The 72089-nt window shown below is 43.2% G+C and overlaps 1 protein-coding gene and 1 pseudogene across 1 annotated transcript in view; both read left to right on the top strand.

Moving 5' to 3' along the window:
• The window catches only part of LOC128312987 (basic proline-rich protein-like), a 110785-nt gene extending 108545 nt beyond the window's left edge, over positions 1-2240 (top strand). Inside the window, exon 10 of the mRNA XM_053209156.1 lies at positions 1-2240. This exon is cut by the window's left edge and continues 3332 nt beyond it. The gene's annotated coding sequence lies outside the window, so the exon portion shown is untranslated.
• Positions 2241-42087: 39847 nt separating this feature from the next.
• On the top strand, positions 42088-63420 carry LOC128312985 (tigger transposable element-derived protein 1-like; annotated as a pseudogene).
• Positions 63421-72089: the final 8669 nt, after the last annotated feature.

Raw genomic sequence — 72089 nt, 5'->3', positions numbered from 1 at the left:
TAGATCATCACTGGGAGGGAAGGATGATGCCAATGAATCTGCACAGTGGAGGAAAATAAATAGAAGAATGTGTGTGTGTGTGTGTGTGTGTGTGTGTGTGCGCGCGCGCGTGTGTGTGTGTGCAGGGTGCTAGGAGAAGGATGTGAAATGTGTGCCCTGCCACCCCGTATGATTTTTACTGCCCAATTTAAGCTTTTGTGCTTTAAACCAGAACCATGTTCAGGGAGAAAATTGAGAAAACCATACAACCACCTTGAAGATGTCAGATTTCTCCCAATGGCGAGTTTAGCTACTGTTTTGATCTGAAATGGTTTTGAGCAGGGGAGGGAGAACAAGTCGTTTGGGGCGATTTTTGGTGCATTTGTTGTATCGCTCTGGAAGGAGGGTAATGCCTCTGCTTTCTTCCTCTACGCATTCCCCTGTGCTGTGGGCAAGCCTGATGTCCAAACCCAGGAGTCTTCTCTGGCACCGTGTGGGATTATTTAGGCCCCCCGTGCCCAAGACCAGTGACCACATGGTGCTGAATGTTTACTATATTGAAAGCGTACTTAGGATTTCTGCTCCTCAGAGTGGCATCCTGTTCCACACTGATGGGAAGATAGACACAATTATTTAGCAAAGGCCCTGAAGCCCTGGTTTCCCACCAGCCTTGCTCTGTGGCGTATTGACTGTGTCCCCAGTCGAGTAGAGCCCGTGGCGAGTGAAAAATCTCTTCTTTGATTTGAATAAACCTCTTCTTTGATTTGTGTTCACGCAGAATGTTATTCTTTTTTTTTTAAGTTTTTAAATGTTTATTTATATTTGAGAGAGAGAGAGAAAGAAAGAGAGAGAGAGAGAGAAAGAGAGCCTGAGTGGGGGAGGGACAGAGAGAGAGGGAAACAGAGAATCTGAAGCAGGCTCCAGGCTCTGAGCTGTCAGCACACAGGGCTTGAGCCCACACGAGCTGTGAGATCATGACCTGAGCTGAAGTTGGACACTTAACCGACCGGGCCACCCCTATTCTAACAGATATTTATTGTGACTCTGTGGACTGAGGGAAGGGGAAGAGTCTTATGGTCTAGTTAGTTTGGAAAAGTTTGTGTTTAACAAATGTACGGAAGTCTGCAGGACTTCTCAGAAGCTTTACTTTACAAATATATCCTGTGAATATCTGAGAGAGAGGTAAAGATTTTCCTAAACCTATTTGACTCCAGAGCACTATGAAAATTATGTGGCAAAGTGTTCCATGCAACAGAATTTGTTCAGAAAGTGTTGTCCTACTGAAGTAGCAGATGTCCAAGATGTTCCTGTATGCCCAGCACACTCAGCAGGAGGCCACGATGATGACATTGAGCCATTAGCCATCTTCACAAAGCCTCCGATGGGCATGACTTGCTAAAGATAGACTGAGATGTTAATCGGATGAATTTTGTTGCTGTCGTTCTGACACTTTTAGTTTGGGTTTGGACTCACTTTGCTGATGAGCCAGGATGCAGGTCTAATTCAGAGGCACTTCTATCACTGTTCCATACCTTACCACACGCATCATCTCCTTCCCCCTCCCCTCAACTGTCTTCTTATAATAAAACAATCCATGCTGGTTTCCTTCTTAAAAATTGTTTTAAAAATACTGCGAAAACACTAGGTCATTTTCTTTGGGTGTCGGAGCATAATACAATAGTATCTTATTACTTATGTTCTGTGTTTCTTAATCCTCTGTGACTCCAGATACATAGCATTTTGTGGTTTGGGGGGATTTTTATCATCTGGAATTTCATTTGATCCTTAAAACAACTTCCTAAGGAGGAGATGGTGAAATCATGTTGTCTTAGTCTGTTTGAGCTGCTATAACAAAGCACCGCAGACTGGACGGCCTAGAAGCAGCAGAAACTTTTTGCTCCCAATTCTGGAGGCCAGAAGTCCAAGAGCAGGGTGCCAGCATGGTGAGAGTACGGGTGAGAGCCCCCTCCTGGATTGGAGACAGCTGCCTTCCTGCTTCGTCCATACAGAGTGGACTAGGCTAGGGGTCTCTTTCATAAGAGCACTAATCCCATTCATGAGAACTCCACCTTTGTGACCAGATCACCCCCCGAGGCTCCCAGCTCCTAACACCTGTCACCCTGGGCATTAGGTTTCAACATAATGAAATCTGGAAGGACACAAACATTCAGCCTATAGCGCCCAGTGTATACACAAGTGAAGCAAATGACATATTTGGGTGCTTAGTTTATGGAACTAAGCATTTTACATACCTGAGCTGGCTTAGAACTCCTCTCCGCTCTACATATATTGTTATCCTCATGTTAGAAATGTTATCCTCATGTTAGAAATGAAGACCCTTGAGGCTAAGAGAGTGAAGAACTTCTCCAAGGTCACGTAACTTGTAAAAGGAGGTCTGGTAGTTTAAGCACATGATCGTTTAGCCCCCAAATCCACTCTCTTTCCACTGTGGCATCCTTAAAGAGGAAGCTGAGACCAAGGGCAGGGAAAGATTGCCCAAGTTCACACAGGGAGTTTGGGAAAGTGCTAATTCACTTGACTTTTAGTCCAAGGGCCTCTCTTCTACATATTTTTGCCAGGTCACTGGAGGGCATTTTCGAGAATAAGTAATGACCTGTGAAATGTCACTGACAGCAGCAACAATAACAACCAAAGGAGAGCAGCAGGGGAGAGGGAAAATGCAGGGCCTCGAAATCTCCCCGCCCGTCCCTCAACATCCTCCATGCTGCAAAGTAGAAGTGAGCCTGCATTTCTGAGAAAAATGCCACCCAAACCGTGTTCTCTTTTGTCACATAGGTGAGGGGCTGGGGACGGCTGTGATATGGATGAGGAGTTTTGGCTCTCCTCACCTCGTCTTGTCATGGCCAAAAAGAAAATAGAGCAAATCCCCTCCCTCCCACCAGCCCCCTCTAGGGATACCTACTGTTTCCACTAATCAGATGCATGCGATTCAGAAGCATTTAGCAGGTTTCTCCTATGGGCGAATCCCTGTGCTGGTGTCATGGGGACAGCAATGGAGGTGAGTAGGGCACGTTTTCTCAGTCTGAATGGAGAGGCTGGGTGTGAAAAGCACTACTGAAGAGGTACAAACTGTCGGGAAAGCAAGACTCGAGGCACTTAAGGGGATTAAGAGGGAGTCTTGGGCATTTAGTGCACATAATGTTCACCGTAATCACTCAGAACAATTACTGAGGGTGTCCTGCTTGCATTTACCGTGTACTTAGCTCGTGGGGCAGTGTGGAGGGGGGGGTGGTATTTGCTGTGTAGCCCCTAGCACACAACAACGGTGGGGCAAATTTTTGTTGCCACTTTCCCAAACCCACAGCCCTTCGAAAGCTTTCCTTGAGACCAGGTTGGAACAGAAAGGTAGTTATGTTTCTATATCCTAATTCCACCCTGAGGGCTCCATGACCCGCACGCCACAGGAGAGTGAATCCTGAAGCAAAAGAGAAGTGGTCCGGTCCGTACTGTGTTGTTGAGTTCCAGCCCTCTTCTCGGGAGCTGAGGGTGATTGCGTTCCTCTTCCTCCCTCTGTTTCCCCAGTGTCCCTTCCCCTCTTTAATGCAGTGGGGGGCAGAGTCTGCACCTGGGCCTCACACAGGGTTGCTGCTGGTGGGAATCATGGCAGAAATCCTTCTGCTTCCTTTCTTGTTCACTGAGGCTCTGAGGGCTGGGCAGAAATAGAGTGGCCCAAAGGGGAAATCTAATGGATGGAGCAAAGGCCAGGAGGAGTCAAGGTAGCAGAATCTCTTTCCATCTGTTGGGATTATTTTATTATTCATGTATTCGTGTCTTCGGCTGTTGAATGAGGATCTGTAGGCCAGGACTGACTTCGGTGATTCACAAAAACTTTGAAGATAACTAGGGGAATATGGAAAAGGCTCCTCAAAGAAGAAAAGGCACTTTATAAATCCAAGGCAGTTACACTGTCTTGGGTGACAAATTCCAATGGGCTCATTCACATTGGCCGCACTTAGGCGTGCCAGTGCCCAGTGATTTCCCCTCTTGCGCATTTAGGCTTCCAGATCGTTAGGCCGGGAGAAGTGAGTGCTTCCCCTGAGGAGATACAGAGTCACTACTCCGCTATTCTCCCAACCTTGCCGTTGACTCAGGGAATCTCTGAGAATCTCTGGAAGGGACTTCAACAATCATTTAGTCCAGCTGCCAGCGTACATTCCCTTGGTGAGTAGACGAGTGGGAATGCAAAGTAAAAGGGCAGTTAATTCTCACTTATTTGGAGACAGATTGTCCACAGGCATGGAGTGCGCGATTTGTATGTTCGGAGACAGTGATCGGGGATCTTCTTACCTGTCCCTTCTCCGAGCTAAACAATCACAGATCACATTAGTGTTCCTTGGAGGGCTCATTTCAAACTCTGGAAATCGCATGAATCGAAGCCATCTTCATCTAACTAGGTTGATGCTGCCTTCATTTTCATTCCGGAAACTTTTGGCTCTTCCTCATTCAGAAGGGATTGCCTGCATTCGAAATAGGATGACGGAGGAATTACTCTCGCTGAGATTACCCTTCAGCGCCATCCCAGAACTGAGACACTCTGCTAAATGCTATTGCCGTAATGACTAGCAATCACGGCACAATCACGGAAATGAATTAAATTATTAATTTCAATAGCACCCCATGGTGCATTTATAAATTCCACCATCTGGGGAACATAAATATGGAGGTCCGCATTCTAAACTTGGAGGCATGGTGCTCACTGCCAAGGGCTGTATCTTTGAAGGCAGTAAAGATTTTTCAAGATACTATATGTGGAGCGGCAAGCTGTGCATTTGAGAGAAGGCTCTGTCCCCAGGTCTCTATTAGCTTTACCATTTATTTAAGGCTCTCTTTCCTCTTAATTTTTAACCAGTTCTTATCTTAGAGAGCCAATGCATAAAAATCCACAGGATGGGAAATAAAATAGACCTCAGACTTGAACTGTTGAGTTCTTCACCCCCTTTTCTCTTCATTGAATTTCCTTTTGTCCTCCCCCAAAGTCTCTTACCGACTAGCTTCAAATATGTAAATCTCTGTGTTAATAAGTTCTTCTTACCGAGACAGCTATTCTTAGGTTTTGAATGTTTTCAAAATCCATCTAAAGCTTTAAGATAATTGTTTCTGAAGCAGAGGGGATGGAGGTCCTGGAGCGGTGTGTAACCTACTCTAATAAAAGAGGTTTAACTTTCCTTCCTTATGTGGAACCATTTGACCAGATGTTGGGGTTCAGCAAGCCCTCCCTGTTTGCCATCTGTGACATCCCCAAGGGCCAGTGAGAGAGGGCACTTCTAAAGAGCATATGTAAATGACTTCCACGGAGCCCTGCAGGGACACGGTAGGCCATCTTCTTCCTACTACAGATTACCAACTCAAAGCCAAGAAACAGCCCAGACCTCTCTGTCTCTATGCCACAATTTCCAAATATCCACAACGGGAATTCTAATCGATGAGTTCACTTAAGAAGCAGAAGACAAATGCATAGCTTTTCTATAGGATAAATAATTCTATGGCATCGGTGCTGTTGCGTGCTTGTGATCTCTTAGCTCTCCGCGTGTATAGGGCTTGGAAGCAACTTGAGTCTCCGCTAGCCGATGAGGAAGACGACTACTGAACATCAGAGCTGCTCATTTCCAACATAGCTCAGGCAGGTCTGTAAGTTAATGTAGGCCTGTGGGCCACTGGTCTCTCGTTGAAACTGAAGGTTCGCCCTAAAGGTCTCCCCCTGACCCTGTGCAGCCACCACCAGTTGCCGACGTTCACTGGCTTTGGTAGGTGAGGTCAAGTGAAAACGTTTTGGGATGGGATGTTTTCTAGCAACTGTCTTGCTGGTTGATTCCCGTGCAGTTCCCTGTGGAGTCAAACATCAGGGTAGCTCAGGATATGGTGATCTGAAGCTTTGGGAATAAGTGGTTTGTGCCTAATTGGCATTTCATTTCTTCATTGTTTTAGATGCCATTCTCATAACGTAGCCAAATTAGCTTATTATTAGCCATTTACAACAAGAGAATAAACAGAACCAGTGATCACAATGGATCTGCACAAAGCTGCCGATCTTCACGGCAAGGCCCTTGCCAATAGCTTCCCTTTCTGTCCCTGGATTGTAAACATTAACGTTCATCACATTGGAGGAGCTGGACCTCTAGGGACTCCCGTGTCCTGGGTTTATTAATGATAATGAAGGACCCCAAATCAGTGATTTCTGCAGTTTAGCCACAGGGTCCCCAACCTCTGTAGGAGTTAGTAGACTGGAATAATTAGAGACTAAATAGTGATAAGGAGGAAATGTAGTGTAGTTGGAGTTAGTGGGCTGAGAAAACCAACGTTTCCAGGATCAGGAGCATCTGTTTGCTGTTATAAAGGGGAAGGGTCGAAGCAAAGAGACCTTCCCCTGATCTGCGTGAGCTCAGTAGCTGGGAAAGACTATGCAAAGCTATCATAAAGACAAGACGTAATAAATAGCAAGACTCTCCAGCACCTTGCTCCCGGCAGTGGGAAGACGAATAGTTGGCATGGGTTTTGAGGTGAAAATCTTGAACAGTCGCTGCTTTGCTATCACAACCAACGCTGGTGAGCCTGGAGGAGCCGTTGTGACTTTGCTTGGGAGCCTGGATTGACCTCTGACTCAAACATCAGAGAAAATGTCTCTCGCACAGAATTGAGAAGCTCACTGTCTTAAGGTGAGCCCGTCACAGCAGCAGCTCTTGGCAACTACAACTCTTCTTTTCTCTCTAGGTGTCAGATAGCTCACCCTAAACCACCAGCAGCTTTCCATTAATGAGCTGAATTCCTCCGAGGCCCAGGTCAAGCGGCCTGCCCAAGGCCATGACGGAGGGCCCGTGTAGACTGCGGGCCCGGCAAGTATGGCTTCCTGCCAGACCATACCTCTCCCCTACAGTCTCCTTGAATCCCACTACGTGGATAGATACACCATCTGACACTGCCCCGCAGTGAATAAAGGGAAAGAGGAAACCAGCATTTCTTTCTGAGTTGAAAGCATATGGTGCTATCAAGGTGGGGAGGCGGGGAGAAGGAGGCCGGGGAAGATTCAAAAGTATGTTGGTTATACCTATAAGGGCAAGTAGCATAAGAGAGAAGAAATGTTTTCTCACTCCTTGGACAGTATCTAAACAGCCCTCAGTCCAGGAAAAGAGAATGTCTGTCTGAGTGAGGACCAGCTCTAAATTGACTGGGCACTTCTTAGTTCAAGGGTAGTTGCTTACCCAGGTGACAATTTTCAAGTGAATGTTTCTTTATCATAAGATTTGATGGCGAATTTAATTGGCCCCTGGGGCCAGAGGATAGAGAAACAGTACAGCCCGGTGAAGAATCATTGCAGGAGATCTAAATAAAATTCAGAAAAACTCACACCTCAATCCCTTCTGAGATGGCCACCAGAAGGTAAGAGTAAATTGGCAATCCTTAAAATAAGACCCTGATAGACTCACCTGGCTTCTTACACCATTCTTTTACTCAGATGCTTCCTGCATTTTTCATGAGGGAAGCATCATCAGTTTTTGCCTCTTTAGGGAACCTTTCTGAGGCAGTCTGGAAGAGGTAGGTTCTGCAGGAGGGCGGGGTGGGGGAGGACTCTCTGGCTGCCCCAGGCCCCACCCAGCCACCCTACAGGCTAAGAGTGGTACCTCCCAGCACACTGGTAACCCATTCATGGAGGCTGGATGTGTCATGCCACACCCATGAGGGAGTGCTGCGCTCCTCTACACAGGTGCACATGGTGGGAGGCTCTGTGAAAGGAGAGTGACCCTGCTTATACCTCTGGATGTCTGACGGCAAGCTCGTCCCCACATCTCCAGTTTCGGGGCTGCCTCCAAAGCTCCCAAGAAACTCATCACTGGAGCCTTCTAACTTCAGGGAAATTCAGTTACATACGGATTTCTTTGGGACTTGCCTGAGTAATTCCATGTGGTCATTATTGGGCATTACTGGGAATCAGGGGACATTACCGGGTATCATTGGATAATCTTTGTGATTGTCATGTGAATAGGTCAGGCCCACCCACACTTTAAGGCCATCTCTGGCCCTGAACAGAGGAAGGGCTGATCTGCTTCTGAAGATGGATGGCACAAAATAGAGCTGCCCAGAACCAGGCTTCGGTTCTGTCCTCTTGAGATCCACCTGTTTTATGTTTGCTCGGATCTCTGATGTTTGCTCCCCGACTCTTTCAGATGGAAGTCTCTAGGGCATAGACTCTCAGCGAGAGATTTTTGTGTATGTGGTTTACTGGGAAGTAGTCTCAGAAACGACACCCTGTAAAGGACCAAAGGAAGCAACATTGGGCAGGGGGGGCAGGGAGTGGAAATGTGATACAGTTAAAGCAGAGGCTTGGCCAACTTCACAGTGAGCTCTAGGACGGGTATGGCCTTGCAGAGTTGTTCTGAATTGAAGCAAGTGCACCAGGCATTTTGTACTTCTGAGCTAGAGGGGTTCAGCAGAAGCCAGTTGCCATGGCAGCTCTTGGCAATAGACGGGGGCTGCTGGGGAAGGGATGTGTTTTCAGGGAGGTGGCTCCCTTCAGGTGAGGGAAATTCTCAGGAAGTCAGCTGTGAATTCTCAGGAGTCAACTCACGATTGCTGGGGGAATAAGTGTATTGGTTCTTTGAGACAGACGGGGAGAGAGAGTGCGCGCACACGTGTGCATGTGCGTGCATGTGTGTGTGTGTGTGTGTGTGTGTGTGTGCGCGCGCATGTGGCTGAGTGGCACGCCCTGGCAAACACAGTAACCACCCCTGAGTGACTCAGATACATTTCATTTGTCTAGTAAATTTGCCCCATCTGGGAATAGCTCCTCCAGGATTATGGATGGCCTCTTTGAGAAAATTTACAAGATTAAGATTAATGGGACCAACTAGTTTCCACTATTATAGCTGCTCTTCAGGCCACAACTGACACTCATCATCTTCGTCCTCTGCTCCCGATTTCATACTCTCTCTTAACATGGACACCTCTACCCTCAGTTGGCACTAAGTCTGGGTTGCTTGCCTGATGGAATGACCAGATTCTCATGCCTGAGGGGTGTGAGGTCCCTGTCACCATGTCCTCCTCAAACCATGACTTGCTGGCCTTGTCCATTTGCCATCACAGTCAGGCAAGAGAGTACAAAAACGTGCTCCAGTGGATCAACTGTATGCCAGGCATATTTCTTTCTCCCCCCATTCTAAGAGTCCTACCTCCTCCTCATGATCAAGTCAATTATCCCTACCAGTATAGTGACTCCCTTTCTTGCCTGCTTGTCTCTAGGTACAAGGATCCTGAAGTGACCAGGTGGTACCTATAGCCTTAAGCCTTAAGGATATTTTTACTGTGTCCTTAATAAAACATCACCCCTCTGGGAACCAGGACCTCTAGACCCATAGAGCCTAAAGTTATCGGGATGGAAAACTTGGATTTCTCAAGTGGGCCACCAGGAGTGATGGTAAGCAGGGCCATTCCTACTTCCATTTCCTGGTCCCCAGTCCAATGAACTCCCCCTATCAGGGCACAGCACCATATAACAGTTGTTGATTTAAGATGTAGATCTCATCCTGGAGGATGGTGTTCCATTCTTGCAGGTATCATCTTCAAGCAAACAACTTCTACTATGCCCTCAAAAAACCATTTCATTGCTTTATCAGGTCCACAGATTCTGTGTGTTGTGATATTTCATAGGACCACTGGATCCTTTGGTTTTATGCCCACTGCCACACCTCCTTTTCCATAAAATGGGTCCCTTAGAAGTGACATGAAGTGAAACATTAAGCAGGTAGTAAGTGACATAATAAGTGACATATGAAGGGGATGTTAGTAGACTAAACATCCGTAGTTAAGTTGGCCAAAGCCTTGCTTGCAAGCAATCTGTATGTTGGTTTCAGTCCAGAATTGCTACCCCATCCAGGGTGAAAGGAATCTATTTTGATCAATTTGCCACCAGGTGGCTGCTTGGTCTTCTTGAAGGATGATGCCATGTAAGGGGCTCAAAACTGGTCTTTATCAATGTTGAGTTGGACATTTGGCATTGACAAATAAGTTGCCTCTGGTGAGCGGGAGCCCATAGTTTAGGATCTCTTCATGCCTCCAATTCCTGTCACAATGGCTGTCCCATTCATCACATCAGAATTAGAGTGACTAGTGATAGAGGTTGGCTGACATCAATTGGCCTAGTTGTTACATTTAGTTGATTATTTAGTTGGCTGTTTATTCCATCATGGTTACTCTCTGATGGACATTAACATACTATAAAAAGATTTTCATATTTCATGCCCACCTCTATAGATTCATAACATGTGTCTTTCTCAGATTTTGTCCCCAATCTTCTAAGCCTCTTCATTCTAGATCCCTGTCTCACCAAGCCATTCACCACTACTCATGAGTCTTGGTATAGTCTAACTTCAGCTGACTTTTTTTTTCCATATACAGTTTATGATCACATATACCACCTAAAGCTTTGCACATTGGAAGGATTTCCTCCTTCTTGCTGAAGGCCACCGGTTAATGGAGGTGTAGTTCATCAGGAGTGCATTTTCAGCTTGCACTTACATTTTGAGCCATCCGTATATCAAGTTTGGCCTTTTCTCACTCCCTCAGGTGCCTGCCACATGGTCATAGACGCAAACCAAGGGCAAAAGCATCAGCGGTGGCTGACACAGGTTTCTGGGCCCCTGATTTTGCCATTTGTACCTTCTGACTGTGCTTATATCTGATCCTGGATGTCCTATTCCATCTTACGATTGAAAGCTTTTGTGCCTGACCAGCCTTTCATGACTTGGTGGGTCTGATAAAGATCATCATGACGGGTAGTTCTGGCTAGTAGACCATGGCCACTCTGTGTCCTATGGTCAATGTTCCATCTCTACGAGGGTCCGGCAGCATTGCGAGGAACTCTTTTTTAAATGCTTCGTTCTTTGCTATAGATGGCATACCCTCACTTCAGAAACTTAGGGTTCTACATTCTGATTCTTCTACTAGCGTTTGCCGTATACTCTGCATGCCATCTTTTTGGATCATCAGGTCCAATGGGCTGTATCGAATACGTGGCAGGCTGCCTGTACCACAGTCTGAACCTGCTGCACAGTCCTTTCTTTCTGCGCCCCACTCAAAGCTGTGTGAATTATGCTATGGATTTCTAATTTCTACATCAGCAAGTTTCAGCCACTCTGCTTGCCAAGTTTTGCTACATTTTAGATAACCCACCTCCCCTAAATTATTACTGATAAGCACCCCTATTCTCTCATCGGCTGGCCTCCTGCCATCTAACATGACTCTCTCCCCTTACTTCAAGGCCTTTGCTCGTTGTGTTTCACTTGTCAGATTTACCTTTTCTTTAGCTGCGTCTAATCTCTCACCTTTCTACATAAAACCCTATCTTCCCTCTGAAGACTTCTTTGACTTTTTCCAGCAAGTCGTTCCTCTCCTCTCTGCAATCCTATGGTACCTAGAGGCATGCCAATGCCAGTTGCCACTAACATACCTATTGTTGAATAACGCTGGCCCTGTGCTTCATGTCCATTACCTGTTTTTACCCTAAAACTAAAATCTCCTTAAGGAATGCATCCAAATCTTCCTACAGTTTTCATAGGCACGCAGCTAGTTCTTGGTAAATACTGCCTGATGGAGCTATTCCCTCCTTATCCCTCAGCCTAAACCAGGGGGGCTCGTAGTACGACCCAATGTATGCCCTGAGGGCTGAGGATATCCTAGAGTCCACACTTGTCTTCTCTATACCCAATCCAGAAAGATTCTATGCATTGATAAACTTGTCAACAATCATGCAAGCTCATGAATTGTTAGTTGTCCCCTCAAATTGCTTCAGTTTGGAAATTTTGCCTTCTTGCTTGGCACAATGGTCTGATCCTGCTGCCAGTGTGCTTCACTAAGGAAGATTGTCAGATCCTGCCTGGTTCTTAGCCTCTTTTGCCTCATGTCAAGTGTCATAGACACCACTTACTAGGCACATCCCTCTCCCAAACTCCAGAACAAACCTGAAGTTTGAAAGATTTAAGAAGCTACAGCTGTCCATTGTGTTTCAAATCCCCTAGACCTTGGGCTAGAAAGCTGAATAGTTGACCTTGTCCTTATTTCTGAGACAGGCTCCACATTTGCCCTGGAGCCAAGAGCCGGATCGTCTTGTGTCCCCTGTCTCAGAAATGCAACCAATACTCCAGAATCTGTTTTATCGAGGGTTTACATCACCTTGCACACTTCCCTGATTCTGTCTGCTCCTCTGGGCCTCCTGGTGTTGACCGCAACAGAATTTACCAGTAAAGCTTCCCTTTTTAAGTCATATGAAGTCTCTTGACATTAATCTTTTGCCTAAGTTTCAGCTAAGTCCTCAGTCTACCTGTTGGATTCAACTTCTTTCACGCCTATTGTAGAATATTTCTGGCCTTTGCCTACTGAAGAGAGAGGACAAGCAGGGAGAGGAGAAACCTGTGGCTGAACCCTGGGAGAGCAGCATAATTAACAGGCAGTGTGACAGGCGGTGTGACAAACCAGGAGCGGTTCAGACAGGGTCTAAACTCAAGCCAGGTGGCAAGACATGGTGTCATAGTACAGGTGGAGGCAGAAGATAACCTAAAACGACATTGATGATGTTATGGAGGTGTGGAGAGTGCTAGTATAGGGTCAACTCCCAGCTCAGAGGAAAAACAGAAGCATGAACTCAGTTACACAGTCAAGGCTAGTATTGTAGAGAGTGCCTTAGTGAGCACTTAGATTCCCGGGACTCTTGTCAAGACTTCAGATACCTGATTCCCACTGTCTGAGAGGCTGAGATGCTGGAATAGTTTCTTCTGCGGTAAGGCAGTTCGGACAGACTTTGGAAAGAAACAACCCTAAACTCTCCATGGTTAAAATAACAAAGGTTGATTTCCTGCTTACCCTACCATTAAGAGGTGGTGGTGTAGGGTCAGGAGCAACTCTGTTTCACATAGACATCACTCAAGATCCCAGGCTGATGAGATGCCATCATTCCTGGTACTGACGTCTCATCTGGAGGCTCAGATTTGCCTCTGGGTTTGTTGCTGCCAAGTCTAGAGAGTTGTATATAAACTATTAAATGTTTTGGACTCTTCTGATCACATTTCATTGGCCTGAATGACTCACAAAGGCAACTTCAAAGGGTAAGGCTCTGTAATCTTCCTATACCTGGAAGGAGAGGAGAATGGGATGTTGGAACACTAGCGATGCCTACCAAATGGAGTCAGAATCAACTCATAAGCTGGACTTTGCTTGTGTCTATGTGCTTGGTGGGAGCTTAGGGGACACTTCATTGTTGTCTCATACTGGGAAGAGTAGAATAGAGGAAAAGGACAGGTTAGCTGTTAAGAATTCTCCATAGAGAAAAATGTATTCTGAACTATAGCCATAGTTTGTAGTCTGGAACCAAGTCACCTTTGGTTGGGCCTCTACTTCTGGGCATATGTCTTCTCATTCACCGCTCTTAATATAAAGCCAAATCCAGCCACCAAAATTGGCTATTATTTTCCATTGGAGACGTTTCTACGATGAACTTCCATGCTCTGTCTCCACTTGTTGTCATTATGTAAATCACGTCACATTGAGCTAGTTGGCCCTGCCTAGGATTGTGACCCATGGCTATAGAAAAGTCCCATAACTGGTCTGGGAACTGAGCTATCTTCTTTGATTTTATTACCACCATTCCTTGACTGACTCACTCACTCATTATATCCTGGGAACTTATTGAAATAACTTCAGCTTTCGAAAAAAAAAAAAAAAAAAGGAGTACAACTAATGAGATGTAATTCAACTTATTTTTTTTTTTAAAGAGATCTTTAAAAGCGTATCTATACACAGACTTGTGCAGACAGAGACACATATCCAAACTTGCTACCTTTCAGAACAAGGGAGTTGTACTTCACAGTTTAAGAACCACTCTGAAGAACCTCTATGCTGTCATAGAGTAGCAAGAGTCATTTCAATTGTAAAACCCATTGTGGAAATATCTCTGCCGTAGATCCCTCAGCGGACACTCAAAAGAAGTGTTCTGTTCATAGGCAGAGCTTCGAGTGTCAGGACTGACAGTGTGGGAGGGTTTCAAAGAAGAGGCTGGGGGGGGGGGGTCACAACTGTAGAAGATTCGAGTTGGCTCAGACCTGAGAGTCTCTCTGAGAAGCACTCTCCAGCACACTCCAGCAGGATCCATCCCAGGGCGATGCTCCCAAAGCCGTCATCACCTTCCAGACTGGAAGCCACACCGATAGCAATCCTTGCTGGACACTGCCATGCAAGGAGGGAAGATTCTTAGAGATTGCTTGTGGATGTTCATGCTGTGTTTATTTGATTTGAGAAGCATTCTCTTCTTAACCAGCAGTTGTGGGCTTTTCTTAGCTCCAGGTGAAGGGGTGACTTCCGTCTTTGATTCAGTGCTCCTAATTGGGCTGTCCGTTAGCGGAGGTGGTGAGAAAACAATGCTAATGAGGTCAGGGGTTCAGTGCCCACGTGGGTCAGTTAGCTTTCCTTTGTTCTTTGGCCAAAAGTCTGTACAGGCAATACCTTGTTTTCTTGAGCTTCACTTCATCACACCTCACAGGTAGCATGGGTGTTTGCTTTTGTTTTTGCGTTCACAAGTTGAAGGTTCAAGACTTCAGGGGAGGAAGTCACTGCAGATGTGGTGGAGAGAACAAGGGAAGTGGGATTGGGAGTGAGCGGCAGTATCCTGCTGCCGTCTCAGGATAAAACCGGAACCGGCGAGGAGCTGTGTTCTCACGGATGAGCAAAGAAAGCGGTTTCCCGAGTTGGAATCCTCTCCTGGTGAAGACGCGGTGAAGATTGTTGAAACGACAGCAAAGGATTTAGACTATCATATGAACTCAGTCGATAAAGCAGCGGCAGGGCTTGAGAGGACTGACTCTAGTTTTGAAAGGAATTCTGTGGGTAAAACGCTATCGAACAGCATCACATGCTGCGGAGAGATTGGTCGTGAAAGAAAAGAGTCAATGGATGCAGCCAATGTCGTTGTCTTATTTTAAGACATACCCATAGCCGTGCTGACCTTCAGCAACCACCGCTCTGATCAGTCGGCAGCCATCAACATCGAGGCAAGACCCTTCCGCCAGCAAAAAGATTAGGATTTGCAGAAGGCTCAGATTATGGTTACCTTTTATTAGCAATGAGTATTCTTTAAATTTTTAGTTTATTTTTGAGAGAGAGAGAGAGAGAGAGAGAGAGAGAGCATGCCATCAACGGAGGGGCAGAGAGAGAGAGAGACAGAGGATCTGAAGCTGACAGCAGAGAGCCCAGTGTGGGGCTTGAACTCACAAACCATGAGATTTTGACCTGAGCCAAAGTCAGATGCTCAACCGACTGAGCCACCCAGGCACCTCAGCAATAAAGTATTTTTTAATTAAGGTGTATACATTTTTAAAGACACAATGCTATTGCGTACCTTCTTGACTACAGTATAGTGTAAACATAACTTTTATATGCACTGGGAAACCAGAAAAGTCATTTGACTCTCTTTACTGTGATACTCCCTTTACTGAGGTGGTCTGGGACCAAACCCACAATATCTCCCAGGTTTGCCTGTGGTCTCTGTGTCCAGCTACTATGATGAAATAGAGATTGGGAGAGAGGAGGGGAATGTGGATCACTCTCTAATCTTAGACTCCCTGCAGTGAAGAACAACTCCAAGTTCATGTCCTTTTGCAGCAAAGTCACCTTCAGAGTTGGAAGGTGCCCGTTAAGAAGCAGTGAGGAAAATAAAAGGTAGAGTTCCACGGGGGTGTTAAGGAGCCCACAGCTACAGGATCCATGCTTCCAGCTAGAGCATCAGCTCGCTCATTTATGTCAATGAGATAACAGCAGAAGGAGAGATCATTATTATTTACAGCCAATTTTTAATTTCTTATTAGCCAAAGTATCAAAACCTTCTCAACATTTGTGTACGGAATTAAAGTGGATTGCTTTGAGTATCGTGTCTTTTTGTTTTCTGTCACTGGCTATTGGAGACTCAAATGAACGAGGACACGCTCGTAGATAGCTGGAAAGAGAAGCCCTGACCTCAGCCTTAGATCTGGCTTTGCAATCTCAATGCATGGTTCCCAATGCTGTGCACAGCTTTCTCAGAATTCCTCTATCTTCTGTAATGCTTTGTAGCAACATAAATCAGAGTAGGCAGTAACCAAGCATGGCGGAAAAACTATGGGCTTCTATGTTATCTTATGACTCCTTAGCTGTGCGTGTGTGTGTGTGTGTGTGCGTGCGCGCGCGTGTGCACATGCATCTTTGGGAAAGCTAACTGATTGCTTTGAGCCTCAGTTTGCTTGCTTGTAAAATGGGCATATTAATGCTTACCTCATAGGGCTGTTGGAAGAATCGTATAATAGTCTGATGTGGTACTTGGCATATTGTAAGTATTTTCCTTGATGACTTGAGGTCTTACTATCGACATGCATGTATTTATTTTAGTTGTTTGGCAAATTTCCCCCAGTTTATTGCAAACCCAAATGTGTAGAGCATCCATTGCTAATCCTCATTAGCAAATACTGCTGATTGCCTTCCTGTATCCCTCAGCCCACCTGGATTCACCAGCAGCTAAGATAAGACAGTCGACCTCTTCCCTCCTCAGGGACCTGGGTCTTTCTTCTTCTTTGCCTGAGGGCCTTCAAAGCCTCTTGCAAAATCTAGAAGTCTAACAGTTTGTGCTCCCAGAGGCAACCTTAATCTCAACCGAATGAAAGATGCCTGTAGTTGGAGTGTTTCTGAGACACATTCCATATGGTTTCCCAGAAGATTCTCAGCAGGACTGACCTGAAGTTGTCCACAGTGGAAACCCACTCATTAGTGCAGTCGTCGTCATCATCTTCTTCTTCTTCTTCTTCTTCTTCTTCTTCTTCTTCTTCTTCTTCTTCTTCTTCTTCTTACCTCTTTCTTCTTCTTCTTCTTCTTCTTCTTCTTCTTCTTCTTCTTCTTTCTTCTTCTTCTTCTTCTTCTTCTTCTTCTTCTTCTTCTTCTTCTTCTTCTTCTTCCTTCTTTCTTCTTCTTCTTCTTCTTCTTTCTTCTTCGTCTTCTTCTTCTTCCTTCTTTCTTCTTCTTCTTCTTCTTCTTCTTCTTCTTCTTCTTCTTCTTCCTTCTTTCTTCTTCTTCTTCTTCTTCTTCTTCTTCTTCTTCTTCTTCTTCTTCCTTCTTCTTCCTCTTCTTCTTCTTCTTCTTCTTCTTCTTCTTCTTCTTTCTTCTTCTTCTTCTTCTTCTTCTTCTTCTTCCTTCTTTCTTCTTCTTCTTCTTCTTCTTCTTCTTCTTCTTCTTCTTCTTCCTTCTTCTTCCTTCTTCTTCTTCCTCTTCTTCTTCTTCTTCTTCTTCTTCTTCTTCTTCCTCTTCTTTTCTCCTTTCTCTGCCTCACCTTCCCCATTTCTTCACTTGTGATTCCTGGATTCACTTTGCAAATAAATTCCTAGCCCCCAGTTTCTTATCTCAGGGTTTTCTCTTTTTGGAGAACCCACACTAGAACACGTACCTCATAGGGTTTTTACTGTTAGTGTTTTAATTTATATGCGGTGTGCTTTGTTTGGGGGGTGGGTGCAGTTCTAGGAGTTTTAACAATGTGTATGTCCATGTAAATACCACCACAATTAGGATCCAGAACACTTTCCTTACCCTAAAAATTCCCTCCCACTGCCTTTGTGAAGTGAAACCATCCCTCACCCCAACCCATGGCAACAATCCCTTAGAGTTTTCTTTTCTCAGAATGTCATGCCGTGTGTCCCCTTTTACAACTGGCTTCTTTCCTCGGCATAAGGCCTTTGGGATTCATCTGTGGTGCATGAGTCTCATTAGGTCATTCTTTTTCGTAGCCGAGTAGTATTCCCTTTTATGGATGTAAGACAGCTTATCAGCTCATTGTTGAAGGACATTGGGATGGTTCCCAGTTTTCTAAGATTATGAATAATGCTGCTATAAATATTCACGTGGGCTTTTATGTCTCTAGGGTGAATACCCAGGAGTGGATTTGCTAAGTCTCATGGTAAATGTATGTTTCATTTTGTAAGAAACTGCAGAATTTTTCCAGAGTGGGTGTACAATCTTGCATTCCCACCAGCAAACTGTCGCTCTATAATTCTGCAAGCACTTGGTATAGTCCTTATTTTTATTATTTTAGCCATTCCAATGGAGATACAGTGGCATTTCTTTGTGTTTTTAATTTGCATTTCCCTAATGGCTATTGATGTTGAGCATTATTTTTTGTGTGTGCTTATTTTGCCATAATATTTGTTCTTTGGTGAAGCAACTGTTTAAATCTTCTGCTTACTTTTTGGGTGATTTACTTTCTTACTGTCGCGTTTTGAGAGTTCTTTATGTATTCTGGATACAAGTTCTTTATCACATATGTGATATTTTCTCCCAGTCTGCACCTTGTCTTTTCATTATCTCAGTCATAGGATTGTTATAAGGACTAATGAGTTTATACATGAAGTTCTTTGAAGATGAAATAAACATACTACCTACATGTCAATTTGGGCATGTAATATGGAGAAGTTTTGACTTGGCATTCAGACACTCCTGGGTTTGAATCCGGGCTGAGTCACCCAGTAACTGCTTCGCCGTGAACTGTCTTGTTAGTCTCCTCATCTGTCAAGGGTAGATAACAATAGTACTTTACCATGTAGTAGGGTTGCTCTGAGGACTGAATGAAATAATATATGTCAAGGGTTTAGCCCCGGCCCAGGATACTATGAATGTCCAATAGTTGTGAAGTTTCTATTCGTACCACAGTATTCTTTTTCATCTCTTAGCCTTCGCATAAGCTCTTTTCCTAGCTAAGATGACCCCTATTAAGGGGGCTTGGCTTGACGTGCCCAGTTTGGGCCAGGCACCCCTTCCTGGTGCTCCCACCACCCTTGAACCACCTTCCCTCACTGTGTTTTAAGCACAGTGAGATGTGATCCACTCGAGGGGCCAGGCTAATGCCTTTATCGTTGAAAAGAATTCTAGGTCATGTTCGATGAATGACTGAATAAATAAGTGAACAAATTTATCTCATGCTTTGTCTGGGAGTTCCCGTTAGCCACCCCTCTGAGCATTGCCAAGTTCAGTCCCTTTAAGACGGCCCTGAACCCCCCCATGCGGATGTCTATGACTTCCACCAGGATGCTGCTTGCACTCAGCCAGATACCGAGTCTTTGACTAGTTGGATGCCGAATGGAGAAACTTGAATGCTCTACATCTATTTACTTTTACCACATGCCATAAAAATTAAAAATACATTGTACCACAAGCGCAGTATTTAGTGTTTCACTTTAATTACATTCAAGTGTGTTGCTAAATAGTCTTGAGAAAACCTTAATGACCAGCTGTTCTACCCTTTTCCCATATGTCAGAAATGGTTTCTGAAATCACATTCTGGGACAGTAAGGTTGTATAATTAGACAGTGTATAGTTAACACTTCTAGATTTTCCCCTTAAACTGTGGACCCTTTATGCTAACATATTGCACGATTCTGCTGGTTTGGCGCAATACAATTAAGTGACGTGCCAGACAGCAGCCGAGCTATGCAAACTCCATCAGACTTGTTATCACTGCACCATTATTTCCTCATATCTCTTTCATCGTCAGGATGGCATGCTTTTGTGTGTGTGTGTGTGCTATGCAATATTCAGCATGTTTGGCTGACAAATAAACTTAGTGAAGAGGGCTGTAAATTTTTAATATTCCTTTCATAATGCCATTTATCTTACTAGAATTAGGTGTAAGAGTGGCTTTTGCATCCTTTCGAACAAAGAGCTATCACTCAAATGCATAGCAACCATTTAAGGAAACAAGACGAAACTAAAATTCCCCAAGGTCGTAATAGAAGCCAATATTTTACTCTGCTTCCGGTGGGGGAACTGGGGATTCTTTCTACCCCCAGACTGGATTTGGGAGCTAGAAGAAGTTGAATTTAGACGATTGGCTATTGTGAACATAAGTCATTACTCACTTGCAGTTGCTTGACTCTGAGCTTAATGAGTTGTTTTGAAACCATAGTAATATTTTATTTGATTAAATTCAGCTAATTCTTTGATTTTTTTTTTTTTTTGAGTTTAGACAGGAGACTGAAATAGAAATACGAAATAAGGTAATGGAAACATTCTATCAACTAATAATATTTTTTGGCTCTCCTTCTTCTTCTCCCCTCAAGAAAATGTACTTGGCATTGTCCTAAATCACAAATCAAAAGGTAACTCTGATTTCTGATTGGGAATTGCCCAGATAAATACATTAAGGCCAAGTCACAGCTGAAGCTTTCTTCGGTCCTAAAGCATCACATTCATTTTTTTAAAAAGGCTAAGAGACATCTTTGGTGTTTGAAGACCGATTTCCAACATTTTTTTCTTCTAAGCTTGAATTCCCAATGACTTATTTAGATGTAGGCACTGACAGCTGTAATCATGTTTTAAATCTTGCTTTGTATCCTTAGTTATAATGTTGTTCAATTAATATTCAGAATAATGGAAGTGATGTGCCGTTTTGAAAAAGACTTGAATACAGTCCAATGCTTTGGGAAACTGACTCTCGAGAGGATTAATCAGCATTTAAAACTTGCATTAATAAAAATCTGATCTTCCCCCATGCGGCACGCATAATACTTTCCTTTTTTAAACATTTAGTTTAATAATATGGCAGCCTTTGTCATGATTTTTAAAGGGATTTTAAAATCGAGCTCCTTCAGATCAATTCTGCCTTGACCCTTGTACATAATTGGACACTTGCAATTTAAAAATATAAGGATGCTCTTTTGCATGGTACCCTAAGCTATATTTCCATTATTGAACATAAGGGCAATAGTGCACTACAACTTTGTACTTAACATTTCCTTTTTTCCCCCCTCTCTTTATATCCAGAGAGTTTTCAATCTTTCTTCAAAGCTCAATTATCTAAACCCAGTCCTCGAGAGGAAAAGAGCAAAAAACTACCTTTAAATAATGAAAAATGAGCATTAGCAGTAAGACCGGTTGCTGGAAATGGCATGATGTCAAACAATATTGATAATTTGTGGTCTCGTTTTATTTGTTTTTAAATAAGCGTAAGTAACACTGAGTTACTGACATGGAAACAAGAATTTGGATTCTAAATTCAAAATAAAATGTCACGATGGAGAATGGACTGAGACACAGTGGACTGGAGGCTCTATTTGGCTTCTAGCTAAATGGGGACGAAATCAATTTTAGAAACAGGGAAGAAAGATGACTGTGAAAGCAGAATAGAAAAAAAAATGCTGTTTTATCCTAGTCGGGTAATTGGTTGCTTTATGACCAGAAATAAAGTCAAGAGAGCACACGCTTCTGCTGGTTCTTGCTCTTAGACCAGCGGCTTGCTCTCTGGCCTGGGGCCAGCTGCCTTTCCTCCGCCGAGACCCTGTCTGACGCTGCTGACCATCGGGACAGAGAAAGGTCTCCTTCACGGTGCCAAAGGTGGCCTGGAAGGATTTTATTCTTCCCCTTGCATGGTTTTAGAAAAAATCTCTTAGCTTCCATGATGAAGCAGTAGATACCGCGGAGCAAATTCTTATCACTGCTGGGCCTTATTAGGATTTTATAGCAGGCACAGCAAATGGTCAATAAATGCTTATTGAAAGAGTCTCTTTAAAAGCCCTCATTAAGTGCCTGCCCACCTGCGGTGGCCGAACTAGCTTCCTGCTCAGGAGACTTAGGTTCACCTGGCCACCTTTCCAACAGAGGGGGCGCTGTTTTTCCTTGTAGCGCCAGGACTGCTCTGAGATGGGGGGGGTCATGCAAAGAAGGCAACTGAGGCCTTCAGAAAGGCCAGGGTCACTGCCCCCTGAAGGAGCAGGGGGAACGGTGGGGAAGTGCACGGGATGTTGGGACAGATAGTAAGAGAATGAAAGCATTTATTTAAGATACGACTGGACAGTGAAGTGTTTTCACCATGTATATGCCTAAGGGCACGTTACATTAATGAAGATGTTAAAGACACGGGGGTCAAAAACCAGTGACGCTTGATGGAAGCATTGGTGGCCCATGCACTTTTATCCACAGGACCAAGGACATTTGTGGAGGTGACTGAGAGCTGGTTTGAATCGAGAGAGAGGACCGCTGCTTCTGTCTTTCTTTTTCTTTCTTTTTTTTATTTCAAAAAACTTTTTTAATCTTTATTTTTGAGAGAGAGACAGTGTGAGCAGGGGAGGAGCAAAGAGAGAGGGAGACTCAGAATCTGAAGCAGGCTTCAGGCCCCAGCCGTCAGCACAGAGCCTGACACGGGGCTCGAGCCCACAAACCATGAGGTCGTGACCTGAGTTGAAGTCGGACACTCAACCGACTGAGCCACCCAGGCGCCCCCTGTCTTTCTAATAGGAAAGTCTCTTTCTCAGACTATTGAAAGGATTTTTGTTTGCTGCTCTGTTTCTTTTTATTGCTCTGCAACATTTTTTCTGCCACGTGTGGCTGTCAGGGAGGTGGGTGACAAATCTGGGCCCTGGGCCCAAGTGGGTACCCTGCCCTCTTCTAGAGGGAATGGGGCAATGAACGCCTGCTTCCTGAATACGCTTCCCCCCCCTCCCCCCGGATCCTGGCATTTGGGGAATTTGTTTAGCTTCTGGGGGGGGGGAGGTGCGGGGGGGGGGTGGGGGGAGATCTTACCACCCTGTTTTGTGGTCAGATGAGGAACATTTTGACAGGCTCAAGGCTCCCTCTGCTCTTGGCCCAGGATAATCTTTCTAAAATTCAGATGAGATTAGGTCAGTTCCTTGATTTCAAATGTTAACGGCTTCCCTTAGCTTATTAAAGGAAATCTCAAAGCTTTAGCATTACCAACAAAGCCTTCCCTATTTGACCCCAGGACTCCCGTCAGGCTGTGTCTTTTCTTTTTCCTCCACTATCCCCAGACACCTGGCACTCGGGTCTGAGTAGCCTAGACATCTCTCCTTAAACAGAAATGCTTTTCCTGACTCAGCGCCCTTGCTCAAATAACACCCTCTTTTTTGCGTTTGGTCTGCCTGGAGAGCTCCTACTCATCCTTAGGTGCCCAGATGGAATGCTGCCTCCTCTCTGTGGCTCTTCCTGGATTCCCCTGGTGCTCTCTCCTGCTTCTGCCTCCTTCACCCTATCCCCACTCAAGGAGAATTAGTCCTCCTAGATCTGTGTTCCCTCGACTACAGCATTTATCATTTGTGCTATAGGGACTTTTTGTTGTTTTTCCCACAAAACTGTATTATGCAAGAGTTGGAATGCTAGCTCCAAAGTTGTTATTTCATAAATATTTGTTGAAGTGAATTTGCCCTTCAATAAGCACTAAGTGTATTTCAAAATGTTAGAACTAAAAGAACACAGTTTATAGTTAAAAGTTTGTTTCCCTTAAGTCCATCAAGTATAATAGTATATAAATTAAGAGCTTAGACCTACCTCAGAATTTAAAAGCTGTCTTCCGAGAGATATATATTTCTTTTCTACACCAGACCCTAAGATGCAGTGATACATCTAATAATCACAGAAATATCTTTTTTTTTCTGATTTCAGAAAAACTTAGAATGCAGGTCGATTAATTTCTTGGTTTAGACTCTATATCTAGTAGAACTCCCTACCTCCAATAAGATTGGCACTTGAATATGGATCTCTGAAAAGCATTTGATCAGATTCAATGTAAGCATTTGTCGCTTGCAACGCAGTGGGAGATGGGACTCAAGGAAGTTTTCTGCCTGGTGATGCAGCTGGGAAAAGCGGTGTTCCTTCAGGTCACATCTGCGGTGGAGTCAGTCGGTCACACAACCTCCAAAGTCACAGTATTTTCTAGGCAAGCCAACCTCAAGCCTAGTTGCCTATGGGGAATCATCTAGAAGAGGACGTGGAAAACTACAGCCCACAAGCTAAATCCAGCACGCTGCCTGTTTTTGTAACAATAAAGTTCTTTTGGAACACAGCCACACCCTCTTATTCTCCTGTTGCCTATGGCTGTTTTCATGCTACAATGGTGGGGTGAATAGTTGCAACAAAAATTGTACAACCCACAAAACTGAAAATATTTACCATGTGGCTTAAAAAAAAATTTTTTTTTAACGTTTTATTTTATTACTGAGAGACAGAGAGAGACCGTGAGCATGGGAGGGGCAGAGAGAGAGGGAGACACAGAATCTGAAGCAGGCTCCAGGCTCCCAGCTGTCAGTACAGAGCCCGACGTGGGGCTTGAACCCACAAACCGTGAGTTTTGTGGGTTCAAAACTCACATGACCAAATCATGACCTGAGCCAAAGTCGGAAGCTTAACTGACTGAGCCACCCAAGCGCCCCTATTATGTGGCTCTTTACAAAAAACAAAAAAACAAACAAAAAAAAACAAAAAAACATTTGCTGACCCTTGGTCCATAAGTTTCATGTTGGTTTTGTTTTTTAAATAATATAGATGTCTGAGCCCTGACTTAGATGGATTGGTAAGTGAAGGGATACATCCTGGTCATTAGTATCTTTAAGAAGCTCCATCCACATGTGAGTCTGATTACAGACCCTTCATTTTTATTTTTCAAGAAGTTATCCATAAATCGTGCTAAGCAAATTCTCACAGCACGAGGAATCTCTCTCTAAGGCAAGCACCAGATTTTACTTATCTTTGCATCTGTAATACCCAACACAACTCCCACCATAATTTGATGCGATTAATGCTCTCGCTAAGTGAATGGGTGAAGGGTAAGGTGAGCAGTCTTAGATCACAGATGCAACTGGAACTCCCTGAAAAATCACAATCAATTGCAGGTACCTTCTCAGGCCCTGGACATGTGCCCAGTTCCTTTCTAGTGAGATCTCTTTCTTTCTTCCAACTCCAAACTAGCCTAGAAAGACACAAATGCTACTGATTCTCTGAGGATCTGATACCTAAAAAAAATCTCCAAGAGGGTCAAATGATGCGTGCTTTGGTCTGCATAAACATGGTCATCTTCTCATTGCTTGGGACATTCAGGTGGGAAAAAAATCAACTCATCATGAGAAATGGTACAGATGGTATATTTGGCATCAGCAGCCTGCATAGATCAGAGATGCATTTATTTACATGACTTTGTTTGCATTGCGACCATTTATCTGGGCCCTTGCTCACATTTAACCTTTTGGAGGGTCAGGAAGGAGTGAGCCACTTTGCCCTTGGGATTGGAACGAGCAAACCCCTTATACAGATGATGTTTGCATTTCCTCCTACCTGCGAAACACTCATTTCTTACAGCATCAGAAAACATTTGGTTATGTTATCTCGTGGGTCCAGGAGGAGTATGGAGGGTGCCAAATTTAAGAGCCATTGCCAAAGGCCATGGTTCACATTATGTACACAGCACGCCAGTAGAACTGGCTCTAACTAGTTGTAGATTCAAGCTCTGGCCTCAGAGGCAAAGGATCCCTGTTAGTCATTTCCAACTGGGATCATGCCCTTTGCCTTTGGTTATGAGATAGCTTTGTGTCTGTGCACAAACCATGGTCTGCAGGCATAGCTGATTGACCACTGTGACTGACCTCTTCCGGGCTGGGACGGTGAGCCCCCAAAGTAGTGCCAAAATGGCCTCAGACCCCCGGGGTGACTTGGAGAATGCTCCCAAATGGCATGGGGCCTTAGAAAGGGCCTGGAAAACTTGGTTTGGTTCTAGACCTGGGAATGCCACGTGTTGGGCCTAGTCACTGGAGCTCTCATCTGCAAAATGGGGACAAGTTACTGTCTCTGAGCTTTGTTTTCCTCATCCTGCAACAGGGGTGGTCAAAGCTGTTCGTGACAGCCCAGCTAATCTGCAGAAAACAGTGGGCACGGAAACTGGAGCCAAGTAAACGCTCGATGAAAGTTTTGGTTTTTTGTATTACTATTATCGTGGCCATTATTACTGACATAGGCGGCTTGCTCAATGCGCATTGTGGTCGTGAGAATGGAGTAGCTGCTGTTGATGTGCTCTGTGAACATGCAGGACTTGGCAGATGTGAGAAACAGAGGTGTCAGAGGGAAGGAAGGCTGAGTGCTTCTAAAGCCTACCTGTCAAAGCACATTTCGCCGTGGCTTCTGGGCCAAGAGTCCTGAATATTTTTTTAAGTTTTTATTTCACTTCCAGTTAGTTAACGTACAGGGTTCTGTTAGTTTCAGGAGTACAATTTAGTGATTCGACACTTCCGTACATCACCCAGTGCTCATCACGACAAGTGTCCTCCTTAATCCCCTTCCCCTATTTCACCCATCTCCCCACCTACCTCCCTTCTGGTCACCATCAATTTGATTTCTATGGTTAAGAGTCTGTTTCTTGGTTTGGCTGTCTGTCAGTCTCTCTTTTTCGCTTTGCTCCTTCGTTTTGTTCCTTAAATTCCACATATGAGTGAAATCACATGCTATGTGTCTTTCTCTGGCTGACTTATTTCGCTTAGCACAATATTCTCTTGAGTTCCATCCATGTCTTTGCAAGTGGCCCAATATTTTTGAAATAAAAAACTACTGTTTATTTTTCTAAACTCTTGAGAGACCAGTGGGCCATCCATGGGTAAGCGGTTGTTCTGGGGTCCTGTGTATCAGCGAGGAGGCAGCTGATGTGCTGGTGGGAATGTTCCCGAGCAGAACCAGAGTGGGGCCCATGGCTGCAAGGGCTGCACTTGCTGCTGTGTGTGAGGCAGTCACAGAGGGACACGAGAGGTGCTGTGGCAGAGAAGGCAAGCACGTGGGGCCATCCACCTGCAAGAGCATTGGGACAGAGAAGCAATTCCCTGGTGTTTTCAAAATGTGTTACTTCACTTTGCCCATGAACCCAGGGGTCCCACTCAGCAGGCCTCTTGTTGCTTCCCTCCTGTGCCTAGACCCATACAAAAGGGGCCGTGCTTTGAGGAAGCTGAGTAGAGTGATCTCTCTCTTGGTTGAAACACGAAAAGACAGAAGAAATCAAGGCTGCCCTTGAAGATGATGGGAAGATGTGGATTAGAGTCTGTTATTTTGTATAAGCGCATCGCAATGGTGCTTCGTGAGGAAAAGATCGTTGCCCAGTGTGGTCTACCGGTTTTTCATGAGAAGTCTTCAGTGCAACTGGAAGAAATCCCAGATGCTCAGAATGACAGCCGCTGGTCGTGACCGTGGTGTCTCAGAAGCTCTGGCACCACACGCCTCATGGTTGGGATGCCCCCAGGTGCCCCAAAAGGCCTTGTTCGCACCACTTGGAAACACTCACCTGGGTCAAGCAATTCAGGAAGTCAGGTCAGTCAACAACAACTAGCTTGTTCCCACACATCTTACCTGCCGAGTGAAGTTCCAGGCAGATAATAGGTATTCAGTAACAATTTAAGATTAACAACTTATTGGGGCACGTGGGTGGCTCAGTCGGTTAAGCGTCCGACTTTGGCTCAGGTCGTGATCTCGCGGTCCGTGAGTTCAAGCCCGGCGTCGGGCTCTGTGCTGACCGCTCAGAACTTGGAGCCTGCTTCTGATTCTGTGTCTCCCTCTCTCTCTGACCCTATCCCCGTTCATGCTCTGTCTCTCTCTGTCTCAAAAATAAACATTAAAAAAAAGATTAACAACTTATGATTAGTAGTAACATTATTTGTTATTCTTATTAGTTATCAGTTATGTTTTATTAGTTGTTATTAGTAGTAACAACTTATTATTAGGAATAATATATACTCTTGGTCAAAGCTTACTAGATTCCAGCCACTTTCATAACTACTTTAACATGCGTTGCTTAATATGATCCTCACAAGGGCCTGATGCGATAGTTAGCATCATCACCATCTTTAGAGGTGAACACATGTCGCCTCTGAGAACTTAACCTGGTCAAGGGCATACAGTTAAGTCGTAGAGCTGGGATTCCACCCAGGCCAACAGACTCTGAGCCCAGTAAACCATACGCCGGCCCCATAGACTTGATTTAGAAGTGATGTGCAGCTTTCAAAAGAAACAAAACGTTGAAATTAGGGGGGTGTCTGCTTAAGGCGTTTCTTTAACTGACTGCATTTTAATTTTTGACTCAACAGATTTTTTAGGGATACAAGTTTGGTAATAACTTAGTAAAAATTATGCAAAACAAGTATTACAGCACGTAGAGCAAGTTCTCAATGATTGGTGTGACGGCATGGAAGGAAGGAAGGACGGAGGGGAGGAAGGAGGGAAGGAGAGAGGGAAGGAGGGAAGGGAGGGAAGGAGGGAGAGGAAGGAGGGAGTGAAGGAAGGAAGGAATGAGGGAAAGGAGGAAGGAGGGAAGGGAGGGAAGGAGGGAGGGGAAGGAGGGAGTGAAGGAAGGAGGGAAGGAAGGAAGGAAGGAGGGGGAGAGAGAAAGGAAGGAAGAAGGAAAGATAGACTAATTTGATGGTAAAAATAGAAATTGTGTATGTCATTATAAGTTCTCATATTTTCTTTCTTTCCACTTTCTGCTTCTTTATAATGCACTCTCCTCAGAGAAGTGGCTAAGAGTGACCCAGCACCGAGCATAGTTTTATGTCCTCCAATGTCGGGGTGGGGTGGCCCAGAATTACAGCAAAGAGGGAATGACGCTCCCGTTCACCCTGTGTGCAACTCTACCCGCGGGACTGAAGGGAAAGCTCAAATCGGCAGTTCCCTTAAGCCTGGGAGAAGGAGCGAATGACAGCCAGGCTGTCATCATCCAGTTACATCTTGGGTGTGTGTGTGGGGGGGGGGGGGGTGTTCAGATTTTCTCAGCTCTCCGCTGCCCTCTGCCCTGGCAGTCAGGGCGCCTGGAGAAGATGGGGAGTTTGCAGTCCTCCAGGGGCACCGCCTGTATCCACACCAGCCACCACCACTCTGCAGTAGCAATGGATGTGGAAGACCACACCGACGTAGAGAACTCCTAAACCCGAGCCGCTTCCAGCAGCACCTGCAGGGCAGACCACAGAGGGAGGCGAGGCGGCCACTGTGCCAGAGGAAGCTGGTGGTGGATGCATCACACAGAGCCGAGAGGCCAAGGAGAGGTGATTTGGGGGGCAGCGGGGTGGGGGTGGGGGTTAGCCTGCTCTTGGACAGCACTTTGCAGAGGGACTGGACGGTCTCTGAGACAAGGGTTGCAAGAGAGCTGAAAGGAGAGATTTCAGCCTGAGAGAAGGAATCATGGCGCACAGGTCCCTGGAAAGAGAGAAAAGGGAAGGCACCCAAGGACAGAGGATTGTCTCATGAAGCGGTGTTTAGCTGTTCTAGCGGAGAGGGAGGCGGGCATTGTGGGCAGAAGGAGCACATCTTGTCTATTTCAAAGTGCCCAGGCAGTGTCCAATTCCAGGGTTGCAGAGTTAGACTCAATGTAGCAAAAGAACTCTCCTAAAGTGCTCTGAAACACAGGGGAAAGGAGCATCAACCTCCCAAGCAGGCAGAAGGGGTAGTGGTGGGTGAGGCAACTTGCTAAATCTTTTTCACAGTTAATTGCTGCCCCTGGGTAATTGACTTGAAGAGATGGAGAGCTGCTCTGCCTTTTGTCCATGTTGACTTTGTAGTACAGTTTTTTTTCCCCCAGGTGCTGTGGACCGAATTTTGTCCTGAAAGTCATGTTAAGTCCTCATCCCCAATGTGACTGTGTTTAGAGTAAGGAAGTAATTAAGGTTAAAAAGGGTCGCAAGGGTGGCATCCCGCTCTCATAGGGTTAGTGTCCTCATGAGAAGAGGTATCAGAAAGCTCTTTCTCCTTCCCCGTCATGTGAAAACACAGCAGAAAGGCTGCTGTCTGTAAGCCAGAGAGAGCTCTTAGCAGAAACAGCTTTTGCTGGCACCTTGATCTTGGGCTGCCCAGAACTATAAGAAAGTAGATGCCTGTGTGTTAGCACGGTCTGTGGTATTTTGAGCCTGAGCAGACTAAGAAAGGAGAGAAATGAAATGCTTTAAATTATCTGCAAGCCCAATCCCTTGTAAGGTGTGCTCAGAGAAGATTGTAAAGTGAAAGGCTGTTCGTGAAACTTTGGCTTTCTTTACAGGGCTGAGGAGTTATCCCCAAACGGTCCAATTGAGCCCCAAGGTTTGCATATCTGGGAGGCCAACATTTATTTGGAAAAGTCTGGATGCATTTTGGAAATGAAAAGGGCTGTATGGAAGGCAGCACTATTAAAGCAGAGAGTAAATAAAAGAGGAGGGAAGCAATCCTCCCCCCCCCCCCCCCCGCCGCCGCGCCACCAACAAAAATGCTACAGAGAGAAATGCTTAGGCCCACTTTACTACTGAGTATTTCCTTTAAAAAAAATTCATGTCTCCTAAAACCAACTCCAAATGGGACCATATAAACCCAGACACTAGAGCCAGGGGAATTTTCCAGGGAGGGAGAACATTTCGATAACATTAGCAATTTAGTTTTCTCATAAGGAAATAAAACGGAAATTAATTCAATGATTTGTTACGAATAGTTACAAAAATGTACGGTTTCAGAGATCAGTGGGGAACATGGTCAGTGCTGGAGGCAGCAATTCTCTGTTCTGCTAAAGGAGATGAATTCTAGTATTTTACTTGTGTGTCAGGTGCATGAGAGGAACAAGTGGCCCCGGGGTCCCGTCCCCTTGTCCTAGAAAAGGTGCAGACGTATAGGGACTATATCTCCAGCTTTCTCGTCCTATTGAATTTCTCTTTTCTTTTTCCCCTTAATATTTGCTTGAAATTTTTCCGTCTTTATTGAGATATAATTAACACATAGTATTGTGTTCGTTTAACGTGTACAATGCAATGATTTGATGCATTTATATATTGCAGTATGATTACAACAATAAGGTTAGTTAACGCATCCATGACCTCACATGGTTACTTCTGTGTGTGTGTGTGTGTGTGTGTGTGCGTGCACAAGTGCGTGTGTTGAGAACTTTTAGGATCTACTCTCTTAGCAACTTTCAGTTATATAGTACAATATTGTTAACTGTTGTCACCATGCTGTACATTAGATCCCAGATATTATTCATCTCAAAGCTAAAGGTTTGTGCCCTTGGACCACATTCACCCATTCCCCCCAGCCCCACCCTGTCCTTAGCAACTGCCAATCTACTGTTTCTGTGAGTTCAGTCTTTTTTTGGATTCTGCATATAAGTGAGGTCATACAGTACTTGTCTTTCTCTGACTCATTTCACTTAGCATAATGCCCTCGAGGTTCATCCATGTTGTTGCAAATGACAAGATTTCCTTCTTTTTCATGGCTGAATAATTGTCCATTACATGAATGGAATATATATAGATATCTCACATTTTCTTTACCCATTCACATGTTGATAGATACATCAGTTGTTTTGATGGCCTAACCTTGGCTATGCTTGCTTGCTTTCTTTCTTTCTTTCTTTCTTTCTTTCTTTCTTTCTTCTTTCTTTTTTAAGTAGGCTCCACTCCTAGTGTGGAGCCCAACATGGGGCTTGACCTCAAGACCTTGAGATGAAGACCTGAGCTGAGATCAAGAGTCAGACCCTTAACCAACTGAACTCCTCAGGCACCCCATTGACCTTGGCTATCGTAAATAATGCTAAAATGAACACAGGGCACAGATATCTCTTCAAGATAATGATTTCATTTCCTTCTCATAGATACCCAAAAGCAGAATTGATGAATCGTATGGTAGTTTATTTCAGTTTTTCTTTTGAGGAAACTCTGTACTGTTTTCCATAATGGCTGTACCAATTTATATTTCCACCAACAGTGTACGTGTTTCCTTTCCTTTATATCCGGGCCAGCACTTGTTATTTGTTGTCTTTTTGATAACACCCATCCTAACACATGTGAGGTGGTGGTTCCTTGTGGTTTTGGTTTGCATTTTCCTGGTGATTCGTGATGTGATGGATGTGATAGACCTTTCCATGGACCTGTTGGCCATTTGTATATCTTCCTTGGGAAAATATCTATCCAGGCCTTTTGCACATATTTAATTGGCTTATTTGGGTTTTGTTTATTTGTTTGATTTTACTATTGAGTTTGGCTTCCTTATATATTTTGGACATTAATCCCTTACCAGATATATGGTTTGCATATATTTTCTCCCATTCCATAGATTGCCTTTTCATTTTCTTGATTATTTCTTTTGCGGTGTCAAAGCTTTTTGGCTGGATGTAGTACCACTTATTTTTGCTTTTGTTGCCTGTGTTTTTGAAGTCAACCCCCCAAAATAATTGCTAGGGCCAATGTCAAAGAGCTTACTCTCCTATATTTTCTTGTAGAAATTTTACAGGTTTCAGGCCTTGCATTTCAATCTTAATCCATTTCGAGTTACTTTTTGTAAATAGTGCAAGGTAAGGGTCTAGTTCATTCTTTTCCATGTGAATATCTAGTTTTACTGACACCATTTATTGAAGAGACTGTCTTTTCTCCATTGAGAGGTATTGGCTCTGTTGTCCAATACTAGTTGATCATTTATGCATGGGTTTATTTCTGAGTTCTCAATTCTGTTCCAGGGGCCTCTGTATCTGTTTTTATGCCTACTGTCTTGATTACTCTAGCTTTGTAATATCATTTGGAATCAGGAAGTGTGATATATTCAGCTTAGTTCTTTCTCAAGATTGCTTTGGTTTTTTAGGGTTTTTCATGTTTCCATGTGAATTTTATGACTTGTTTTTCTATTTCTGTAAAGGATGCCATTCAAATCTTGACAGGGGTTGCATGGAATCTGTCAATCACTGTGACTAGTATGAGCATTTTAACTGTTCCTTCTTCTAATCCATGAACACACTATCTTTCCACTTAGTTGTGTTTTCTTTAGTTTCTTTCCTCAATGTTTTATAGTTTGAAAGTACACAGATTTTCCACTTCCTTGGTTAAATTTATCCCTGAGAATTTTATTCTTTTTGATGCTATTCTAAACGCTGGGGTGAGGAGATACCCATTTCATTTTCAAATTGTTCCTTGTACGTATATAGAAATGCAACTGATTTTTGCATGCCGATTGATTTTTGTTGATTAGGAAAGGAATTGAGAGCTACTGAAAGGCAGATAAGAGATATCCCAAGAGAAAAAGGAAGAGTGAAACCATCTGTGAAAGATACTGCCAAGAAGGGCCAGAATATCTGTGTGGTTCTGACTAATGAGATGACAGGTCAAGGAAGGCTATGAACAAGCTTTATGCATTCAAAGCTCTCATGAATCTGTGCTCATGGAAATGAAGATTGAACTGGTGGTTTGAAAGTGGCTGGTTCCCTAAAAAAGAGCACAGAATTGATAAAGACCATTTAGAATCTTGTGACGATTTCACCAGTCCGGGGTACCATACAGGAATTGTCCAAAGAGATTATGAAGGCCAGGATCATGGAAGAGGTGTTAGAGGACGCTTTTGAGAGCCTGGATGATCTGGAAACAATGGAAGAAGCAACAGAGTGGAGTTGATAAAATTTTGTTTGAAGCAGAGCCTTTGGCAAAGCACCTAGAAATGTGACTGATATACTTCCGGAGACCAAACCTCCAGGACGAATAGCCACCTCAGAAGATAAGGAGTAGGAAGAGGCCTTAGAGCCATTGCAGCCCTAGCTGGTCACGCTCCACAGTGTGGGGCTGCCTTGCGGGGCCATCGCTCTCTTCATGGTTCACATACACTCCTCTGAAACAGCCATCTTTTTATGTGTCTCTTGCATGACACCTCTGTGATGAGGCATTGCATTCTGGAGGAGGTCCTTCGCTAATATCTCTTCATTCTCTGCAGAGCTTTTAGGATCTTTGCAGGATTGTTCTTATGAGAGGTGGTGTAAGGAAAAGCGTCAGCTTTGAGATTGTAGACAGAAGGATTTTATTTTTGCGGGGAAGGCTGGAGAAATCTGTCTTCTCTCAAAGCACTTCTGAGAATAGAGTTGATGGCCTGAATAACGAGGATTCTGTACTTTTTTTGGTTTGTAAAACACTACATAAATAGATTTTTAAGAAACTTCTGCTTTCACACAGAAAAAAGTTTTAGAGTTTTCTATACCTAAGATCATGCCATCCTCAAGGACAGACTATTTTATGTCTTCCTTTTTGATTTGGATGCTTTTAATTTTTTTTTCTTGCCTTATTGCTCTGGCTAGGACTTCCAGTACTATAGGAGTGGGCAACCTTGTCCTGTTCCTGATCTTAGAGGAAAAGCTTTCAACCTTTCACCATTGAGTGTGTTGTTAGCTGTGGGCTTGTCATATGTGGCCTCTCATATATGACAAGAGTTTTTATCATGAACGGATGTTGAACTTTTTAAAATGCTTCTCCCCATCCATTTAGATGTGTATATTCATTTTATCTTTTATTCTATTAATGTGATATACCACCTTTATTGATTTGCATGTGGTGAATCATCCTTGCATCCCAGGGATTCATCCCACTTGATCATGGTGTGTGATCTTTTATATATGCTGTTGAATTCTATTTGCTGAGAATTTCTGCATCCATATTCATCCGGAATATTGCACTATAAAACTATAGTTTTTTTTTCTTGCACTGTCCTTATTTGGCTTTGGTATCAAGGTAATGCTAGCAGCATCATAGAATAAATTTGAGAGAGTTTCCTCCTCTTCATTTTTTTTTAGGAGGGGGCAGAGTTTGAGAAAGATTGGTACTAAATCTTCTTTAAATGTTTAGTAGGATTCACTAGTGAAATAATCAGGTCCGAGGCTTTTCTTGGAGATTTTCAATTACCAATTCAATCTCCTCACTCATTGTGTGTGAAGATTTTCTGTTTCTTTATGATTTGGTCCTAGTAGGTTGTATATTTCTAGTATTTATCTATTTCTTCTAGGTCATCCAATTTGTGGCATAAACTGTTCATAGTAGTCTCTTATGGTCCTTTGTATTTTATGGTATCAGCTGTAATGTATCCTTTGTTAGGTATAATTTTATTTGAATTCACTCTTTTTCTTAGTTAATCTGACTAAAGTCTTGTCAACTTTACCTTTTCAAAGGACTATTAGTTGTTTTTTTTTTTTAAATCTTTTCTATTGTTTTCGTATTCTCTATGTCATTTGATTCTGTTCCAATCTTTATAATTTTCTTTCTTCTGCTTACTTTGGGCTTAGTTTTTTTCTTCTTTTTCTAGTTCTTGATAATGTTGAGTTGTTTTCTTGAGATCTAACTTTTTTCTTAATATATGCATTTATAGATACAAACTCTTCTCTTAGAACTATTTTTCTGCACCCCATAAATTTTAGTATGTGGATTTCCATTTTTGTTTGTCTCAAGGTATCTTTTGATTTCCTTTTTGATTTTTTCTTTGACTCATTGGTTGTTCAAGAGTGTATTGTTTAATCTAAGTGAATTAAATATTCTTTCCCTGTGCCCATGAAAGAAACAGATGGTGAATGTCACTAGCAGGGTACTTGCTGTGTTGTATATGTATATTTCTGTCTGTACTTCTCTATGTGTGCTCCTTGGAGCAAGGAGTCTATATGTTATTAATCTTTATGTGGCCAATGGTTGCACTATGCTTAAAAACGGTTTCTGGGTAGCCATATTGGTTTTTGGGTAAAGAAATAAGGGAAGGATTAGAACAAGTTTATTATTACAGGGAGAAAAGTAGACTTGAAAACAAATATGCTCATTAAAGGCTCTATAAGAAAGAAGTGCAAAAAAGAAAGGTAATCAGTTCTAAGTGATGAGTGGTGGCATGAAAGAGATTCAGAGAATAGGTGATTTTTGAGATTATTTTAAAAAGGTAGGTGGGGGGCACCTGGGTGGCTCAGTCGGTGAAGCGTCCAACTTCGGCTCAGGTCATGATCTCACGGTCTGTGAGTTCGAGCCCCGCGTCGGGCTCTGTGCTGACAGCTCGGAGCCTGGAGCCTGCTTCCGATTCTGTGTCTCCCTCTCTCTCTGACCCTCCCCCGTTCATGCTCTGTCTCTCTCTGTCTCAAAAATAAATAAACATTAAAAAAAATAATAAAAAATAAAAAATAAAAAGGTAGGTGGATGTTGGTTTGCTCGACAGAGATAGGGGAGGAGGTATTAGAAGCACTACAAGTTGAAAAAAAAAAGTTGAGCAGAGATCTGGATCATGGCAGCATGGAATAGCATTGCAAATGGCAGAAACGTGAGATGTGAGAAATTTGCCATCATGAGAACAAAAAATGGACAGAGGTTTGGTGAGAGACAAGTCTAGAGAAGAACATCTATATGTAATGCTAGGGAGTTTAAACTTTATCTCAAGAGTTTTGAAGGTCCGTTAGAAGTTTTTAAGCACAAGGGATTTAAGTGAAACTACTTTTTGTTTTTGTTAAGGAAGACCTCAGTTGATGATTGTGTTCAGGAGTGTTTGACAAGATTAAGAATCAGAGGAGACTAACTAGTGTGGTAGGAAGAGGGAATAGTGGGAAGACTGTGGGATGGCTACAGGTCAGAAAAGGCTAGGGGCATCCACTTTCAAATGTCCCCTCTCCGTAAAGACAGCTTTCATATTATTCTTACTTTCTAATCTTATACTCTAATAAACTTCTGCCTGCTGCTCAAAAAAAAAAAGGCTTGGTTCACAGAAAAAAAAAATCATTCAGAGCCGAGACACCATACTAAGAGTTCGAAAAAGAAACGATTAGCATAAAGCTTCAGCAGGAGGCTACAGAAGAGAGGAGAGTGACACAGGACAACTTGAAAAGGCAGCATGTGGCACTGGCTAGAGATGCGGACAATGGACATGGCCCTACAGACTCCCAGTTTGGCTTGGGTGACTTGGGTGGACAGTTATGCCACTTATGACCATAAAAGAGCAGTTCTGGGGATTCCATCAGTAGAGTTTTGTACATATTGTTTGGAGGTGCTTGTGGACTACGAGGCGGAGAAGGTCTAGTAAGCAGTATGCAGTTTGGGAGCAGGATTTGAAACAGAAATGACAACGTTGGTGTCAGCAGCATACAGGCTAGGAGAAGTTCAGGGAGTGACAGAGATGACCTAGGGGAAATCTCATTCAATGTATTGTGAAATAAGAACAATACTGAAAATAAAATCCTGGGCTAGACGGAGGGTATCAACACTTTAAGAAACAGGCAGGAGCCAGAGAAGGAATTGCTGATTTTCTACATTTCTGACTGGGAAAGAGAGAGATCAAGTAATAAGAAATCAGAGAGATTCAAAAGAAAAATGGAAACCCAAAGGAGTTTAAAGCTTACAAATCAGTAAAGGGGAGAGGTGGAAAATACTGCAGGGTTAAATACTCTATCTGAAGAGAGATGATGGAATTGGATAAGGAATGGGTAACGGGGTCCATCTCATACTGAAGGGAGGACGGTGTGTCCCATGAAACTGGAGGAAAGAGAATAAATTGGGGAGAGGGTCGGGAGGACTCCAGAATCATACATTAAAGAATCAGGATTCTTACCCATATTTTCTCAATGACGCAAAAGGCAAAGTGCTGAAAGGAGGGCTGATGGTCGGGAACAAATAAGAACATTGGAGAAGAGGCAGAGTGGAAACTTTGGGAACTGGGAGAGGATCTGATCAGGTATAATAGTGAATTGGGGGGTTCAATGGAGTCCCATGCACCTTCTTACTTCCCTGACGGAAAGCACGTTTCTGATTGTCACAAAAAGGATAGATACTTCCAAAGTACATGCAATCACCTAAATAACTTGTGAAACAGAAACCATATTCTATCTTAGTGAAGTATGAAAATCCACAACGCTTTTACATGAAAATGAAAAATAAAAGCCAAGCAAACTTGGGTTATGATGGACTGGCATCACTGGAGTCCAAAGATCCAAGACGAGAGAAAAAACGAGCATGGACCGTGGATAAAAATCATTGTTATGGCACCTCCCCCCCTAACTAACAGACAAACAAATAGAAGCTACGCCAAGCCTAAGAGAAGCTCCGTTACACTGCTATTCTGGTAACAAGATAGACTTGCAAGCTATGACTTTGGGGTGACACAAATTTAAGCAGTCTGGACTGCTTAGCAACTCGGCCATAAGAACAGTGTCAGATGGTGGATGGCCAGTCTGACCCGACACCGAGGGGTTTTGTATCCTATGTAGCAGAAGGACGGAGCAGAGGGTCCTTCCCTGGAGAAGCAGCTGAGTTCTAAGTGGAAGGCCACTGTCCAATTAAAAAGAGCATTGGATCAAAAGCTTCATCTTCCTTGTCCCAGTAAAACAGACAACGTGCTGGTCAGTCTAATCAGGACAAAAAGACACAAATTAAACATTCATCATCAATTTGAAAAGCTATTTATAATCTATAATAGAAATGTACTATCTTGATAGGATTTAAAATTTCTCTCTGAGACCAACACGCAATATGATATTTAAAAGTAAAACAGCAGGAACGTTCTCTTTTTTTAATCATAATTTTTCCCCAGAGGATTCTTATTAAAACTAAAAGCGAAATAAAGATGACATCATAATCATTCACTTTACACTATTCTGAAGTTACAGCCAATGAAAACCAGCAGAAACTGAGAAGCAAGAGATGAAATTCTTGAAGAAGAAAGAAAAGTGATCATTTATAGACCATATGGTGGTCTACCTAGAAAACCCATGAGACTAAATTGATTATTTGAACTAGTTAGAGAGTTTAGAAACATAGTCAGTTGCAAAATTAATATATAAAAAGGTTACTACCTGCCAGAATTTTATCAATTAAAAAAGCCTAATAAAAAATTCCTGTTCACTGGAGTACTAATTTATAATATCTAGGAATAAATTAAACAGAAGTTCTGCAGAAGTTACATGAAAAACAATTGGAAACTTTTACTGAGGGAGATTATAAAAAAAACTGAAATAAGTTGCATGGCTGCTGTATTCATGAATGGTAGAATATAGCAGTAAAAAAAAATGTTGTTAGTCCTCAAACAGATGTATTAATTTAATGTGATTTATGTACAAATCCCCAACTGTTTTATGAAGCTGGTTAAAATTATGACTTTACCTACACATGTGAGCTTGTTCTCATCAAAGCCAAGAAAAAAACTGAAAAAAAAAAGAGGAAATTTGTACCACCAGGCAGCTAAAAATTATTAGAAATGCACACTTGTACATCATATAGACCAATACGGAACCTGAAATAAAACCTAGCATAGTGAAGAACCTAGACTCTGGCAATGTTGAAATTTAAATTGGTGGGAAAAGGATTGATTATCCATTATGTGGAGCGAGAATAAGTGGCCAGCTCTTAAAGTCACATCCTCTCCTAGACCAGTGTAGGTGCCTGTCTGGATTTGCCAGGTTCCACCAGCCCCCGGAGCACAGCCTCCAATGCTCCCTTCTATCACAGGATATATAACAGTTGGCTGCAGCTGAGTCCATGGAATCCACCCTTCCCTAGCAGGGCTTGGGTAAAACAGCTCAGAAGCACGAACCTTGACCATTGAAAGAAAAGAGGTAGAGAGTTGAAAGCTCACTTCCTCTCCCCTCATCCTCTCTCTGCTCCGTTGGATTCGGGCATTGGCTCTGTGAGCCTCTCTGTTGACATCCTGCACGACTGAGCAATGGTTGTGTTTTCCTTTGAAACTCTGGCCAAGCCTGGTAGTCATGCACCACTTTTGATTTTCTTTCCTTCTGCCCTTCCTTATTTTCCCTTTCTTCTCAACTCTTGATGCCCTGGGATCTTTTGCCCCTAAACTTTTAACGTGTAAGCTTTTTCTCGGGCTCTGCTTTGCAAGGAATTAGGGCTAAGACACAGTCTTTGCACTGCGTACTAAAATACATCATAGATCGATGACACATTACAATCTAAAAACAATGCATAAAAGGTGAAAAATGGTAGTTTGTCTGTCTACAAATGTGTATGTTATTGAGGTGTGGAAAATCTTTTTAATACAAGAATTTGATGGATTTAACTTACCAAGTTTTAAACCTATGCAGATTAGAAATATCATAAACAAAATTAAGCAACAAATTAAAATATTTGAAATGCTTTTGGCAGAAACAGATTAACATATCGATAGAGTGGTGTAGGCTTATATACAAAGAGTTCCCATAAGTCAATAAAAGTATATCTCATTAGAAAAATAGACTAAAGCTTGAACAAGTAATCCACAAAAAAAGAGACACAAATGCTCCAAAAGCATATGGAAAAAAATATTCAGGCTTCCTAAAACCAAGGAAATACAATGAGCACTATAAATGAGCAGATTTGCTAAGATTAAAACCAAAAGCAGCTCCACAAATCAGACAAGGTTGCATTTATACTTCTGCAGACCTACTAGGAGGCCTGGAAATTGCTACATTCTTTCTGGCACTATGTATCAAAAGCTTTAAAAATGTTCTTATCCTTTAAACCAGTAAATCCACGTATAAAAATTTTATGCTAAGGAAATAACCAGAGATCTAAGACCTATGTGGAAGTACATTTAGAGCCACATTACTTATAATAAATAACCAGAGACAAGGCAAATGCTAAAGAAAGAGGCTATCTAGATACATTTTTGTATATTATTAGATGGGATTCTCTGCACCTACTTCAAACTATGCTTTTGAAACTATGGAAAGTTGTGGGAAAGTGTTCTCAACACAAAATATAAAAATGCTTGTAAAAGTAGTGAAAAATAAAACGTTAAGAAGAAAACAAAGGGCTTACACAACATGTATAGCTCTTTTTCTCTCTTTTTACATCTTCTCCCCGGCAAAACGAAGCTAAACTCAAGAACTGGGGGCAGGAACATTAAAAAATTAATGGTGAGTCACTCTGGGTTTTTTCCTAGAATAATTTGTGCTCTCAGAAGCCTAAGAGATTATTTTTAAATGATTTTGGACCATGGGCCTAAATGTAAAACACGAAACCATGAAAATTCTAGAATAAGACATAAAATCAAATCTTTGGGACCTGGAGGCAGGCAAAGATTCCTTAGGACATAAAAATCTCAAACCATAAAGAAAAAAAAAAGTGACAATTGGACTTCATCACAATTTACCATTTTGCTTTGAGAAGGCACTATTAAGAAATGAAAAAGCAAGCCAGATGAAAGAAAGATGTTATCAATACATGTATTTAACACAGAAAGTGTACCTAGGTTATATGAAGAATGCTTAGAGCTCAATAAGAAGAAAACCTGATTTTGAAAATAGACAAAATATTTGAACACACGCTGTACGAAAGAAGATCTGCAAATGGCCAATGAGCACATAAGAAGATGGTCCAAACCATTAGTTACCAAGGGAGTACAAATTAAAACCACAATGGGGGGTCTCGGGGTGGGGGGCTCAGTTGGTTGAGTTTCCTACTCTTGGTTGCGGCTCAGGTCACGATCTCATGGTTTGAGGGTTTGTGCCCGCATTGGGCTCTGTGCTGGCAGTGCAGAGCCTGCTTGGGATTCTCTCTCTCCCTCTCTCTCTCTCTCTCTCTCTCTCTATCTGCCCCTCCCCTGCTCGTGCTGTCTCTGCCTCTCTCAAAATAAATAAATAAACTCAGAAAAATAAAATAAAACCACATTGACACATCACCACATAGCTTAAATGTAAGTGACTAATAATAGTAAATGTTGTCGAGGATGTGCAACAACCAGAATTCTCATGTATTGCCGTGGGGGATGTAACATGGTGCCTCCACTTTGGAAACGGTTAGTTTCTTAAAAAGTTAAACATATTCCTACCCTACCACCAGCTGTCCTATTCCTAGGCATTTACCCCCAAAGAAATAAAAATATACGCCCACATAAAATATGGTGCACAATGCTCATGGCCATTTATTTGAAATAGCCTCAAACTGGAAATATTCCACGTCCACCAACAGGTGAATAAATGAGCAAATCGTGGCATATTTATACAATTGAATATCACTCAGCAATTAAAAAAGTGAATTGCTCGTATGCACACTGATATGGATGAATCTCAAAGTGATTTTACGAAGTGAAAGAAGCCAGTTACAAAGGACCACATACCATGTGACGATATCTCTATAACATGCCGAAGAATGCATCCTAATCTAAAGTGGCAAGAAACGTCAGTGGCTGCCTGTGGCCAGGAGTAGAGGAAGGGATGGAGAGTTAAGGGACACAAGGTAACTTGACGGGATTATAAAAATGTTCTATATCTTGATAGTGGTGGCAGTTTCATGGATACATACATTTGTCAAAACTCATTAAATTGTACACGTTAAATGGATGTAGTTAATATATTTTACATATAAAGAAAATTAATTACAAAAAATTTTCTTCCTGTGTCCCTCACTGGATGAAATCTGCCCGATATTGATTACTCCTTTGCTTATTGTCTTTTCTCCTACTTAGGGACACAACTATAATTGCTTCTCTGTAAGGTGTGTGTGTGTGTGAGAGAGAGAGAGAGAGAGACAGAGACAGAGACAGAGAGAGAGACAGAGAGAGAAAGGTGGTGGGGTGCGAGGGAGAGCAAACATGACAGAGATGGGGGTGGAACTGAAGAAGAAGAGACTGAACATTCCAAAATGCCAGCAGATTTTTGGTGGTGAGAAAATTCCAGAATCATGATATCCAGAATCCAGATGGAGGCATGTGACTTGCAGTAAGGTAGAGCCCTGGGAATCTGAGGTGGACACATGTGAGTCTGAAGCAGCCATGTCTCATGACCTCAAATTTCCCACAAGATGAAGTCACATGTTCTGAGAGAGGGTCCTGGATAGGCGGGTGGTTGAGAAGAATGGGGTGTACTATAGAAGTCAACAAGGGATATCTAAAGGAATCAGTTGAAACAAGGGAGGTCAAGGAATGAGCAGAAAATTCTAGACCAAGAGGAGCCCTCTCTGTGCTCTCAGTGGGTTTTCAGACCTTATCTTCTAGGATGCGCTTAAAGGACAATGTGCTGCTGACCATTGATTATCATCCCCTCCTCAATTGCTCATCCAAATCTCATAAACATTTGGCAAATGTCTAGACTTTCACTGTGGAGAAATTAGAAAATGGAGGTGCTTATGCCATGATAATTGGCAGATCTTCTTAAGCATCACCGACGAGGCATGATACTCATGATGGAGGTCTGTCTCCAGCAAACAACATCCCCCATCTTCCCTTACTAAAGGATTATACTGTTTTGTGTGTAATATGTCTATTAAAGAGCCTTTGCTTTTTACTGGCAAGGTGAGAATGTAGTCTTGCTAAGGAGAATCCTTTGTGCCTACTAAGTAGACTGTGAAGTTGGAACAGTGGCCAAGAAGATCTATATGCCAAATAAATTTTATTCTAATGACTTTGGTCTGTATCATCAGTCTTAGATAATTGTGCTGCAGCAGACATGACTTTCTTCCAGAGGCCGACTGTTAGAATGCATGACATAATAATGCCGCCATCAGTCTGACCTAGCCCTCGCTGAGGGTAAAGAGGTACAAATTTATAGGCTTCTCTCACTACTGGAGCATGATACACCAACACAGTGTTTGGAGGTGAGCCATCCATCCCAAAACATATTGTTAAAACTAACACCCAATGAAAACAAACATTTGGATCTTTGGAGCTCTATAAAGAAGGCAATTAACAGGTTATAAATGGGGTAGGCTTCTGATGTTTTAATTTGGGGCTTCAGAATTTCAACTTATGTCTCTGATACTCATCACTGCATCGTTATTGAGGCTGTATAAAGGTTCCCCTCCCACCCCACCTTTACTTCTAGTCTTTTAAAACTAGGTAGAAAATTTATGTATGGCATTGCTGAACGATACTTTCCAAATAGGAGTCTCCGATCTCTCTGTGATTAATTGTGCACTTGATTAACCTTAATTGCCAAGATAGCAAAAAAAAAAAAAAAAAAAAGAGCACCCTTACTATTTTGTGTTTGATCATAGTTGTGGAAGAACCAAAAAAAATAAAAAATAAAAAATATTGGTTTGAGGAGAGAATAATTAGCAAATTAATTAATTGAGGTCTGTGTATATCTTTATTTTCAAGGCATTTATTGGCCTTGACTAAAATATTCTCTTTTTTTTTAAAGCGTATTTATTTATTTTCACAGAGACAGAGACAGTGGGAGTGGGGGAGAGGCAGGGAGAGAGAGGGAGAGAGATAATCCCAAGCAGGCTCTGTGCTGGAAGAGGCTTGAACTCACAAAACTGTGAGATGGAGACCTGAGCCAAAACAGAATCAGACGCTTAACCAGCTGAGCCACCCCAGTGCCCCTAGAATATTCTATTTTCATTCCCTAAAGGGGCAGTGAAGCTATTAAGTAGAGGCATAGTTAGTTAGTTGGGAGGGCATGGCTGTGTTCTATCCTTTCTTCTTTCTTTTTTTAAAGTTAAGAATGAGATTGGAAATTCTAAAATACTAAGGGTTATGAAGCAGAGAGAAATAACCCAGGGGCCTCTAGAGGCATCGGATCCAGGATACACAATGAGGAATTGAGCCTGGAAAGCCCTATTCTGAGGGTTTTACACGCATTCCATTGAAAACTCACAACAACTTCCTGAAGTAGGGTTTATCATTGTTCCTATTTGTCAGATGAGAAAACTGAGGCCTAGAGAGATTAAGTAATATGTGCCTATTCACAGAGCTAGTAAGTGGGCACATAAGGACTTTTATCCCTGTGATGTGGCCTGAAATTCTTAGAGGTATATTATAATTAGGTACTGTAGCAAAAGTAGTTAACATGATGTCCTTCTGTCACTAGATGCTTAAAAGGTGCCAAAATATGTTAGGTAGTATTAATTTATTTGGATTTCGTAGTAAGACAAAGTCAACTGGTGTTTATGAATTTCAAGGTCTCAAGCCAAGAGGCAATGATAACCCTTAAAAACGGTAAAAGCAGGAGACTGAGAAACGCGGTCTTTGCCCTTCCCTGCTGTACTCAGTGTGGTTGATAGAGGACCCCTATTCTGTAACCCAAGTTACACGGGTGTGTTTGGGGGTGGGGGATGGGGAGGTAGTGAGAAGGATAGGCCACTCCCATCAATCACAGAGAGGGGACCTTCTTTTTGGTTTGTCTTCACAATTTTAAAACAGCCAGTGAAATCAATCACTTTGGAGTCGAGGCAGATTCATACCTGTTTGGCAACACACAGAAAAAGCGGCCAAAGCGCTCGGCTGATGTCCTCCGATCGATGCTCACAAAATTAAGAAGGCCACTTGACCTGGCTCCCTTTTTCTTCCCGACCCTAAACTCCCAGCTGTTTTGTGAAAGGAGTGTACTCTAAGGGCCAACGCTGAGGCTTGGCCCCTTAATTTTCCTGTTTCACTAGGGAGAGTGGGGTGAGGGACAGGCGCCATGTATGGAGGTGGGTAAGGTGCACACCGACTTCAAACTCCTTGCTTTTTGCGAGCTACGTCTCCCTGAACTGGTCTCTAAAGAGCCATACTTAGTGCTGTGTTTGCTTAAAGACTACCAAATTTAGAGCTTCCACTCATGTGATGTTGAAAGTTTTTGTAGCCATTCTCTTAATGTGGTTTCGACACCTTACAGCCCATCATTACATAAATAAGGTCTGTGATATTTAAGCAGATTTTTATTTAAATTTCCTTTTGCTCTTTAGTGTTTTTGTCTCTTGCTTGTAACTTTGAGAGGACTGTATCAGGGCTTACACAGTTAACAAAAGCAAACTAAAGCAAATAATCACCTTCTAATACTTCTTTCAGCATATTCTAATTTTTTAATGGAGAAAATGCATTCTTAAATTAAATATGCATAATAAGGAATACTAATAATAAGAATAAAGTGGAATATGTGAGAATGAATCTAGTGTTGTAAGCAAATGCATTTGATTTTCTAAGGATAAAAGCTGGCTCGAATCCGTAAGAATCAGTGCAAAAAAAGAAAAGCCTCATAATGTTCACAAATTGTCCATAATTGTATGGATTTTAAATATAAAAGTTGGCAGTGGGAAAAGCTAAAAGCCATTAGGAAATATACCATTGTGCAATGCACTAGGAGCAGTAAGTCACAATCGTCTGAAAAAATCCTAGTAGAGTCTTCTAAAATTTTGATAACCGTACTTGAGACTTATCTTGATGTTTACTACAATGCATGCATTGTTCAGCATGGCATGGCCTAATGCATATATGAATCGTATTTGAAAAGAGCTACTAATTAACATGAATAGTCTTCGTCTGTGAAGGTCGTTTATTGCGAAGTTCTTCTTCTTCTTTTTTTTTTTTTTTTTTTTTGCTTTTTCTCTAGTTGGATATTGCTAAAGGAGCCCTCAACAACAGCCATTAGTTTAAGAGACTAGTCTGTTTTCTGCCTGGCATTCGGTTATAGTTTTAAAGAGTCTTTTTCTCCTGTGAAGAAGCCATAAAAATAATATTTAAAAGTAAGAGGGAGAGAGAAGAGGAGAGGAGAAGAGAGACCTTTCTCTCACTGAGCGATAATCCGTTCATTAAGTTTTATTCTGTGATCAACTGTATTCTCTCATGAACTTCTCGCTATAGTATCTAAGAATTATTTGGCCAAGTTGTTAGACTTTATTTCAAGTGGGATTGATCAGGAGTCTTTCTTTGAAAACTGGGCTGGCCAGCACTTTCCTAGGATTCACTGGGACAGGCCCTGAAATGTTTTCCACAGAAGTAAAAACACTTTGGGGCTAGGTTCTACTCTTTTGCACTGAAGGAACTTCCAGAACCTTCCACTGGTTTAATTTTGGGATGCCGTAGGTTTTTTTGGCTTAGATGTTTTAAGAAACTTAGCCAGGATGAAGGGATTTCTAAGGACTGTTGGGAAACAATATTACCCCATGCTAAAAATCTCTCTTAGCTAAAAACCTTCACTCGGAGCTTTGTCTCCATTTGTCATGGTTAATTTTATGTGTCAAATTGGCTAGGTTGTGGTATCTAGTTGTCTCGTTGAACTAAACAAACAGACCGGGCTAGTCTAAATGTTGCTCTGAAGATGTTTTTTAGATGTGATTAACATTTAGATCAGTGCACTTTGAGTAAAGCAGGTTACCCTCAGTAATGTGGGTGGGCCTCTGCCAATTGGTTGAAAGCTTTAAGGCGAAGACTGAAGTTTCCCAAAGAAAAAGAAACTCTGCCCCAGTAATGCAATGTGGAAATCTTGCCTGAGTTTCTCGCCTGAGGATTTTGGACTCGAGACTACACTACCAACTTCTTCCCGAATTTCCCACTTGACAGCCTGTCTAGAGACTTGCCAAGCCCCACAATCCTGCGAGCTAATTCCTTAAAATAATATCTACCTATCGACCTATGTATCAATCATCTATCTATCTATCTATCTATCATCATCTCTATCCTATTGGTTCTGTTTCTCTGGAGAACCCTGACTCATCCAATACATCATGTAAAACCAGTAGTAAGTTTATAGCACAGAACATGCTCTTGGCCTCTCAAAAGAGAACTGGGTTTTGCGGCCAGGTTTTCTTGAGGCAACAAAGGGATTAACGAGCCAATCACTTTGTGAGTTTTGCCTCTAAGATACCAGATGACCTATTTGATAAATATATACATTATTTGTGCTACTGGTCAATCCGGTTGGATTAATTCCCTGAGACTTTGTTAATTATACGTGGGGTTTTTTCGTGTATGATAACTGTGGAAGTGTTGAGTGGCTGTTATTGGAATCGCCTGAATCACTCCAGCAAGACTTGGCTTTGGAAATATCAAACAGCAGTTCTCACGCTGACTTTGTAACAAATACTTTTGATATTAAGTTTTGAACCATGTGAATGCTTTAAAAGACAAAATTAAATCCAAAGTACCTAAGACAACCTTCAGCTTGTACCCCCTTGCCACAGGTATCTCACACTACTCGTTAGCCAGTGAGAGGAGCACACATATGGGGAGGGATGAATCCCCTCAGATATCACCTTTTCCATCTTCCTGGTCCCCTCTATTCTTGAAGTCGATGTACACAATCAGTGTTCATTGACGGTTCATCACGTACAAGTGTCTTACTCAGCTCAGCTGCTGTAACAAAACAAAACAAAACGCCATAAACAATGTGGCTTAAACAACAGAAATTTATTTTCTGGAGATCGGGAAGTCCAAGGTCAAGGTCCAGTAGAGTTCAATGTCTTTTGAGGGCTCTCTTCCTGACTTACAGATAATCACCTTTTTTTTGCTGTGCCCTCACATGGCCTTTCTTCGGTGCATGAATGTGGAGAGAAAGACTCCAGCCTCACAATCTCGTTTAACCTTAATTACCTCCTGAAGGCCCCATTTAACCTTAATTACCTCCTGAAGGCGTGCTCTTCAAATACAGTTACGTTGGGGGGTAGGGCTTTAATACATGAATTTGTGGGAGAGGGGACCCAATTCAGTCCATCACAACGAGGCACTCTGTTTTGTACTCAAGATATTTCTTAATTGGGCACTCTCCTGGAGACTGCAACGTTGCAGGGTGTATTGGACAAATGTACAGATGTCTTGAGGCAGAATGTGATAAATGCTAAAAGCAAGGGTCTACAGGACTGTGAGGGATGGAGTGGTCACATACAGCAAGGTGATCAGGAGAAACTCCCGAAGCAGGAGCCCTTGCATTAGGTGCTGAAGGGAAGTAGGACTTTCGCCAGTGATAGGATACATAAGATAAGTAGTCGAAGGGCAAGGGATGGAGATGTTTAGGGAAGACGGGCTGGTCCAGGTTTTCTGGAGTACACTAAAGTGCAGCAGGGATTGTGGTAAGAAGGGTAGACTGAGGTCAGAGAAGTGAGGGACTGACATTCCAAGGGACTTTTTGGGAAGGTATTGGTGAGTCATCAGAAACTTTTGCCTCAGGAGGTGCTGGTGATTTTATAAACTTCCTTTTACTGCCACTGAACACACTGCCTCAGACCTCTTTACTGGAAAAGTCTGATTTTACCATTAAGAAACTGATGCCTTCAAAGTTGGGCCATTGCCCCTCCAAATGGAACCTTGCCCTCTCACGGAAACATGTCTGTGGGGGTAACTGACAGGGGTTGGGCAGACAGTCAGGGGCAGGAAATGACGAGGCTCTGAATGAAGGAGTTTTCTCAAATGAATTGCAGAAAGGATGTTCCAGTGTGTTTTCCTGTTTGGGAAGTTTAATTCTTCACGGTTTGCTTGGCTGTCAGAACGCTTCACATTTTTATTTGTGAACATACACGGTGATCATCCTTAAGACAAAAAAGTCTGATGGCAGGTCCCTTGATGCCCTTGTTCAGAGCAGATGTTGCAGTCAGAGCTGGGCTTTCAATTCTCACCTCTGAGATGTTGCAAATTGCATTAAGAAGCATCTCCCCTGGTCTTCATGTTTTACATACAACTTATTAAGGTAATGTTGGGGAAAGACGTTGAAATAGACAAAAGTTAACAGATTTGTAGATGGCTACGACAGAGCCGTCATCTGCACTGATGCAATTACTCACAGCTCATGTGACAACCAAAATATATGAACTCAACAGGGGAGTCAAAAAGAAAGAGGCACACACTCAGTCCATCAATATGGAACAGCTTTGCAGACCTAGAAAGTTCAGAAAAACGTAAACATTAGTTTTTGTGTTGGGGGGGGCGCTCACAGAAGGGTGATAGAAGCAGAGACGGACAGCCCAGAGGGTATCTTCCCTTAGAAAATGGTAGGGCTCAGAGGACTATGGATCCTGAGCTGAGAAAGGAAGTTTTTTCTCTTAGTGGGAAATGAAGGTCTCTTGCCCCACTTCTCGTCACGGTGAGCTCTTCTCTCAGCATCCCTGATGTGGGACCATCTCACCTCTCCTTGAACCCTTCCACAGCCTGAACTTCGTACATTCCAACTTGTTGTTTGGACTCTGTTGGACATAACCTACGTCTGCATGGCAGGGTGAAAATTGGATAAACAGCCACGCTGACTCCGGGGAGATTTTTTTATGCAAACATCTGTTTCTTGAATTTGGCCAGGGTAAGGCCTAGGGGAAGGCGGAATTTCGATTGACGAAATAAGATCAAGAAGATGCTGCCTCCTTTTTTTTTTCTTCCTGTTTCAGGGCATATAAACTCTGTTTCCCTTCAGCATTACACAGGGATGAAATCCTTTGCAAGTTTCCCCTGATACTGGGTTTATGTCCAATTCTAGTTTAGATGAGATCATGTGGATGCTTTTTCTGGTACTTTGCTGTACTACAGATGTAACTTGCTTTGAAAGAAATCTCATGCATGCATATAAAAATGTGAATTTAGAGTAAATGTGAATAGAGCAATCAACAAATATTTACGAAGCACTTCCGTGTGCCCAGCGCTGGTCAATACTCTAAAGTGTATTAAAAGTGTGGATAAATGAACCCTTGTATGTAGGAAATCTAAAGTTTTAAATTTGTTTTTTTAATGTTTTATTTATTTTTGAGACAGAGAGAGAGACAGAGCATGAGCAGGGGAGGGGCAGAGAGAGAGGGAGACGCAGAATCTGAAGCAGGCTCCAGGCTCTGAGCTCTGAGCTGTCAGCACAGAGCCAGATGCGGGGCTCGAACTCACGAACCGAGAGATCATGACCTGAGCCGAAGTCGGATGCCCAGCCAACTGAGCCGCCCAGGTGCCCCAGGAAATCTAAAGGTTTAAGAGGAAGTTGAAGGTATAAAGGACAAGAAAATACAACCTATGGTTCGGTACTAAGTTGTAAGTCACCAATATTAGTAGCTGCGGCTATCTGTAATAGGAGAAGGCAGGGTGAACCCCCGAAGCTGAAGAATTCAAAAAGAAGCTTGAATCATGCAGGATCTAAGGTGCTGAGAAGCTCTGAGCAGGTGGAGCCTGGGAGAGGGGCCTTTCCAGTGAAGGAAATTGCAGGAGCTGTCAACAAAAGTTACCATGTCAATTGATCGTTCGCTGACTAAGGGCTAATTACATGGAACATTGTTACCCCCATTTACCAAAGGGGAGATGAAACTTGGTAACAGATAAATAACAACAATAACAACCATAGCTAACACTCATTTAGCACTCACTATGTTCCCAGAACTGTTCTAGGTGCTTTGTGTGTTTTAAATTATTTGTGGCTTGTAACAAGCCCGATGTTGTCCAACCTCAGCGTTGTGGCTAGTGTGGCTACAAGGGGCTGGTGTTGGCAGTCATGTCTTTGTAGGTAGATTCCTGGAGGTGTGGTCATGGTGACCTCTCCCACAGGCTTCCAGCTCTCTCTAGGCCAGCTTGCTGACCAGAGAGTACCAGGCAAATACTATCCTTATACCCCCATTAGGCACGAGGAAACTGAAGCACATAGAAATTAAGAGACTAACCCAAGGTCACCCAGGCAGTGAGTGGCTGACCTGGGATGAGACCCAAGCTTCTCCAGTTCTAAAGCCCACAGTCTGCGATGCTAAATGAATGAGGAGAGCAGAAGCTGGGCGAGCAAAAGAATTTTGACCTGGCGGGAGGGATGGGGTGCTGAGGTGGGGGAGGGGTTGCATATGAGAGGTAAGGAGAAGTGGACGGGCATTATTTCATTCTCAAACAATTCTCTGTGTGCACTTGTGAACTTAAAATGTGAGTCTGATCTCCAACATTCAGGCTTTGCAAAACATTTCAGGACACCAACATTACATACAGGAGGCACCAAGTCCTTCCTGTACAGAAGGAAACTCATCGAATATTGGTCTCAAGATTCCCCACCGATTCAGTCTTCCCCCAAGGCCCGAGCCTCCAGACAAGAGGGACACAAAAGCAAACATGGGCCTCCCCACCTCTACACAGGTTCTTCTCTTATGAAGTACCAGTTATTAATTTCGAAACATTCCTTGTGTCTCTATATTTACCTTCTACACGGGCCTTGATCCCTGGAATTTAGTGAAGATATAGGATCGTGTGGGCCCTCTTTGCATCTGGTGGTGGGACAACCAACAACCTAACTGGAAAAAAAAAATAGATATTAGGTTGGTACTCAGAACCGGCTAAGCTGGGGGAGACAGGCAGTGATGTAGTCAGAGGGGATCCGGCTAATTTTTCCTCTTATCGACACCCTATTGCTAAAATTCCCTTAGTAATGATTCATTTCTCTGGGCCTTTTTCCATAATAAAGCCAACAAATCTTCTGGTGGAAAAAATACCTAACCCAGTGGTTTGAAACAGCATCTTAGACCAATTTATTTTTCTTAAATGAATTCTGAATTATAAAGTCAATGTACAAGATAAAAAGGTGAGATAGTCTGGAGGAATCAGGGGCCAGGAAGGGCTGGGGGCTCCTCTTGCTGGCTTAGCCTTTGCCTTATCCTCCACATTAGTCCCGGAGGCAACTCGGAGTCTTGGAGCTGTGGAACTTCCCAGGAAATCCTTCATGCATCTCATTTAGGACACAAGCCACAGAATGCCTGACTAACCAACGTCTTAAACACATAAGGTTTCATTTTTCTGATAAAAATAAAAGTCTGAAAGGAGTGAGCTGCCAGTGTTGGTTCAGGGGATCAGAGATTTCGGGGCAAATGTCTCTGAGAGTTTCTTTCTTTTCTTTTCTTTTCTTTTTTTTTCTTTCCTTTCCTTCCCTTCCCTCCCCTCCCTCTCTTCTCTTTTCCTCCCTCCCTCCCTCCTTTCTCTTTCTTTCTTTCTTTCTTTCTTTCTTTCTTTCTTTCTTTCTCTTCTTTCTTTTTTCTTTTTTTCCCTTTCTCCTTTTTTCTCTTTCTTTCTTTCTTTCCTTTTTTCCTTCCCTCCTTCCCTCCTTTCCTTCCTTCCTTCCTTCCTTCCTTCCTTCCTTCCTTCCTTCCCTCCTTTCCTTCCTTCCTTCCTTCCTTCCTTCCTTCCTTCCTTCCCTCCCTCCTTCCCTCCCTCTCTTCCTCTTTCCCTTCCTTCCTTCCTTCCTTCCTTCCTTCCTCCCTTCCTCCCTTCCTTCCCTCCTTCCCTCCCTCCCTTCTTTCTTTCATTCTTTCTTTCCCTTGTGATCTAAAGAAAAGGAGGTTGCTTCAGCTCCAGTCATCATGTTTTTGCTCAGGGAAGGAAGACAGAAGGTCACTGCCAGCCAGTGTTCCTTAAAATCAAGAACACATAGGAATGCAAACTGGTGCAGCTGTTTTGGAAAGCAGTATGGAGTTTCCTCCAAAAGTCAAAACTAGAACTTCCCTGTGACCCAGCAATTGCACTACTAGGTATTTATCCAAAGATTACCAAAATGCTTGTTCAAAGAAGCACATGCACCCCATGTTTATAGCAGCACTTATCAACAATAGCCAAATTATGGAAAGCACCCAAATGTCCATCGACGGATGAATGGATAAAGAAGATGTGGTTATATACACAATGGAATATTAGTTGGAGTTCAAAAAGCATGAAATCTTGCCATTTGCAGCAACTTGGATGAAACTAGACTGTATTATGTTAAGTGAAGTAAGTTAATCAGAGAAAGACACATATGTGATTTCACTCATGTGGAATTTAAGAAACAAAACAGATAGATGAACATAGGGGAAGGGAAGGAAAAATAAAATGAGATAGAAACAGAGAGGGAGGCAAACCATAAGAGACTCGTAAATACAGAGAACAAACTGAGGGCGGCTGGAGGAGTTGGGGGCGGGGAATGGGCTAAATGGGTGATGGGCATTAAGGGGGGGCACTTGCTGGGATGAGCACTGTGTGTCATACGTAAGTGATGAATCACTAAATTCTATTCCTGAAACCAATACTATATTAGATGTTAACTAACATGAATTTAAATTAAAAAAATAAAGAAATGAAATATTTTTTTTTTAATAAATAAAGAGCATTAAAGACTTTCCTGAAAACTTCAGCAGACATCTGCTTAAGCATTTCTGGCCTGAAATATGCCACATGGCCACTGTAAGGTGCAAAGGATTCTGGGAAAAGAAATATTCAGTTAGCCCTATTGCCACCCCAAAGAATACTGGGATTCTATTGTCAAGGAAGAATCCAGGTGTGGCTATGGAATAGATAACAGTGTAAGCCACAGCCTGGCTCTTCTCTTTATGTAGCTCATGAAGGAAAACACGACATTTTAAAGTTTTTGTTATAGAAATTGCATATAAGATGAACTTATACTACAAAACTAGTGACTTCCCTTTTGAGGGGAGCAAGGGAGTTTAGGTCCTGGTAGGTTGCTGATGGAGAAAGGGTGCTAGAAGGGGGAAAAGGGGTAAAGAAAATGACAGAAAAGCATTGAAGATAAACTACTGGCAATTCATAGGGCACTCCATGCAATTTTGACTGAATGTACCTGATTTGTCTGGTAGGATGGCAGATATTCTGGAACAATGAGCCTAATACAATGCTGCAGCGTCTTAAAAATTGTAGAATTTGTTTCAAGTGTAAGCAGCATGGCTGCTCAACCAAATACATTCGCTTGATTATCCAGGAAACTGCTTTGTTGCAGCACAACTGAACTTACTGGAATATGATAAAATAGAAGGAAATGTCAGTAAAACATGTTTCAGAACACACACACACACACACACACACACACACACACACACAATAAAGATAAAAACCCGTATAGGGTACCTGCTTTCTCAATGCCTTTCTGCTAAACAGTGAATTTTGCTCCCATGTCTCTCCCTTCCTGCTAAACGGATCATCAGGGGACAGGTGATCGTATCTGCTTGGGGGTGTAGTTATGAAACATTTTCAGTGGAGAGCATGAATGAGCAGGGACTTGTCCTGAAAAACAGAACAAAAAGAAATTATTAATCATGTTTCCCTTTGTATATTTACTGTTTTGCTTCTGAAGGGAGTATTAGTCCACTAAGAGATGCATAATTAGGAGATATGCCAGATGGGTAATCAATGTGATTTTAAATTTTTATAGAGAGAGAACAGAGCTGTAGCTTGGATTTTTTTTTTAGAAGGTACTTTAGCTCTGTGCATTTAAAAACAAACATCTTGCGTTAGAAGGTTACTGTCTTCCATGCAATGACGTTGAATATGTTCTTAAATCCTTTTATTTAAAAACAAAACAAAACAAAACAAAACAAAACTGGCCTGATGGAATAGAAGACCTGAATGGGCTACCAAATGGACAAGAAAAGCTAACATGCAGAGATGGGAACGGAGGTCCCCTGCTAGGAGCGGCTGAGAGCTCTATTTAATTATAATCATCATTATATCAAACAAACAAACAAACAAACAAACTGAAAATTCCACTTCCCTTTCCTGTCTTTGCAGTCCATGAACATTTACTTGTTCTCTCAGTTCTCGGTCTACAGGAAGCCCTTTCTGGATCCCCTTATATAAGCAAAGCAAGTGAGACCTTTGGCTAAAGGGGTGGCTGTCTGGCCAATGAGACGGGCTTGGTAATGGGATCACCTTATGGGACCAGGCAGCAGAGCTGACGCCTCAAGGGCAGAGTTTTTTAAAACTGTGGGTTCTGACACATTAAGGAACCGTGAAATCAATCAAGAGGGCTCTGATTGCATATTATTTCTTAATCCAAGAGAGTTGCCCAGAAAAAAACCGAATAAAAAATCTAAATGTGAGTCACATGTAAGGGTTGCATTATTTATGAAATTTTTGTTCCAATAATAAATCTGCGTCCTCGTAGCAATCATTTTTCTTTACGTGGGTCGTGGTCAAAAAAGTTCGAACAATACTTCAGCAGGGTTAAGCGCGGGAGGGCGGTTGGCCTTGAGCTGACAACTTGAGCCGGACGGGAAGGGGGTGGTGCAGTCTCTGGGCCCCTCATGTCCCTGCGAACACCTGCCAGGGTTTGTAATACGGTGAGCCGTGGGTGTGTGCATCTTCAATAGTCTCACACACATACTCTTTCACACGAAGTTGAGAACATTTTTGCCAAGTTACCCATCCAAAAACACCATTTGGAATTTGATTGGGATTACGTCGCATTCGTAACATAACTTGGGGAAGAACTGACGTCTTGGCTTAGTTGAATCTGCCAGTCCAAGGGTGTGGGGGGGGGGGGGTCTGCACTTACTCTAGTATTTTTCTAGGTCGCTCAGCCCTGTTTATGTTAGTTTTTACAAATGCTTTTCATTTTTTACTTTCCTGTTGGCTCCTCTCTGTTTGGCATATATTTTAGTTCCTTGTGAGTATACGTAGGTATTTTTCTGTTTTGACACCATTTTCTTTTCTTCTTTCAGGTGTCCTGACCTCTCTGGTCACCGAACCTGGAGACGTCGTCCATGCATTCCTGCTCCTGCTGTTCCGCTGTGCAGAAAGCCTTTCCCCGCACTTCCCGTGGAATGTCTGCACGGTTGTTACCACGGCTTGGCTGCTCCCCTAGGCAGAGCTGTCTCTCCGGAGGATTACTGCGATTGCCTACTAACGGGTCTCTCAGTTTCTCCTCTTACCTGCCTGCCATTGCCCACATAGCCATTGGGGTGATCATAACATCCAGCTGGGGCACCTGGATGGCTCAGTCAGTTGAGCATCTGACCTTTGACTCCAGTCATGATCTTGCGGTTTGTGAGTTCAAGCCCCACGTCGAGCTCACTGCTGTCGGCACAGAGCCCACTTCGGATCCTCTGCCCTCTCTCTCTCTGCCCCTCCCCAGCTTGCGCCCTCTCAAAAATAAATAAAAAACAAAACAAAACAAAAATTAAAAAAACACATAAATCAAGATCCTGTCACTTTCCTCCCTAAAACATCTAATGGCTTCTATTGGCTTTGCAAACATCCAAACACGATTCAAGACCCATGGGGCTTCCAGTGATGTGGTTCCTGCTCACTTCTTTGACGTGGTCTCTTGGACCTTTCCTCATCATTTGTGACACTTTGGCCACACTGGCTTTCCTTTAGGGCCTCAACAGTCCAAGCCTGTGCCTCCTTTGGTGCATTGGCTATTACCTATTTCTGTGACTCCAGATGCTCCTGCTTATGAGGCCCATGTGGCTAGATCTTTCTGGACATGTGGACACCACACACGTTTTTAAATTCTGACGTTGGGAGGCCCTTTCTGAACCCCAATATAAAATGGCACTCTCCACACATCTGTTCTCAATGTATCATCTTTTTGTTAAAAAACGTTTATTTTTCAGGGAGCGAGAGAGAGAGAAAGCAAGCGCATGGGCGAGTGGGGAAGGGGCAGAGAGAGAGAAGGGGGACAGAGTATCTAAAGCCGGCTCTGTGCTTACGGCACACAGCCCAATGTGGGGCTTGAACTCACGAATGGTGAAATCGTGACCCGAGCCAAAGTCAGATGCTTAATCCACTGAGCCGCCCAGGCACCCCTCATCTTTTATTAAGACTCTATATAGTATGTGCAATTTCCTTCTTTATTATCTCTTTCCCACTCCCCACCCCACCCCTGCACATGAGACTGCAGATTCCATTTGAGTGGAGATGACTATCTCCCAGCCCCACAAAGGCACTAAATAAATATTTGTTGACTTAATGGATAGTTCTATAAAGCAGGTACCATACCAAATACGGAGCATAGAAAATGTTTGTTCCTTATCTTTAGAAAGTCTACACTCGGACGGCAGGGATGCTGTGATTGCCTCTGACTTTTCTGAAATCAACTTGTTGTGTATATGTGTGTGTAGTAGCAGGGCTATGTGGAAGGGAGTCCTTTAGAAATTAACTATTAGAATATATTTTAACTGGTAAGACTATGTTCGTTGTTGAGGATATTTTTAATTTGATTTTACAAAGTTTTGGCGACTCTTCTGTAGGTAAGCCGGGAACTGTGGAAGAGATGCCCAGATGAATAAACTACTTTCTGTCCTTAAAGGAGAATGCTTTTAAGTGGGGTAAAAAGATTTGTAAAAACACAGTAAGGCATGGGCCTTAATTGTGGTGGAGTGAAGTTCTGGGACATCAGGGCTACGTCTCGAACTGTCCCAGGATTGTGGTGAATGTCCTTTGCTTTTTCATACTAAACCATTACCAACTGATCTCACTTCAATTGATTTAAACTTGCCTTGGGTGGAGTTACCATTCTCCCCCTCAAAAGAGGGAACGGTGATTAGATCTATAATTTGGAGGCAAACCAGAGGACGAATGAGCCTTTCTAAGGGAAAAGTCCTATGGTATGTTCTATAAAAATGAAAATCATGTGAATGAGATTCAAAAGCTTCCCACCCACGTGGTAGTGGGTGACCCTGACTCTCACACCTTCAGTGTAAGATCCTATCTCACACCTGAGGTAGGATTAGAACCTGTGTCTCCTCGTGTTGCACGTGTAATGCCTCCTACCACTTGAGTCCACCTGTCTGAGGGGTCCTTTAGCTTTGGACGTGGGTTCTGTTTCCATGGCGAGTAGTACCAGGGTGTGGAAGGGCCAGGCTGATCTTCCCCTTGGATCCTAAGTTGTTTGCCACGCTCCATGTAAATTAATTGTATGTCGATAGAGGCCACAGAATCTGAAATAGAGGCAGCCTGTGTTGAATGAATGTAAAAAAATCTGAGAGCCAAGAGGAGGAGGACGGAGCATAGAATATACATGGAGAAGCTTCCGGACAGCATGGAGGGGCCGTTACCTCAGGACTTCATCGGTGACTAAGGGCGACTAGGAGCCTAGTGAGTGTTAGTCTAACAACTGAATGATCCTGGTTTTGAGTAAGAATCATCTGAAATTATTGTCATTTTCTTAGGAGGAAGTTGTCACATTCCTAGGAGGGATGATGAAGGTTAGAACACCCGGCTTACTGGAGACCAGTACCCTGGATTATCAGTGGGGTGCAGTTTGCTGGCCCTGGCCCCGGTATCACTTCTTGAGGTTCATTTCAAGATTGTTGCCATGAAGATGTGATTATAGAAGGAGTGTCTTGAGTTTCCAGTTAGGCATTGAGTATTTAGTTGGGGGGGGGAGGGTTGGGTGGCGGTGAAGGCTTGCCATGTCTCCGTCACAGAGGGAGAAACAAACAAACGTGGCCATGACATTTTCTGGGCCACAGTTTCCCGCTCTGGGGCTCTGTGAATCTAACATACAGCTCCGGACTGTGTCGTTTGCCCTTCCCTCTTCTCCTCAGCCCTTCCTAAGGCTTGGCTGAAGAAGGCTGGAGAGAGCTTGTCCCAGCCCGGCGCCCCTCTCCTCGATTGTAATACTCTCCATTACTGTTCTCTCTCTTTTTTAAAGATACACTGTTTTTAGTGTTTATTTATTTTTGAGAGAGAGAGAGAGAGAGAGAGAGAGAGCATGAGCAGGGGAGGGGCAGCGAGAGAGGGAGACACAGAATCCAAAGCAGGTTCCAGGCTGAGCTGTCAGCACAGAACCCGACGTGGCGCTCAGACTCATGAATTGCGAGATCATGACCTGAGCCCAAGTCAGAGGCTTAACCTACTGAGATATCCGGGTGTCTCTGCATTACTGTCTATCAAGCAGGAGCCAAGTCAGGACTTCAAAGACAGGGGAAATCTCTGAGAAAGCCTGAGTTTGTGGTGGCCTGCATCCTGTCACTACAGGCAGCTCTCAGGACATGATTTTCCACTAGGCTGAGTCTATGCCTTCGCAAACCTAACTCCAAAAGTGTCACCAGAAAAGTCACTTTAAGGCCAAGAATAACCTGGGACCCTGGATCCTTATCGGGGGAGGGGTTTGCAGGCGTTCACTTTGTGTGGCGGTGCCAGCGTGCCCCAGGAATTTTTTGATTAGTAATTATCATGGAGCCTTTACCATATACCAGCCACACTATATCAAAATGTCTCAGAAGATTCATCTCTCAGAAATATACTGCTTTTATAAGGCAGGCGTCCCGCTCTGTAGGAGAGAGTAGAGGGGCGCCTGGGTGGCTCAGTTGGTTACGTGTCCGACTTCATCTCAGGTCATGATCTCGCGGCTCATGAGTTTGAGCCCTGAGTCAGGCTCTGTGCTGACAGCTCAGAGCCTGGAGCCTGCTTCGGATTCTATGTCTCCCTTTCTCTCTGCCCCTCCCCCACTCTCTCTCTCTCAAAAATAAATAAACGTTAAAAAATTTTTCAGAAAGAGTAGAACTTCCTGAAAACTACGACGTGGGAAAATTTTTGTTGAGCCTCCACTATTTTGGAATATCACGCCTTTGGCCTTCTGCCTTCACCCCATTGACATAGACACTCTGTGGTCACACACGAATTAAACTTGTCCTGTGATAAAGACCTTTACACTTGCTGCCTCCTTACCCCTTACTGTATTGCGTGCGATCATACCGGATTATCAAAATAGCTGATATACTAAACAGCTCATACTAAGGTATAAATATATGTCTGGCTATAGATTTATGTGCCATTCGGGGCGGTGTATGAAAGTGTTGAATGGCTATATTGTACACCTGAAACTAATATAACACCAAATGTTAGCTAACTAGAATTAAAATAAGAACTTTACAGGGGCGCCTGGGTGGCTCAGTCCGTTAAGCGTCCGACTTCAGCTCAGGTCACGATCTCGCGGTCCGTGAGTTCGAGCCCCGCATCGGGCTCCGGGCTGATGACTCGGAGCCTGGAGCCTGCTTCCGATTCTGTGTCTCCCTCTCTCTCTGCCCCTCCCCCGTTCATGCTCTATCTCTCTCTGTCTCAAAAATAAATAAACGTTTAAAAAAAAATGTAAAAAGAACTTTACAAAAGAATACGAAAATAAAAACAGTCAAAATAAATAAGTAAACAAGGAAATCAATAATGAATAAACAAAAAAATGAATGAATGAATGAATAAATTTATGTGCTGTCTCTCCCATATGGCATACCTGAAATTTTATTAAGCCCTTCAAGTGTTAATTAAGGAGTGCTGAATGATGGGAATTTCAGCTACTGAGAAAGGGCCACTATAGGTGTTTTCCAGATCTCACTGTTTTGGTCGTGGCTTACCTGCAGTGTGTATACAAAGACATTATCACTTTTGCTTGTAAGCTATTCAAATCCTTTAAAAATTTTAAAATTGAACTGCATAGGGTTTTCATGAACTATCTATGGCAAAGCTGCTAAGTGGTGATTCCAGAAATTTTTGTGCAAAGTCAGTGAGACTAGACTTCAAATATAGCACCCAAACAGAGGAGGATTATGATTCTTCTTTTTTTTTTTATTCTTTTTAAAAATGTTTTATTTATGTATATTGAGAGAGAGAGAGAGGTTGAGCAAGGAAGGGGCAGAGAGAGAAGAAGGGAGAAAGAATCCCAAGCAGGCAAAGCCTGATGCGGGGCTTGATCCCGCATGACCTGAGCCGAGATCAAGAGTCGGACACTTAACCAACTAAGCCACCCAGGTGCCCCGGGATTCTTACTGGCTTTCCACAAATAAAGGCAGTCAACTCTGCAACAGGGGTTTTATATTTACCAGCAACAAAGCTGGGTAAAGAGTATCTCTAGGTCTGCAATATTTACACTCATTAGGTAATTTTTGTTAATTTCAGTTTGTGCTTTCTCTATAGGAATCTTGAATTTGACCTTCTATAGTGTCTAAGGAAATGAGGAAAGTCCACAAGGGTTAGTTTCACGGGCAAGGTTTCCGCTCTTTAACAAACAGCATTCTATTAAGTTGAACCGTATGAAACTGCTGTTTTTGTAGGTCAAAAACAGTTGCATATCAGCAATTTCATAGGGTTAACCTAATCTGTTGTTGCATACCCTGAGAGTAATGTAAAGCATTCCACCAAGCATGCACCCTCTTGAGCCAGGAGAAGCTATTCAGTTGCAATTGGTGCCACATTTCCTATACAAAACAGAATAATGTTAAAGAAATGAATCTTCTTCTCCTAAATATTGCTTTTTAACAAATCTCTCTAATGAAATGAGTTTCTAAGTCAATTTAAGCCACGGCTGAAGTTTGTATTTAGCTTTTCTCGTTAATACAGGCCTATTTCATGATTCTCCTCTATATTGTGCTTCCCAGATACTGCATTTTTTACAAACTGAAGGTTTGTGGCAAACTTGCGTTAAGCAAGGCTGTCAGCACTGGTTTCCGACCACATTCGCTCACTTCGTGTCTCCGTGTTACACTTTGGTAATTCTTGCAACATTTCAAACTTTTTCCTTGTTACTATCTTTGGTATGGTGACCTGTGCTCTGTGATCTTAGATGTTCCTACTGTAACTGTTTTGGGGAGGCCACAAACCATGCTTCTGTAACTTAATAAATGTTGTGTGTGTCCTGACCGTTCCATCAACTGGCCAATCCCCCGTATCTCTCCCTCTCCTCTGAGCTCTCTATTCTCTGAGACAGGACAATATCGAGATTGGGCCAGTTAGTAACCTTACAGTCATCTCTAAGTGTTCAAGTGAAAGGAAGGGTCACGTGTCTCTCACTTGAAATCAAAACCTAGAAATGAGTCAGCTCAGTGAAGAAGGCATGTCAGCAGCTTATAGGCTGAGAGGCAGGGCTCTTGCACCAAACAGTTACCCAAGTCGTGAATGCAAAGGACAAGTTCTTGGAGGAAATGAAAAGCGCTGCTCCAGTGAACACATGAATGAAAAGAAAGGGAAGCAGCCGTGTTGCTGATCTGGAGAAAGTCTGAGTGGTCTGGATAGGAGATCAAACCAGCCACAACCTTCTCTTAAGCCAAAGCGTAATCCAGAGCAACATCCTCACTTGCTTCAATTCTGTGTAGGCTCAGAGAGGTGAGGAAACTGCAGAAGAAAAGTTTGAAGCTAGCGGAGGTTGGTTCATGAGGTGGAAAGACAAAAGCCATCTCCATAACTTATTAAAAGTGCAACACAAAGCAGCAAGTGCTGATGTGGAAGCTGTAGCAAGCTCTCCAGAAGATCTAGCCGAGATAAGTCATGAAGGTGGAGACGCTAAGCAACAGATTTGCAGTGTAAATGAAACAGCCTCCTCTTGGAAGAAGATGCCATCTTGGGACTTTCATAGCTAGAGAGGAGAAGTCAATGTCTGGCTTCAGAGCTTCAACATATAGGCTCTCTTGTTAGGGGCTCATGTAGCTGGTGACTTTCTCTTAAAGTCAATGCTAATTTACCATGTGAGAATCCTAAGAACCTTAAGAATGGTGCTGAAACTACTCTGCCTATACTCTAGAAAGGGAACAACAAAGTCTGTATGACAGCACATCTGTTTGCAGTATGGTTCACTGAATATTTTAAGTCCACTGTTGAGAACTACTGCTCAAAAAAAAAAAAAAAAAAAAAGAAAAAGATTCCTTTCAAAAGATTACTGCTCACTGACAATGTACCTGCTCCCTTAAGAGCTCTGATGGAGATGTACAATGAGATTAATGTTGTTTTCTTGCCTGCTAATATAGCATCCTTTCTACAGCCCATGGATCAAGGAATCATTTTGACTTTCAAGTCTTATTATGTAAGAAACTTATTTTGAAGGCTGCTGCTGCCATAGATCGTGATTCCTTTGTTGGATCTGGGCAAAGTAAATTGAAAACCTTCCAGAAAGGGTTTGCCGTTCTACATGTCATTGAGAATATTCATGATTCATTGGAAGAAGTCCAAATATCACCATGAACAGGAGTTTGGAAGAAGTTGATTCCAACCCTCATGGATGACTCTGAGGGGTTCGAGGCTTCCGTGGACAAAGTCACTGCAGATGTGTTGGAAACAGCAAGAGAATTAGAACAAAAAGTGGAGCCTGACGATGTGACTGAATTGCTACAATCTTGTGTAAAACTTGAATGGATGAGGGGCTACTTCTTATGGAGGAACAAAGAAAGTGGTTTCTTGAGATGGAATCTCCTCCCAGTGAAGATGCTGTGAAGATTGTTGACATGACAACCCAGGGTTTAGAATATTACACCTACTTAGTCGTTAAACAGTAGCAGAGTTTGAGAGGATGGATTTCAATTTGAAAGAAATTCTCCTGTGGGTAAAATCCTATCAAACAGCATCCCATACTACAGACACATTGTGCATGAAAGGAAGAGTCAGTGGGTGCAGCAAACTTCACTGTTGTCTTATTTTAAGAAATGGCCACAGCCATCCCAGCCTTCAGCAACCTGCCCCCTGACTAGTCAGCAGCCATCAGCATTGAGGCAAGACCCTCCACCAGCAAAAAGACTATGACTCATTGAAAGTTCAGAGGATGGTTAGCGTTTTTTAGCAATAAAATATTTTTTAAATGAAGGTGTTCATTTTTTTTTTTACATTTTTTAAAATGTTTATTTTTGAGAAAGAGAGAGACAGAGCATGAGCGAAGCAGAGGCAGAGGGAGAGAGGGAGACACAGAATCCGAGGCAGGGTCCAGGCTGTGAGCTGTCAACACAGAGCCCGATATGGGGCTTAAACCCACAAACCATGAGATCATGACCTGAGCCCAAGTCAGACGCTTAACTGACTGAGTGACCACGTGCCCCTAAATTAAGGCTGTGTATTGTTTTTTGACATAATGCTATTACACACTTAATAGACTATGGTATAGTGTAAACATAACTTTCATATGTGCTTTTTAATGCAAAGATTCATTTGACTTGTCTCATTGTGACATTCACTTCATTGCAGTGCTCTAGAACCAAATCCACACCATCTCGAGGGTATGCCTGTAATTAGAAGTCGAGTCGCCATTATGAAAAGTGCTGATGGCGACCTACAACGTGACAAGAGGAGTATGCAGGGTGGGAACTTGATGATCTGGGGGAAATCTGCTTCCCAGGTAGATAGGAAGAGGACAGTTTAGTGGTCCAGGAACATTGAGTGAATACAAGATCCTCAGTCCTAAATCTGATTAATACTGGCCCCAAGGTATCTGATCAGTTGCTTGGAGTATAGCAACAAGATATTAAGGTGTGGGTCAAATACTGTGAGTTAAGCTAGATTTTTGTTTTCATCCAGGAATCTTTCCAAAGGTGACTGATGTATGTGGTTAAATCTGGGGGTAGAAGGGAAGGATAGGAGTCCAGAAAAGAGCCAGGTGGGGTCTTAAATTCTTATGTCAGTGGGTTGGGTTGAGGGTGTGGCTTCTGGTCCCAGACAGAAGTCCTCATCAGGGCACACAAACAGAATTAAGTCTTCTTCCTTATAAGGTTAAAGTGCTTAGGCAGATACCTAATCCCAAAATGAAGCCAACATTGTAAGCAGGTTCAGCTAGAACTTTGGAGCTACTCGAGCACCAGACTCTTCCTCAGTAGATTTGGGACCTACATAATTTTTGGCAGATAAAGATTCCTGCAGTGAGACTAGACATCTGGGTCTGGGTCACAGGACTCACAGCTTAAGAGTAGGTCAAGTTCAAATCCACTGGGTACAGACTTTTGCTTCCTGCCATTCGGGAACAAACAGGCTGAAACCCACATGCGGATACCATCAATAGATCTGGTTGTGAGGAGATGGGGATGAAACATACAGAGGAATCAAGTAGGTGCTGACACTCTTGGTCCACAGTCACACTATGAATCAGTTTTGAGCAGTACTCCGTCAACTTTTTTACTGAGTATCTGGTATGTTCTGTATATTGAAATATATTCTTTAATTTCCTAATCCTTATAACAAGTTCCTGAGCTAGTTGATTCAGAGAGTATAATAATTTATCCAAGAGAAATTCTTGTCAGAATTATTTTTGTGGGAATAATAATTACTGGAACACAAACCCAAATCTTTATGTTTGCATAGGAGACGGTGTACTTGTTTCCTCTTGCTGCTGTGACAAATTATCACAAGTTTAGTGGCTTGAAATGGCACACATTCATTCTCTTATGGTCCTGGAGGTCAGAAGTCTGAAATCAAGGTGTTGGTAAGTTGGTTCCTTTTGGAGACTTAAGGATAGAATGTGTTGCCTGGCTTTTCTTAGCTCCCAGAGGCCACTCGTATCCATTGGCTTGTGGCCTTTCCTTGGATCATTCCAGCCTCTTGCTTCTGTCTTCACATCTCCTGCTATTCGTTCTAACCTCTGGCTTCCCTCTCATATGGACTTTTGTATTAGATAGGGCCCACATGGATAGGCTCACCGTCTCGAGATCCTTAACTTATCACATCTACAAATACCCTTTTATTGTGTAAGATATATATCCACAGGTTCTGGCGACCAGGAGGTAGACTTGAGGGGGGGGGGGCATCGTTCTGCATTATTCACAGGAAGGAATGGAAGGAAGGGCTTTGAGCTGGGGAGGCAAAGTTGGCCAAATGGAAGAGAAACCATTAACTTTCTCTGAGGCTGGTGTGGGGCAGGGAGAGGGCATGGAGGCGGGAGTACCTGGGCATGTAGGAACTTCAGCGGAGAATGCGTGCAGGAGAGCAGTTCTCAGTAGGGACGGTTCATTGGTAGAGGGGTCTCTGGGCTGCCCGGAGCAGCAGGGTCTAGGGACAGGTGGCAGGACCATTTCTCAGCAGCAGCATCTTGTAGCTAAAGAAAACGCCGTAAAGGTGATGACCATCGTGTAGAAATGCGCACCGACTCCCCTTGGCTTTCTGGAAACATAAGCCAGGATTCTTTGTGTGACCTCATAGAGTCGGGGCCCGGGTCTCCAAAAGACTGAGATCGAATATCTGGTTGAGCTGACCAGTGGAGACTGAAACAAGATGTGATATCATCGTTTTTCAGGAGTTTTTTAAGGGAAAGGAATGTGGTGTTGGACCGTAGTATTGTGGTTTTAAAGTCATACGCCTTGGAGTTGCAAACTTTTGCCATGGCTAGCAAAGGTGGAGGGGCCACCGAGGGCCGAGAACAAAGAATTTTCAGCCAGTGTGCTCCAAGCAACCTTACTGCCGGGACTAAAGACGAAGGGCATCTTCCTTGCAAACGCTCCTTACTTGGGGTCTAAACCTAAACCAAACAAGCTGCTGGTGAGTCAGGCTCCTTCGATGGCAGATATTACCTGAATAACAATAGCCATATTAATAAGTATGTCCAGCAGGGGGTATACAAAGGTGGTAGGGTATTCCCAAGAGGAAAATTAATTTCTCTTTATAATCCTCCGTAGTTTATTTCACATTATTCACGACCCGCCCAGTATGCTTTTTTTTTTCTTTATGACGAGCCATAAAAATGACAAAATACATTAGCCAAGTTCTTCGTTTCTGCTAAAATGACCATATTCAAAAATAATAACAGAGACTTGTATCAGCGATGCAAAAGATGCATGAAGTAATTGGGGCTTAATTTGTACACAAACTGTCAAGGCAGTTTTCCTCACGGCCTGCATCTTCTGAATTCATTAGTCTCTAATTACGGCCAGTGGGGACCAGCAGTTAGAAGGTTAAAGAGGTTCTGACAGGCCTAATCATTGCTCAGGAAGCTGAAAATGTATGCAAAGTCTCAGCAGATGGGGTGAGAGCGGCTTCTGCCAAGTGATAACTGTTATTCCTTTGCACCTCCAAAGCTGTCATCCTAATAGGCACATTTTAAATTTATTAATGCTCTAGTTACAATGCATACACAGTCTCTAATGGTATGTTATTCTGAGTATATAAACTGAGCAATTAACACATATTACCTGGTAATGGTAAAATTATTTGTTGCCCGTTTGATTTTTTTTTTTTTTTTTGGTCGTCTCCTATTCCAATAAGAATTGTCCCAGGAAAAGCTTCCCTTTGTTAAAATAGAAGCAAAGCTATATTGTAGACGGGTGTCTCTTCTTACTCTGATATTCTAATCAGTCTGAATGGCTTCGTCGACACTCTCTGTACTCGACCTGTCTGGACTTCTGGCCTCCCATCTCAGGATCTAGTAGCCAAAAAACAACTCAAGGGAGAGGCTTCATCAGACTTTTGGGAAGTGGCAGAGAATCCCAAGTTGGGATGAAGTGACCCTTTAACGTGAGAAGAAACCCAGGGTCGTAGCTCTTGTCTGTGACTTTATCCTAAGTCGTAAAAGGAGAGATGATGTGTGCTTTGCAGTGTCCAATTCAAAAGTCACCCATATCTTACCCTTCTTCGGTGGGCCTCCGTGACTTTAATCCTGATTGCTTTAAAGCTAACTAATCTCCAGCAAGAAGTGTGTGTGTGTGCGTGTGTGTGTGTGTGTGTGTGTGTGTTTAAACAAATGAGGTCTCTTGTCTTTCCTGTGACTATACCCATGACATGGGAAGGGCCTTTAATTAAATGCAGCACTTAGCGCAACAATTGTTTGCATGTAGGAGGCCACAGAAATGGAGACAGCTGGAATGGATAGTCCCTAAATTGTAGGCTTTGTCAGGACTACAAGATTCATAAGCGGTCCTAATAGCATGATAAGGTGTTAATCTCAGCAACAGAGCAATTATCTGTCCAGTGACTGACCGCCACTCTCTGGACCCACTAGCCAGTTTCAGTTAATTGATTTACGCCCTTTAGAAGTAATATAACAACAACAAAAAATGTCGCAGAGACTTTACGTTAATTAAAATCTGTGATTACATTTCCCTCCTAGGTGATGTGTTTGAGATTTTCATACCACACAGAAAAGATATCCAACTGTTAGGTAATAAGTTTTCTTTGCCGGAGACCAAATAACCCATCCATTGTGGTTCCTTCAGTGGCTGGAAGAATAGTCCCGATTGATTCACAGACTTGAGTTGTGTGGCCTCGGGCAAGTGTCCTCATTTCTCCGAGCTGAGCTCAGTTTCATCATCCCCCAAGAAGAGAAGTCAGCCCAGACAATCTCCGACCTCTCAGATCTTTCTCGGTTCTGAAAGTCCTCACTTCTCTGAGTTCGAGTACTGTGTAGCCAGGGGAGGCTTATCCCATGGGGCCAGAGGACTAGCTCCGAGTGGGTCAGCTCTTTTATCGTCTACTTCCCATTTTCAACTTGGAAGTTCAATCTGGTTTCTGACATCCTGTTTATTTATAACTTTTTTTTCTATGTGCACAGCGGATTTTTCCGGCCCCTTTGCTGTTTTTTTGCTGTATGACATAGCCATTCATTTCCAGAGATTTAAAAACTGCCTCAGCATCTCTTTAATGGGAAACCCAATGAGGAAAGTCTAGACGCGCCCTGCAGTGTTTGCTTCCTTGGTGTGATGTGGTGCTGTAGGGAGAAAGGACACCCTGGGGGGCTCTGTGGACAGATAGGTGGGGTCTGCTTGGGTGGCCTCGCCTATGCATCTGAGAGTGGACCCCAGTTTGCGTCACTGGTTTCCCAGCCCATAGAGTGGACACACTGGGCTGACTGTTCCCCAATGTCTGTTTCAGCAGCAACTTTTGATGGCTCTCATTCATTCTGAGGAAAAGGACTTTCCTTGAAATCAGAGCCTTAGAAGGCAAATGGGTATGTGCAAAACCAGCAGGTAGAGAGAGAAAGAGAGGCCGCGAAAGCCATTTACGGGAGCAGAGTTTGCCTGAGAAATCCTGTCATTTTGTGGACGGCAAGTCATGGGATAGGACATGACTTATTCTTCAGTGAAAAGAAAAATAGTGATGAAGATTATTAGCCAAAGAAAGCAAAACTCAGCCTTGGAATCTACCAGCCACCTGTGTGTCTTAGGGCCATGTGGCCCCTTCACGTGCACGAGCTGACCTGCTTGAACTCCCAGAAGTGGCGACGTAGCATTCTCTGCTCTTAAGATGAAGGGAGTGTGGTCAGGAGGGGATTGCTGACCTTCCTCTGGGAACATCCCCACCATTTTGTAGATAAAGTTTCCCAAGGAATGAACTGTCTACATCAGAATTGCTGGAGGGTTTGTTAAAAAGTCAGATTCCTGGGCTCTACCCCAGACCTATGTACTCAGGACTCTAGGGGACCGAACATGGGAACCTCCCTTGTTTTTAAAAAAGCTTCTCAGGTGATTCTTATGTACAACTGAAGTTGGAGGATGCCAGTTCTAGAAGGCAGAAGGTCAGGCTGCCTAGTCTTCTTCCCTCTGGGAACAGTGTCCTTCATTTCCCCCTCAATGTGATGGACTCACAGCCTCCTGTGGGGAAGGTAGAGTGTCCAACCTGCAAGGTCACAACCATAAGCTAGAGGTCAAGGTTGTTGCAGGTAAGCCCAGTTCTGTTCAGAGCATAAGACTTTTTTCCATAATCAGAGCCTGGTGGGCTTTCTGATGTGAATCACTTGTACCCGGGCCTTAGTTCTCAAGCATCAGCAGGCTTCCATCATAAGGTCTCAGTAATATGTGGGGGTCCAGGAAAAACGGTTCCCGGCTCCCTGCCCTTACACTTACTTTGCCCACCTACACCCAGTGACACACGTACAAAAGACCCCAGTCATGGCAGGTCCCCGGAAGCGTGACCACCTCGGAGTCATGCAAGCCTAGTGTTAATCTCAACGGAGCAGAAAATTAAGACTGCAGAGTGGAAGTCTATTCATATAATTTCCAGAGTCACTTCTGGAGATTGGTTATTAGAAGCTGTGTAGAACCTGGTCCCGGTCTGCCTTAGTTCAAGTCTTGCTCTACCTCGTGGCTCCATGGGTAGGACCTTTAACTTTCCCATGCCTCAGTTTCCCTATCATGGGGAGAATAGTAGGGCTTTTCTGCTATGGGTGTTCTGAGGATTAAATGAATCAATAGGTGGAAAGTTCTTAGCCAACACTGGTTAAATGTTTGCTATGGTCAAGTCTGTATCATCTATGAGCAGGCTATCAGTGGATGTGTGGTCTGTGAAGCAGCAAAAGGCCCCATGCATGTTTAATACTCTGTTGTTGTTATCTTGAGAGTCTTAGTAATTTATGAAAAAGGAACCTTCCTTTTTCACTTTGCACTGGATTCCGCAAATCTGTAGCTCGTTCCATCTACAAGGCTGTGGTGCTAACATCTAAAGTCTATATGATGTCGATAGCAAGATGGCCAGCCTTGGCATTACCTTGTTGAGAAAGTTCACATTTTCCCTTAAAAGAATTTGTCTGATGGGGCGCCTGGGTGGCTCCGTCGGTTAAGTGTCCGACGCTAGATTTCAGTTCAGGTCATGATCTCCCGGTTTGTGGGATCAAACCCCTTACCGGGTTCCGCGCTGACAGCAGGGAACCTGCTTGAGAGTCTCCCTCTATCTCCCTCCCCACTCTCTCTGCCCCTCCCTCTGCTCACACACTCTCTCAAAATAAATAAATAAACATTAAAAAAGAAGAATTTGGTAGTTGAGCTAAGGTAAATATTTTGTGCATGTTTGCATGGAGCCAGTGATTACTTGTGTGTGGTGATATAATGTAATGGTAATATTGTTTTTTCTAGTTGTGCTTCGGAGGTCAACTGGACTTCTATGGTTGATCTACATTAAAATGAACAGTACTAGGGGCGCCTGGGTGGCGCAGTCGGTTAAGTGTCCGACTTCAGCCAGGTCACGATCTCGCAGTCCGTGAGTTCGAGCCCCGCGTCAGGCTCTGGGCTGATGGCTCAGAGCCTGGAGCCTGTTTCCGATTCTGTGTCTCCCTCTCTCTCTGCCCCTCCCCCATTCATGCTCTGTCTCTCTCTGTCCGAAAAATAAATAAACGTTGAAAAAAAAATTTAAAAAAAAATAAATAAAATGAACAGTAGTGAGATCTTAAACTTTAAAAAATTAAAGTACAATTCTAAATGTCTTGTATTAATTTCTCATTATTTATAAATTTATCCTTTTTCTCCTAAAGATGGGGACAATTTAAGTTCTCTGCATTCTCTAGAGCGCCCATCAGAGTCCTGGCAACTACTGATTAGTTAGGAAATCATTTCAAAGTTGTCCATTCCTCGCGAGGGATGGTGAACATATCTGAGTAACAATGAAGTGAATCTACGATCAGCCCCTCCTCCCGTCACATATTTTGACTGTGCTCAGTTCATGAGCTTTGACTAAAATGTAAAAGCCGGGTTATAAGGGGGAAATGCTGCTGCTTATTTTTGTGGAAATTGCCAGCAACCACTCCACGGAGAGCAAAGGCTCTTCCTGATAATATTCCACTAGCGGCCCTTATTAAAGTCCAGTACATTAGAGCTGGAATGTGGGACTTCAGAAATTATGTTCTCATTGCCTCATTTTGCAGTCAAGGAGCCTGATACCCACACAGGTAGAGCTGTCTGAAAGTCACGCAGTTCGTTGGTGCTTAGCAAAGGGTTCATGGTGCCCTAGGTCATTGGACGGAGGATGATCCATGCGGTGGGGCAGAGTCCCAGGGCACAGACAGATTATTCTAGCCTGGACAATCCAGTAATGAAGGGCGGGGTGCAGCACAAAGGGCTGCCATTAACTATTTCATAGAACAGCGACAAGGACGTCTCAGTCCCAACTCAGCTTCCATCTAGCACTGGGGAGAGGCTTGAGATTTCTTTTTTGTTTTAATTTGTTTCATGTTTGTTTATTTTGAGAAAGAGAGAGAGAAGGAGGGGCAGAGACAGAGTGAGAGAGAGGATCCCAAGCAGGGTCTGAGCTTGATGTGGGGCTCCGTCCCATGAACCCGTGAGCTCTGGACCTGAGCCAAAATCAAGAGGCGAATGCTCAGTTGGCTGAGCCAGCCAGGTGCCCCAAGGCCTGAGATTTCTTAAGCTAGTGTTTTCTGTCTCCCAGCCCTTGTCTTCATTTTATCCACATGTTCTCTGGGAAACCCGCACTACAGGTCTGCCTTCAAATCTTTCTGTATTAACATTTAGACTAGCAGTCTTTGCACATTATATCTGAGTATCTGCAGCCTTTGTTTCTGGTGCTGTGAAAGGTGAGTCCTGTCTAGCTGTGAGGAGGGGACCTGGGGGTTACCCCTGAAAGCATTTGATGAGTCCAAAAGAAGGGTGAGATGGATGTAAAGCACATTATTGATGCTTCAGAGCCTTAACTATAACCCAGGAGTCTTGCTTCCCCAGATGCCCTGTAAGTCCTTTTGAAATTGGTTCCATTTATCTTTTTACTTGCTCACTTACTTGGAGAGACATCCCTCCCCTTCCCCTACT

Source organism: Acinonyx jubatus, chromosome E4 (genome assembly GCF_027475565.1).
Source record: "Acinonyx jubatus isolate Ajub_Pintada_27869175 chromosome E4, VMU_Ajub_asm_v1.0, whole genome shotgun sequence".
NCBI lineage: Eukaryota > Metazoa > Chordata > Mammalia > Carnivora > Felidae > Acinonyx > Acinonyx jubatus.
Note: the sequence above shows the minus strand (reverse complement) of the source record. Positions and strands in the feature narration are given on the sequence as shown.